Source organism: Acipenser ruthenus, chromosome 7 (genome assembly GCF_902713425.1).
Source record: "Acipenser ruthenus chromosome 7, fAciRut3.2 maternal haplotype, whole genome shotgun sequence".
Lineage (NCBI taxonomy): Eukaryota > Metazoa > Chordata > Actinopteri > Acipenseriformes > Acipenseridae > Acipenser > Acipenser ruthenus.
In genome coordinates this window covers 10,548,136-10,619,016 of record NC_081195.1, presented here as the reverse complement: position 1 = coordinate 10,619,016, position 70,881 = coordinate 10,548,136, and the positions used below count along the sequence as shown (strand labels likewise).

Genomic DNA, 70,881 nt, shown 5'->3' with positions numbered 1-70,881 from the left:
GAGAAAGTAATATCTTGATCTAGCTGAGCTTAACAGATTACACGACTTCAAATGATGTATGTTGTGCAGTGGAAATCAATCAAAACCCACACTTACAACATTCGTCACACCATCTAGAAAACGTTTACCTATAAAGTGTGCATCCTTCACTAGGAAACGTTCAAGTAACATTCAACAAGGGAAATGTTTTTATTTTCTCTTTTTCAGATAAGACTCTCATACCAACGATATTCATGCTCAGATAAATAATAATGTACATGTCCTTTCTGCTGTTAATTAAATACCTCAGAACTTTCATACTCCATTGATCAAATGACCAAATCTAGGTTCATAAACAAAACCTGTACAACTTATACTGCTGTGTTTCCACCTGCCACTGGGATTGAGGTGAATGTGATTTGCAATCCATCATTCGTCCCATCGGCAGCAGAACGATATCAACACAATTTGAACTGGGACTCTGGCAGCATGAGTTTGGAATACAGACTAAGAAAATGTGCCTTGGTATAGTTGTGTACATTTCCCTGACATTATTTTTCATAGAGAAACCAGAGTTAATATTATAAACACAAGTGTCCCAGTCTCAGCTTCCAGAGCATCACTGAGAGTGTTTCCCTAGGACAGTTAAGTGATATGAGGCTTGAATCTGCATCAGATAATTACTTTTGATAACACCGATATGACCATGAACTGTTGCTGGTTTGTATGAAATATTATTTGTGATAATATGACAGAATGGCAGAAATAAACCTACCATTTCCAATGTAGTGACTAACAGATTTCTGTCCTTGGGCCTGAAATCAACAGGAAAGCTGCAGCAGCACACATGCCTGCTCACTTTGCTCTCCTGCCAAGAATGGAACTGAGTCAGCAGTGACACTTTCCCCCTAAAATATATATTTAAAAATAGAAAGTCCTTTCGGTAAATCATTTGAAGTGTTTGTTCAGTGCCTATAATACAGTTAGAATTACAATGCCTTGCAATTGTTATAAACAAACTAAAAACATCAATAGTCGTAAAACTAAAAATTCCATTAAAACCATGACAGTGGTTTAATAGAATCTGTTATACGTTTTATAGAAAAAAAGGCTTTAAAAACCAATTTTCATCAAGTTCATCTAAGCTAAAGGTAACAGATATAGCACTATAAGTATTATAGTGTATTATACGTGTATTATACTTAAAAAGAAATATAATTAGGTTTAGCTATACATATTAGTATATTAGGTTAGTTTATTGGTTTGCTGTTTTGAGTGGAGTTCTCTTTCCTAGACCTGTGGACAGGTCTGCAGTGTTGAATGAGTTGCAAAATCACTGTGGGATCACAATTAGATTTGAATGTAAACCCATACATTCCAAAAAGGTTTGGTAATTGGATGTTCTTTGTATACAACATACTTATTTTTTGTAAAGTAACTTTGTTATTGTTTATTTCAAAGATGAGTTCTATGATTCAATTTGCATGATCATTATGAAAATGGTTATTTGTTTTAATCTTCTCTCAAGCATAATTCTTGTCCTGTGTATAATGCAACGCTATTGCAGATGGAATTTTGCAATTTTTCAGAAGCAATGTCAAAACGGGCAACTTGTTCATTACTGACAAGCCAACAAGCTACCAGACCTATTAGTAGGAAACTAACATTTCAATCAATTTACCTTAAAAGTCTTCTCCATGTGGGCACAATCTTCTTAATGCACTGCAGACATTATTTTCCTTCTGATGCAAGATCTGAGGAAGATTTCATGAGGGTTATTTGGAGGATGCCACCCATCTTGTCGCCCATCCTTTGACATGTTCAAGTGGTGAGCAATGCGGGTATCCCAGCACCACTCCCTTCTCTCGTTTCAACTCAGACTGGTTTCTTAGACACTCAGTTCCACCTTTGATCTACAGTATATACATTGCACTACCTATAGTAATTCTAGTACCCAAAGTTGGATGGACCAGTTTGAGATAAATTGTAGAATTAAATAGAAGGTGCAGGTTCATCTGAATCTTTACCTTTATCCCAAGGGTTGAAAATAAAACTTAATTGATGTAAAATTACAAAGTAACAGATTACATTTGTGTTATGCCATATTAATTAATAATGCACCATTGCTTTACTGAACATTAAAGTCATATTTTTACACCTCCCTGACTGCTGCCACCTTGCTTGCAAGCCTATGTGGTTTTGTATAATTTTTTTCTGGATTTCAGAAATCATGTGATATTGTGATCTTTCAACTTTTTGGACTTCACCTGCGCATTGATAATTGTATATATTCTGTGGTTTGGTAAATTGAGGTGTATTTTCCCTCCAATTGGGCAAGCCAACCAAGTGCACAAAAATATATATACTATGTTTGAATAGGAGGTGTGACCTAATGGGAGAGGAAGGAAAAAAAACATGTGCGGAATGTTGTCAGATCAAATTGGATGACTGATTCCTAATTTAACCCGGCCACCTCTATAAAAGCACAGGGCAGACTGAGTTAGTCAGTTCAAGGGAGGAATTCACACCACACATTTTCATCATCAGTGCCATAATGGTGTAACCAGATTGCTACAGAGAACTAACCATCCACATTTTGGTCATGAATGTTTTAACCTATTTTTTTTTTTGTTTATTTTAAGAATGATTCTGGAATCTTCAGGTATTTATCTGGTCCAGGTGTGTGTGTGAAAATCCACACTTTCTGCTTTGGAATTACAAAATGAAATGCTGTGTAGGCCAGAGTTCATGAGATGCAACCTTGGGTGGCATACAGTATCAGCCCTGTAAAGAATTATCCCTGTTTATGGGAAACAAGTGGAAAAAAAAACTAGACTTACAATAGCAGCAAACCACAGGAAATGGTCAGCGAGGGAATAAAAGAATCGTGAGTTTGCCCTAAAGGAGCATTTCATGTCATTCAGTATTAATATCTGTAAAATAAGAGAGTAGAAGGATGACACATGTGGTTAATTAAACTGAAAGTGCCTCATCTTCGTCGACAGTTTGTTTACTTTTGGTTTGTTTATTTTTAAACTAGTTTTAATTGCCTACGGCTCAATAGCAATGTCAGAGAATGGGCAAGCTTAAGCGGGGTGCAGACACACAGTAACAAACTACATTACCCACAATGACCATTAGCACTACTCTAACCTAAACATAACAGCACACGCTGCAACAATAATCATTCCAAACATATACATATCTGTCTTAGACACGTAGCTAAATTATCTTGTAAAACAATTATCTGCACTATAATATTAAGCTTTTCAAATGTGTTTTTGGTCAGTCGGCACAGGAAAGGCTGATGTGTCAGTGGCAGGTACAGGACTGGTTGCCTTCATAATTGCAAAGTATTGATTGGCTGATTTTAGTGGTTAATAAAATACATTTGCACCAATTGTGTCTTTGTTTAATATTTGCCGTGAGCTTTCATTACAGCAAGTCAAAATGAAAAATCTGGTACTTGCCTGGATTTATTTTAAATCTGATTCACAGTTGATGTTGTTACATAGCAGTGGGCATGTGATAGAATCTCACTAGGGCTGGAAGCTGATCGGCTGTTGGTACTGAATTGCTTACTAATATGATTTTTTTTTTTTACAAAATTGAACATTCTAGTGATAAAAGCAGATGGTCTCTCAAATTGTTGAAGTCTGCATGCTTCAGAAACAGAGAGTAATGGGCATCTAGAAAGAATATAATAGAAACTGCTGGGGATATATTCACAGTCTATAGTTACCCTTGGCATGCACCATTAAACCCCTTTAGTGCCCTATACAAGGGTTATGAGAAGGCACATGAGAAGAACCCTGTATTAGATAGTGTGAGAGAATGGTGACTCTTCCACAGCTGGTACAGCAGTAGGGCCAAGTAGAAAAGTTATGTTACTTCCAGTAAATAAGTACTTGGCAGTTGAGATAAATTGTTTGTAATTGTGGGAAGTCAGTATGAGAAGACGCAGTGCAACAATTTGGAAGCAGTAGAATGGTACAGTTTTGAATGGAAAATATCTTACGGTACAAAATAGCCCATTATGGTATTTTAGGAACTGTTTAAAGCAAAGGGACATGCTGACAAATGGCAGACAGACTTTTTTTTGCCATTTTATTGAGGCAATTTGTCAGCATCATATTTCTAATATCAAACACAGAGTGTGCATTGCAAAAAAAAAATCAGCTATGATAACATAATTTTCTGATACCTGATAAAGAAAGTGTTGTAGTAAGGTATAGTACAAACGATGGGCCACAATCACCTTTATTTTTAAATGCAACCCAGATGTTTTCAGTCTCCATTAAACTGTTCTTCTGCCAGTTCATGCTGCCTGTTCCCATGGATGATAATCGCCATGCATCATTTCCACTTGTCTTGTATTTAGTTTTCTCTTTTAATTGATAGATAATCTTTTCAAAAGGAGTGCATTTTATTACTCTTCTAACACCACGCTTGGCATTATTTAGCACCAGTGTCCTGGTCTTTCTCAGAACTGACTTCCCTATGTCTTAGATGGATGTTATTATTATTAATTAGTCATTTAACAGATGCTGTCTGCAGCAGTATATAAAAATGGAAAAAGGTCTGTTTAGAAATGATTACAGCAAAGCAAAGCAATAATATTTAAAAGTGAATACAAATATGAGTTGTGATTTTTACAATTATATTAAACCAAAATACAAATACAGTGTTGATGAACCCAAAGAACATTTGATAAAATCCAGTTTGTTATTCACAAAAAATGTCTTCACAATACTGTCCATAATCTGAATAATTGCTTTTGGAATGCTTACAGAGGTTTAGAAGTGCTTTATAGTAACTCATTTTTGTGGATAACAATAATAGTTTGTTAACCATGACAGGAAAAGGCGTTTTGGCAGACTGTGATCTGCTGAAAGTAAAGGTTACAGTTTATTTTTTTGGTTACACAAAACCTAGATCAAGAAAGAAACCTTCAAGGGCTGAGGTTCTTATGCAGACTTCAAGATGTAAGAGAAGGACAGGTATATGATACCATGAAACATGTTTTAAAATATTGATATGAGATGCTAAAGTAATTTATTCATTTTAATGTACCCAAGGACATAGCAAGACTGGAGAAGAAAGACAACATCAATTTTATAAAGATCCAAGTTTTCAAAAAGTAATTATTATTATTATTATTATTATTATTATTATTATTATTATTATTATTATTATTATTATTATTATTATTATTATTATTATCATCAAAGTAAAGGCTGGTTCCCCATACCCTACAGTTATTTGTCTGATAAAGAACCCAAGGTCACTATGAATTAAGTTTTAAGGTGTAAATTGCAATATAATGTTTCTATGCTTCAGTTTTGCTGTACCTCTCAATCCACATCAATTCACCCTCTTCCTCTGGCTCCCTTAGCTGCAGTTTATTACATTGAGGTCATTTCTTCTGTTCTTCGGTTTATTATGTAAAGTTAAGGTTTGTTTTGGCCAAGCTAAACTGACTCCTTTTCTTCTTTTGTAGGAAACGATCCAACGATACAACGAGCAGGAAGAAGGATACTGGGGGTTTATATATGTATTTCCATCCATTATTATTAACCACTTACTTCTTTACAGGTTCGCGGTGAGCTGGAGCCTAACCAGGCATACACAGGGTGCAAGGCGAGACTACACCCTGGATGGCACGCCAGTCCATCGCAGGGCACCACACACACACACAGAGGGCAATTTAGAGTGACCAATCAACCTGGACAGCATGTCTTTGGACTGTGGGAGGAAACTGGAGTACCCGGAGAAAACATACGTGAACACGGGGAGAACATGCAAACTCCACATAGACAGTGCCCTAGGCCGGATTTGAACCTAGGACCCTGGCGCTGTGAGGCAGCAGCGCGAACCACTACGCCACCATGCCGCCCATATATATATATTTGCAGATCTTTTATGTAACAGTATGTGTAAGAAATATATACACATTATATATATTATACCATATATATATACAGTATAACAGTGTTGACTGTTTTCAGTGGAGTCATTAGAAACGCTTAGATACTTCCAACATATCAAGTTGGAACTTGAAGATTAATGTTCATATTGTAAATAAATATTAATTTCAACCTGCAGTTTTAATTTGTACCTCAAATTCTGTTTATGTGTGTAACATAAACAACAGTGCTATATTATACAATATACTGCAGCGGTTATAGTTACAGACTCTATTCTGCTTCAATCAGAATCACTTCATCTATAAAACAAAATTTCAAAGACATCTGTACAGAATTCTCAAAGGCCTCTGGAAGGTTCAAATGTCATCATTTGAAGTATATTCTGTTTGTACAGTACAGAAAGGGTTTTACGAGAAATCTCAGGCGACACATTAATTACATGTTTTGTGGATTCATTTGAAACAGTAAATAATGTATCCATAAATGTAAAGGATGTTATATACAATATTAGACAGTTATGAATACCTGTATATATTAATATATCAGGCTATACAGCAGTACAGTGTTATAAGAACATGTCTTAAAGGTGTTGATAGGAAACAGAATTAATTGGTAACATGACATGAAGCTTTATACTAAAAATGTGTTCATCTAAACATTTAATAACACATCTATTGGACCCTTAAACACATTTTACAGGTTTTGTCTTTCCCTCTGCTCTGAGCAATGCAGGACTCATTAAGAAAAGTAATTTCTCTTAAAATGTGAGATACAAAATTATTTATTTCTACAAATGTTTTTCCATTTACTTTTAAACCACAAGGATATGCTTTCCATCACCCTGGGTAAAACTTTTAAAGCTTGCTAAGTTCTAGTGTTTGTGCTGGTGTAATAAAGAGTTCACTGTAGTTCACCAAGGAACAGGAGACATTCAAGCGTTCTAACTTGTTTTAAATTGAAACAGTAAGGATAGTTAATGAAACCCGAGAGCCGCAACTTAGAAGAGCTCAATACCCTTAGCATTACTTAAATGAAACCATTCTTTCCTTAGTCCCAGTCACATAGGTAAGGTGTATTTTACTTTATGGTCACTTATTTGATAATACACCAACTCAAATAGGAATGTGCCAAATTTCTTGTTGTCAACTGTTGGCCACTCTCTCACATTATGAAGTGAGCAGTTTCTGTGAGGGTAATTTAGAAAGACACATATACTTGCCACATATATTAATTTCTTTACAGGACAAGAATTACGCTAGACAGATCTAGTGATAAAAAAATAAATTGCTTAAAAATAAATAAATGAACTAAAACTAGCCACAAAGTCTCTGGCTTTAAGTCTGCATGTTGTATTACAAGAGGGAGGGATTAGTTTGAGATCTGAATGAAAAACAAGTATGTCATATACAATGTTAGTTGACAAAACCAAAGATAGGCCAGACTACAGATTTCCATAAAAAATGCATACAATACATTAGACAGAGAATATTCTCTGACTATCGACCAACATCTCTTAAAAATACATATTACTAATTGTTTAGCATTAGTAAACCCAATATTACAATGCAAAGTAAACCAAAATTAATCTGTTTTCATTAGTTTTCAAATGTTATGCTTGGATTTTATTAAAGCAAACACCTTTCATCATAGCTTCTTCAAATGCAGAACAGGCTTTTGGTGACGTGGAATGGTCTTTTATTGCAGTAGGTAATAGATGCTTTTTTCTCTGGACCCTTTCTTTGAACTGGTAAAGGGATGAACTTATAGTACTCCCCAAAAGATTTTTTCCAGTTATTGTCCACATATGATGTTTCACTCCATATATTAAAATCCATCCTTGGAGATTAATACTTGTTTTTTAAAACAGCAATGTTCCTATGAGAAAACAAGAACAGCTTTTTTTTTCTGAGAATAGACCATAATATATGGAGCAAATCATCAGCAAAAAAAGAATAGTATGGAATGTATACTAAGATAATTTTATACAATACATTTCAATTAGTTTCACTTGGACAGTTTATCAAAAAATGTGCAGCTTTGAAGAGGAAGAATGTATGATGTCTTATTGTTGGTCGCACTGAGCAAGGATAAACTTGTGGAATGACTAGCACTGCTCCAAAGCATTACTTCTGTCCTAAAATATGGACACCCCTGTTTTCCTGGGAAAGACTGACAAGAAGAATGTGATCCTGTGAGTAATTAATTGTTCAGTCTGACACAGTTTCCTTTGGGGATTGTACTATATATACTTCAGATATCAACCCTCCAACTTTAGATAAATACATTTTAAAATGTTTAAATACAGGAATACAGCAGTGTGTATTTTTTTTTTAATACATTCTAGAAAAAGTACTCAAGACATCAGACATGTCCCTAAAGATTAAACAGTTCTGTACATGTAGGTCTGTAGAAGATTAAAAACCTTTCAGGTTGCAGAAGAGAGGTCATTTTTGGGACTTTCAAATCTTGAAACTCCCTTTAAACCTCAGCATAACCTAAAAACATATTGTCCTCATACAGTGCTGCACACACAAACAGCTGTATTCATATCACCTGCATAGTCTTTACATTTTCAATGAAACTGATTTTCAAGGGTTTTTGTCATCTTTTCATATGTAAAAATGGATTGAACCAGTGCGAAACTGGAAAATAACTCCCATGAACTTTCTGAGTAAATAAATTCTGTTAAATTAATAAAATACAGATGCAAGATTTTATTCTTTGCAATAATTCATAAATAAATGACAATGCAAACCATATATTTTTTATAAGATAGTAGCGTGTTAAATTGTCATTTATGCAATGCTTATTGATACATTTTTTTTCTTCCAGAATTCACTGGTGTATAGAATATTATAGGAGACAAAAATACAAAAAATATATATTTTTACCATGAGTGTTAATAATAGTAGTCTTCAAAATGTTCCAAAATGCCATTGACCATGAAAAGTGCATTATATAGAAAGTGGAAACATGTAAAATCCATCATACTTTTTGGATTACGAGACAAAAAGTATTGTCTGAATATATTCAATGTTACCATTATCATTTTTCAGCAAAGTTGACATTTTAGCAGATTTCCGATACATTTTCTGGGGTTTTCTCTGTCTCACCTCTGTATAGTGGAAGTGATGATTGTGAGAATCTCCAGATAAGTTGTAACAATATAGACAGCAGCAAGATACTGCACAGAATTCAAAATCTAAAGAAGGAAAGTGTATGAAATGTGAAGAAAATACCATGATCTTATTAAAGTTTTGAATTCAGTTTACTATGTCATCAACAGTGACTTGCAATCATCAACAGATATAATTGTATAGCTTGACAAAAATCAGTTTTACACAGGTTTGATTTGTAATTATCAGGTTTGATTCCCACTGTTTTAGTGAGTTTAGCTAATCGAAGTAACTTTATTAGATCACTTTTTGTTTAATCATTGTGCTGGTACTTCACCAGAACAAAAAGTAGAAAATACTGGTTGTTGTTTTAGCTGTCTAGAAGAAAGCCAAGATATACTTTTAAAATAGACACACAATGAACAGATCAAGAAAGTCTATCAAAATAAAGTATAGTTATGGGAATTGGATCTGGTTTCATGTTTTTTTTTGTCACAGTAACCAGATAAGACCTTTGACAGAGATACTGTTTCTTCAACCTGAATACAGGGGTGAGTAATCCTGGCAAGCATTTCATAAGCTTGGCAGAACTGCCATCAATTGAAGAACAATTAGTGCAAGTCTTAATTTAATCCCTTAAATAGCCAGATAGTCTTCTTTCAAACAGCATGTCCCATGGGGTACAGTGAACTGACATTTATAACAAATGTTGGGTAAGACGGCAGCCATTTTTTAAATAGAAGTAGCAGGCTTCTCACATTGCCCTATATATGAGGAAACTTTTATTCATACAAAGCCCATAAATAAGGATGTGGGGGATATCTGATTTTGTTGTTTTTACCATTCAAACAATTACAAGGACATTACAAATGACATTTTATTTATTATGGAACTGAAAAGTGTTGTCTATTATAAGAGTATGGCGTTTAAATGAATAATAAACGAGCACAACGGAAGCATCCCTGTTGGATATATATATATATATATATATATATATATATATATATATATATATATATATATATATATATATATATATATGTTTACACTCACACAGCTAGTGCCATAAGACTGCTCAACCGGAAGTAGCAATCTTGTTGCTTTAAACTGATGCCTAAACATCTATATTTATATTGAACAGGGATGCTTCCTCAAAGAAAAACTTGAATTGGGGTTGAGATAAAAGCCATACCTCCTTCAATCATGGTACAGCCCTGACAGAACAGTAGTAACAAACCTGCTTCAGACATTAACCAATCGAGTACCAAAAAGACCAAGGTGAAGACAGAACAGCCTAACAGCAAAATAACCCAAGAACTATTGCTCTACAGAGGACTTAATCACAGTGGTATGGTTATACTTTAAGGAAATTGCAGTTTAAACTGGCAGAAAGAGAAAGAGCATGCTCTCACTTGTCACATTCAGCAGCAGTAGTAACATACAAGGCCTACACCCTTCCAAGGATAGAGTATGTTGACCCTGTCTGGCGTGGCAGACTGCTGAAAGTACCAATCGCTTGTATGTACAGTCCACTGTCAGGATCATGTGCCTATAAAGCGGGCTTCCTGCACTGGTTAATAGGTGTTTGGCTATGGATGCAGAAGCAACAATGTAATTTGTGGTTGAAAAACAAAGCTGAGCAGCTGTATTTAGAAAGTTTCATTAAAGTGCCAAGGGAAAACTCTTAAACTAGCTGTTGCATTTCAGAAGATTTTTAGCATGACTAAAAGAAAAAGAAGCAGTTTACACATTTGACAAGAATAAAGTTGAAGACTGTTCTTGTGTAGTGTGATAAAAGTATGTGAAAGTAATACTGTATACCACATCCATTAGAAGACTGTACCGCCATCATGATAAACCCCTAGAATTATAAAATTACAGACATATGCACAGCTTAGGTGTTTATTATCAGAAAGACGCCTACAATGTACAAAAAACATGGTAGCAAAAAGGATATATTATTTATTATTTTAGAAAGCTGACAACAATAACCACAAACGCAATAATAATAATAATAATAATAATAATAATAATAATAATAATAATAATAATAATAATAATACAAAAGCATGACGTTTTCCAGCTATAATTCCCCCATGGTGTGTATGCTCAAATGGGTCAACGTCTTATGATTTCTCTTTCCAAACTTTAGATTAGGTAGGAAGCTTAGATTCCTACTAAAGCTCTTAAAAGGACTTCAGGATATTGAGTTTAATGAGGGCCGCTGACACTACTGACCCAGCCACCTCTGAAGCATGGCAAGATTTCAACAGCCTTTTCAAAATAGTGTTTTCCCTTGATTACATGTAAATAGTGAAATCATAAAAGATAGTTTCTGGGAAGGATTTTCAGACACCAAATTATTCCTTGTAGGTGTTAAGGATAATACAACAGACTTACTGGAGACTTAGTAGGATTCACTTTATTTAAAGGCATAACCAATTAGTCATTCATCCCACATCGGTTAAAAGGTACTGGTATTTCTGAGACGGCTGAATAAATAACTCAAATGTGCAAAGTAATACCATTGGGCAAAGGTCAAGCAGGAGGGAATAAGGAGAGGATTTGAGGAGGTTAAGGGAGAAAGGGGATTTTAAAAATGAGTTCCATATAGCTGTGGAAAGCCTGGGAAAATGAAACAGGGAAAAATAAAAATAAGACAATTGGACTAAAGGAAAACTGTATGATGAAAAACTAAATAGAAAGTAAAAAAACACAGACATGTAACCAAATAGCGTGCAGCATGAAGCTCCCTCTTGAGTTCCCTAAGGCCCCAAACATAAGACCAGGAAAGTTAATTTGCAATGAACCTGGAACATAAAGAGATGTGGTTGTCTGGTCATTTTCTATAGTGATAACATACATTTATGACTTATCAATGTTGAGACAGACATGAAACGGCATCCCAGGAAAATGCATTCATTATTTGGACTGGAATGTAAACTGTTATGCGGTGATGTTCTGGGTTGCTGCTGAATCTTTGCTTGAAAAGAGCATGTTAGAGAGTGTTGATGAATCTTTCTCATCAACATTCCACCCTCTCTGATCTCTTCTTTCAAAATATCTATCAAAAGAGAAACTTGGCCAGATTGCTATATACTATATTGCTTTTAACTTCATTTCGGTTAGTTTGGTTGATGCTCTTTTATGTTATCACGAAGGGCTCTGTTAGGATTAAGATCTGATAGCTGAGACAGTTGTGCGAATGAATTCCCACCTATGTTTTCAAATCAAATTTTGACCCAATGGTCAAATTATAAGAAATAAGCTGTGTCTTCTTGGAAGTATCCATACACATTAATAGGATTCTGGGCAGAACTACATCTGTGATGATACTTTAACTTGGCTTACTCAGTCGTTAAATTGTATTTTAGGCCCCTGCTTAAAACCTGTTTGAGAGTTTGACAGATGAATGTAACACATGAATCCCTCAAACACTGACTTCCTACACAAGGTATGCCAAAGTTGTGAAGCTTCCAGGACAGGACAGTGGCAAATTTATTTTTGATTCAGTAAAGAAGACAAGCCCCATTTTTTTCACAAGCTACGAAATTTGTGATCTGTTCCATATGGTGATTCTGGACTGGTCCATGTTTTAGCTGTGCCAGTAAAATAAATGATCTGCTCTTTGATGAGGACTCTGCAGGCCTGAAACATTCTGCCAACTGACTGGATTCTTTTAGATTTCAGGAAATCAGTCGACTCTCCCCTCATAAAACTAAAGGTTTGGATCAGGAGGAGAAATTTAACTGCCAGCATTTGGACATAAGAACATAAGAACAAAAGAAATTCTAGAACGAGAAAAGGCTATTCAGCCCACCTACGCTCGCTCGCTTAATGCAAGTGTGGTCCATTAACACTCAGGAGAGGAAAAACAAACGCCTCCCTCACCATTTCATTAGTAGGGGAAATTAAACCTCTGGGAATCCGTTGCTAAACGGACCGCCCTTCCTCCAGGTGGCTAGCTAAAGGTCTGAATATGGTCACAAAGGGTTATACAGTATTGTTCATGACAACATCCAGTCTATTCTAGAAGGATCCGATAGTCTCTGCTTTAACAACTCTGTCTAGCGGCCTGTTTCAATGGTTCCAAAGCTCCTTCTCCCCTCGGTTCTGAATATGCTCTTCTTCAGCTTCCAGCTGTGGGCCTAGATTCTGTTCTCTGTGACCTGTGAAAAATAATTATCAGCAGTTACATTGTTTAGTCACTTGACAATTTTAAATACCTATATTAAGTAGCCTCTGGCTCTCCTTCTTTCTAGGCTATACAGATTCAGCTCTTTCAGTCTATCTTCATATGACATACCCTTCGATCCTGGAATTAATCGTGTTGCTCTCCTCTATACTCTCTCCAATGCCTCAATGTCTGTCTTATGATATGGGGACCAGAACTGGACACAGTATTCTAGGTGTGGTCGTACATAGTAGTGCATTGTATAATTTTAATATAACCTCTGGATTTGAATTCAACTGTCTTGGCTATATAACCTAACATTCTGTTTGCATTTTTTTATAGCTTCTCCTCACTGTCTAGTTGGCTTAAGAGATTCATCCACTACTACCCCCAAGACCTTTTCATACATAGCCTCCTCTATTTCGTTACTATTCATGCTGTACTTGCCTCTAATGTTTTTGCTCCCTATGTGCAAGACATTGCATTTATTCACATTAAATTTCATCTGCCATGTGTCAGCCCAAGCTTGAATCTTGTCAAAATCTCTTTGTATTATTAAAGTTGCTGATTGGGAGTTGGCTACCCCTCCCAGTTTTGTGTTGTCTGTAAATTTGCATAGTTTACTGATTATGTCTTGGTCCAAGTCATTTATATAGATGAAGAATAGCAATGGTCCCTGTGATACCCCACTTGTTACGTTACTCCAGTTTGATGCCTGGCCTCTAATTATAACTCTCTGCTTTCTATTTTGTAACCAGTTATGAACCCATGCTGCTACTTTACCGTTTATTCCTACTGATTTAATTTTTAGATATAGCCTTTTGTGCGGTACTTTGTCAAATGCTTTTTGAAAATCTAAGTAGATGATGTCGTACACACTATCCTTGTCCACTCTAGTAGTCACCACCTGAAAGTATTATACAACATATGTATATGTGAGCAAAGAATAATGTAACAGAAATATGTTTCCTCTCCAACAGCCCCCTGCAGAGATAATTTGACATGCACTTTTTAAAACATAATTTATAACTTTTTAAAACTAAGAAATGGTTTCAAGAGCCAATAGGCTTAATTGTGTTAGTGCAGTACCAAAAAACTGTATTTGCATATGCATTATTACATTTAAAAAGTATAGACATGGGTGTTACATTTTAAGTGCAGTAACAATTATGTTCATTCAAACACAGAGTTCACTCCAATTTAAAACATTCATTGCTATTACACACTATCAATTTATATCAGAATACTTTAAATTAAGTTGATTGTAACAAACCAATATTTGCCAATAACGTTTGAGCGTCACAGCATAAAGTGTCCTACTACAGCAACGCCAATGCTGTTCACAGTACCCGTTCAATCAGAGCCATGTCTTCAGCTTTGTTGAGGGGATTTCATATTCACTTCCCCAGCAGTCTTTTATACTAAGTTTTGTTTTAAGAGTAGCTATAAATGTAGGTGTTTGAATTTTTTTTTTTTAAGCGAACGATTTATAATTATTTCCACATGAATGAAAATTATTTAAGAATGGGGACCACACTGTGGACAATAATAAAAAATGACATTTGAAAAGCTATAGTTCACCATTTTCAGAAATTCTGCTGAACAGAATATGTATATTGTATAATGATTTATGCTCTACAATTATGACATTATATTATTAAAGATAAACACTAAAATGTAAACTTAGGCCAATCAAAACAACATACTTCTTTATCGCAGCTAACAAATGTAGCTTTGGCACTGGCAACTGTCTCTGGGTTCAAATATGTCAAGCCCAATTTGTAGGCTTCAATTATTAAAAAATAAATAAATAAATAAATAAATAAATAAATAAATCTAAGAACAAATCCTCCCTCTCAAATCATTACCTACTAAATCTCTGTCAAAAACTGTAAAGTGTCTATTAAACAAACAAAATATCTTATTGCCGAAGATTTTTAAAACATCTTATTCTGTCATGTTGTGCACGGGTGTGACAGCTGACACACACTTACCTTTTTCTAAATGTGAGTTCATTTGTACAGTTGGCTCTGTCTCTTATCATAAAATATTGTTTTCAAACTGACACTGTAGGCTGAATGAACCTCTTCCAATCCAAATAAACTCACGTCGTTCCTATGTGGAGGGCTTCTAATAGTTACAGTTCCTACTGTTAACCCATGCTAGTGTAGGAGTAAAACTTACAGTTGTTGTTGCTGTAGCTATCTATGAGTAGCTAGGATTTTTCTGTGAAAGGTATACTGGACTATATTCATAAAGAATCACTGCTCTATTTATGTTGACAAAGTTACCCTAGCCAATATTTCAAGGTCAACACAGAAACCACTGACCAGAGGACGCAGGCGCAAGTGAAGATAGACTTAGGACAGAGGATCACAAAAAAGAGCATCCCTCCTTATGTATTAAAGATTTCAACATGAAAGACTAATATATTAATATTTTAAAATGTTATTAAAACCCGGTTTGGCAGACCTAATAAAAACAATTTAGTAGTCTGGAAGATAAACTTCAAATGACTGCTTAAGATGAAAACATGCCAGTAAATGTGACAATATACAGCTGGCGCAAGTTGTATAAACTAGAAATGGGATATATTCTTTATATATAGTGTGCTAATGTACAATTAGGTTTTGAACTTCAGTAATCTGAGAATAAGAATTTTTTAAAAACGTGTTTTAGTGAATTGGAAAGAGGAGGTAGGGGGGGCTTCTTTCAAAAAAGGGAATTAATGAAGTCATGCAAGATAAGTGCTTCTGTGTCTGCAACACAGTAATACCTTGCAGACATGGGAAGATTCATAATAATATATGATAGCTTTTTTTCTTTTTTTTTTTAAACAGAAGCTATCATTTATTATTACGTATAAGATTTATATTATTAAATAAACAACTTTTAGTCATGGAGGACTATGTAAGATGCTAAGTCAAGTAGAACATTGTTTTTAAGTCTTTGAATTGAATATAACAAAAACATACTACTATACTAAGGGGTTGATTTTATCAAGCTATACTTATTTTTAGTGCATTACAGAACTGGGGAATCACTGTTTGCCTCAATTACCTAATGTAGTTTCATCTTTGTCTCTAATGTTTTTGGATACAGGACAGGTAACCAAATGACCATTTAGGAAGGAATAATTAAGAGTATATTTTAATTTAAAAAAAATAGTGCCTTTTCCATACAGTGATATTAGTTATACTACAGCGTAGGTCTAAAACATGACCATGGTTAAGTCTACAGTATAGTTTTTATTTCCATTCAAACTAAAACTGTTCAGCTAAATAAAAACAGCATTGAATTAATCAAACAATATACATCGGTTTTCCAATACATATTAAAATGATGCATTTGTTTTTTTGTTTTTATTTAATACTGAGAAGCTGCCATCAGTAGTTTAATAATTTGGATCTTTACACCCACGGCCCCTCTCTTACATTAAATTAACTACTGGATAGCTAATTAATATCTTATTACAAATCCATTAATGCGTTTCCACTATAGCTTATAAATGATTTGACAAACGTAGAATGTGCTACTCTTTTGACGATATACAGATGTGCTCAAATTTGTTGGTACCCTTACAGCTCATTGAAATAATGCTTCATTCCTCCTGAAAAGTGATGAAATTAAAAGCTATTTTATCATGTACACTTGCATGCCTTTGGTATGTCATAGAATAAAGCAAAGAAGCTGTGAAAAGAGATGAATTATTGCTTATTCTACAAAGATATTCTAAAACGGCCTGGACACATTTGTTGGTACCCCTTAGAAAAGATAATAAATAATTGGATTATAGTGATATTTCAAACTAATTAGTTTCTTTAATTAGTATCACACATGTCTCCAATCTTGTAATTAGTCATTCAGCCTATTTAAATGGAGAAAAGTAGTCACTGTGCTGTTTGGTATCATTGTGTGCACCACACTGAACATGGACCAGAGAAAGCAAAGGAGAGAGTTGTCTGAGGAGATCAGAAAGAAAATAATAGACAAGCATGGTAAAGGTAAAGGCTACAAGACCACCTCCAAGCAGCTTGATGTTCCTGTGACAACAGTTGCAAATATTATTAAGAAGTTTAAGGTCCATGGAACTGTAGCCAACCTCCCTGGGCACGGCCGCAAGAGGAAAATCGACCCCAGAGTGAACAGAAGGATAGAAAAAGAACCAAGGATGAGTGCCAAAGACATACAAGCTGAACTCCAAGGTGAAGGTACGTCAGTTTCTGATCGCACCATCCGTCGCTTTTTGAGCGAAAGTGGGCTCCATGGAAGAAGACCCAGGAGGACTCCACTTTTGAAAGAAAAACATACAAAAGCCAGACTGGAATTTGCTAAAATGCATATTGACAAGCCACAATCTTTCTGGGAGAATGTCCTTTGGACAGATGAGTCAAAACTGGAGCTTTTTGGCAAGTCACATTAGTTCTATGTTCACAGACGAAAAAATTAAGCTTTCAAAGAAAAGAACACCATACCTACAGTGAAACATGGAGGAGGCTCGGTTATGTTTTGGGGCTGCTTTGCTGCGCCTGGCACAGGGTGCCTTGAATCTGTGTAGGGCACAATGAAATCTCAAGACTATCAAGGCATTCTGGAGCGAAACGTACTGCCCAGTGTCAGAAAGCTCTGTCTCAGTCGCAGGTCATGGGTCCTCCAACAGGATAATGACCCAAAACACACAGCTAAAAGCACCCATGAATGGATAAGAACAAAACATTGGACTATTCTGAAGTGGCCTTCTATGAGTCCTGATCTGAATCCTATCGAACATCTATGGAAAGAGCTGAAACTTGCAGTCTGGAGAAGGCAGCCATCAAACCTGAGACAGCTGGAGCAGCTTGCTCAGGAAGAGTGGGACAAACTACCTGTTAACTGGTGCAGAAGTCTCATTGAGAGCTACAGAAAACGTTTGATTGCAGTGATTGCCTCTAAAGGTTGTGCAACAAAATATTAGGTTAGCGGTCCCATCATTTTTGTCCATGCCATTTTCATTTGTTTTCTTATTTACAATATTATGTTGAATAAAAAATCAAAAGCAAAGTCTGATTTCTATTAAATATGGAATAAACAATGGTGGATGCCAATTACTTTTGTCAGTTTCAAGTTATTTCAGAGAAAATTGTGCATTCTTCGTTTTTTGTGGAGGGGTACCAACAAATTTGAGCACGTCTGTATACTACCATTGGTTGTTCAGTAAACCCTTTTGAAATTCTTTGTTATTCTGGATCATAACGTATCCCCTCATTTTCTCCTGAGAAGTTAAGTCTCAAGTCTTGATGACTTTCAGATTATTAATGTACTAGGAGAATAGTCACTGATTGCCTAACTGGCTGCTCTTGTGGAACCCATTCTCCAGGGATGCATCCCACTGTGTTTTTATTGATTGTGCCGTCCTGTAAACAGGAGTTGCAGCACAATAAACATTGGGTGTGCTCTCCCTGTTAATTCGAGACAAGGTTAACCCAACAGAAATATTACAAAACAATGGCGACACGCAGTACGGTGACAGCATGAGGCAGGAACAAGTACAAACACAGGAACCTCTATTTTACTCAGATAGTTTTTAAAACTTGTATATGCCCTAGGAAAAGTATAGTATTAAATAGCAACTAATTATACCCCTAGGGCTATTAAATGGTTACAAATAGTACTGAGAAGAGGAATAATATTTACATTTTTATGAAAGAATACCAGTTGGAACCAGTTTTGTTTTCATTTTGTATTGCCGAATTAGGACACGGAAACATATGTACCCAGAAATATGATTCCTATTAAACTATAATAAGGCAAGAAATACACAAAAGCCAAGTGTGTTTCAGGGTGATTTTATGGAAAATGTGCTGATATTCTTATTTCTTATTACACACATCATTTCAGTCATATAACATGGATTTCACTGCTTAACACCTTGTGTATACTGTACTAAGAAATAAAATCATGTTCTGTTTGTTTAGGTGTGTAGTTGTACAGATTAACTAATATGTCTCTGAATATCAAAAGGATTCAGTTGTTTGCTGGCAAAGGAAACTTTGCCATGTTTATCTCTAAATACAGTTAGTGTACATGCATGACAGCTCTAAGAAGAGCAAATAACAAATGTAAACCACTACATTCCAAATAAAAATGTGATTCTCAACAGGAAGTACAGTTTGGAGCTCAGGTTTGAGGATCCTAAAATGTTTCCTTCCTTGTACCTCAGTAGTGGGTACATAGGTGGATTATTTTTCTACTATTCATCACTACATTTCCATTTTTTAGGGGGCATTTAGATGTTTGTTCCTTAAAGGAGCAAGAATGTGTAAAGCATGGAGATTGAGTTACGATTCAGAGTTTCAGACCATTTGGTTCAGCAGTGGTAGCTGACCTGAGTGGTGCATGTTTGAACAGTGGAGCTAGCTTCCTGATTAGGTTTCTCTTTAATTGCATCAAACTTACACCACTCTGTCCTGAGGTAAAATAGTAGCTCAGTGTCAAGTCAGTTACATCTATCAGGGGCCACTGTTGTTAATATCCTCGCTGGAGATGAATACTAGTGGTATATAGTGGCAAATCAGTTATCAGTTGTGAAAGACATGGGTCAGGATTTAATAATATCAGCTAGTTGGTCTGGTGGTCAGAGAAAGGTTACCAGGAGGTTCCCCGCTCAGCCACTGACTCACTGTGTGACCCTGAGCAAGTCACTTAACCTCCTTGTGCTCTGTCATTCGGATAAGACGTAAAACCGAGGTCCTATTGTAAGTGACTCTGCAGCAGCAGTTGTGATATTATCATTATTATTTAGCAGACACCTTTATCCAAGGCAACTTACAGAGACTAGGGTGTGTGAACTATGCATCAGCTGCAGAGTCACTCACAACTACGTCTCACCCGAAAGACGGAGCAGAAGGAGGTTAAGTGACTTGCTCAAGGTCACACAATGAGTCAGTGACTGAGCTGGGATTTGAATCGGGGACCACACAGCCTCCTACTCCTAAATGACTAATTAATAGTAATAGTTTAGCAAGATACTAACACAATGTATATTTAACATGACAGAAGCAAACTGTCTGAAGTTCAAAATTCTACTAAGCTGTATACTTAAAAACATTTATTAACTGAATAGTATTAACCAAAATACCAGAGATATAAGAAATCAGTTAAAAAGGCATTTTCATTCAAAGATTACCTATGGGGTTTGCTAGTTGGTAATTATAAAATGCTGTGTACTTTTAATGGGAGCTGGGAGAGACCTTCATGTCCTGGCTGCACCCCACAGATATGTGCTATTGTTTAGGATATAGAATATGAATGCACTTGGCTTGAGGAAATCCTTATTGCTGACAATGGAGACTTATGGTCTGGTGAGAGGAGCCAAAGCTGGAGACTCACTTCCATGGCTCTTGCATATGTAACAGGGGGAGAATATAAAGCCAAACCAGTATAGGAGTGTGCACAGCTACAGCGGTGGCAACTATGCTCAGGCTAAACCACCACCATGCAGTGCAGTAATCCAACTATGCCAACTCTATAAAGAAAGAGCAACTGAAATGTAGTTTCCCAATTTTGCCCTAGTTTAACAGCACAGCTTATTTTAATGGCAATGCATGAACCACAAGAAAAGCAGAGGACACGCAAAATGGAGTTCAATGTTTTTATTTTACAAAAATAGAATATATCAAATGGATCGTGGGCTTCATAAAATGTTAAGCACATTAGTTAACATCAGCTATGCCAATTAGACACCATCATTCAGCATTACAGGTTGTAAAGCACTGAAAGGCACCTTAGCAGAATAAAGCAATCCAGAGTTAGTTCCACGGATGAATTGGAGATGTGGTTGAGGACTCGGTCAATGAAATATCTTAAAATCTTAATAAATCGGAGCTCCAACTAAACAAAACAAAACCTAGCGAGTCCTCAATCTCACCTCCAATGGAGTTCAGATACCGAACATCGGGCACATATTCCATTGGCTAAATAATATAATTCTCACAACTATCAAAGAAAGGAACTGGATTTTCATTTTACAGGCTAAATAATCACACAGGAGCCATTCTAGATCTCTTAGTACCCCTCTCACTACAGGCAGAGCGAGTGCCGGGATAAGAATGTAGCAGCAGTGGCAACATATGAGCTACAATTGCTATATGCGGATACACACCCCTGCCAGTATACGCTATAGTTCATAAACTTCACACACAAAGTAGCAGTTTCTCAAAAACCCCTACCGCCGCTCCTACTTCCCAGCTCGACATCCATGCAGCAGTGTGGAGTAGTGGTTAGGGCTCTGGACTCTTGACCGTAGGATCGTGGGTTCAATCCCTAGTTGGGGACACTGTTGCTGTACCCTTGAGCAAGGTAATTTACCTAGATTGCTCCAGTAAAAACCCAACTGTATAAATGGGCAACTGTATGTAAAAATAATGTGTAAAAAGATAATGTAATTGTATGTAAAAATAATGTGATATCTTGTAACAATTGTAAGTCGCCCTGAATAAGGGTGTCTGCTAAGAAATAAATAAATGCCCACACGAACTGCTTGTTATCTTGAACTCTTCCTCGTTCTTCTTAATGAAGCTTTATAAAGTATTCTGCTACAAACAATTGGACTAATTGGTTAATTACAACACAATTTTCTTACACACATTCACTCATGCTTTAAAAAATATCAATATAAAATAATCAAAGTGCAATAGAAATATGACACATCTTAAATCATTATAAATACAAAATAAAGTACAAAGAAAGCCTAACCCTGTTACACACAGCAGCTAAAGGCAAAGCCCAGGCAATTTCAGAAAAAGACAAGGCATGGGACCCCTGTGTCCTGTACTAACAGATTTCACAAGGAATCAAGTTCCAGTCAATAGCAGCCTTGCTGTTTAGACATGGCCTTATTTTGGATGTAAAATTCGGGGATTGAGGAAATCCATGTTATTATGAATGGAAATATCTTTTTTAGCAAGTTCTCACAACTGATCAGCAGTCCTCATAATGCGGCACATGTACCAAATGATGCTTCTGGGAACCTAAAGAGCGGTCCCTTGCTATCTCCAGGTGACTTGTGTACCTTTGCTCTTAATCTGCAATAGTTTGTGAATTCTAGCACTAGCGTGAACAAATCCAACAAAACTATTTGTGAAAAATGGGGGGTTGATTCTGGATTCAGTGACTTTTTTTTTATACAGAAAGTGTGAAAAATGGTGTCCTTTTATATGTATAGAGTATAAAGAAGGATTATAGTATAACCTTATGGCATCCAAAAGTTTGTAGTCACTAATGTGGTGCTCCACATATTTTTAGTGAAGACCTTCTTTAGGGAGGGTATGGAGTCCTGCAATATTAGGAAATTGGTCAAAGTCAGATCCACTTCAGAAGTAGATGGTTCCCCAGTGAAAGAGACTTTCATACTAAAAATTGTAGGTGGACATTTAAAACTTTTAGAACTATCAATAAAAAAAATAATAATAAATTACTGTAAAGCAATTTGTGTATAATCTTAAATCACAATTGGGGACCAACAGATAAAAGGCAATCCTTCAACTTTTGACCTCCTTGAGACGAATGGGTTAGGCCAAACCTCTCTCTCAGAATTCCTTCCATTATGTGCATTTTCAATTAAATTAAGAGCCTCTCCCAAAAAGCCCAGGAACAGTTAAAAATCAAGAAATCAGAAACATTATCTACAAAAGTAGACAATAGGCCCTAGCTGAACGGTTTAGAGTCTATGAGTGGTTTTGAAGTTATACATAAATTACTACGGGAATGATCTTGTAAAGTAGACTGTTGGTTCTATTTGGAAGGTTTTTACTGCTGTAGCAATTATTATGTCATCAACATATTGGTTGCTGAGGACAGTATCATCAAATCTACCCTGTCAGCCTAGCTAAATAAAGATTCTATCAATGATACCAGGCACCAGTGTTTTACACTTTTAAGGTAAATTAAGGAGAAACGTGCTCTTATTTAGGATTTAAAATTCCTGTTGTTACAAATGGAAACGTAAAATTTATTCCACAACAGATCAGCATCCTGTGCGCCAAATGATGTAGCTGTGCTCATTGTCATCAGTACTGCTAATGAAGAAACCCAATTGGCGGAACATGGAGGTTTACATGCAATGTTACTTCTAAGGTCATTTCACCTCAGCAGTATCTTCAGGGTCACAGCATTTCAGTCGTTAGCAAAGTCGCTGGGTTAATGATAGAAAGAATTTCACTCTCTGGGCAAAATTACTCCAGAAGGCAAGATTACCTGAAATAAGACATCCAAACAGAGCTTTCTTTAACTTAGTATGGAACCTAAGTTTTTAATATTATTATTATGAAAATACTGATTGCTATGTGTGACAGAAAGACAATGATTATTGGTGGTAAATCTCCCTCCCGACCTGTGAGGGTGCTAAGTAACGGGGACAGAGTACCCTGGACTGTTTGGCCTGACAATTTATTCCTTGGGTTGAAAGGAAGTCGGTCATCACTAATGCATCAACCCGGAAAGGAAACGATGTGGCAGCCGCGGATTGGAGGAGCGGCTACAATTGTTTACCAAGGGGTCATGATGGTACAAAAAGAGGACGAAGCGACGTAATCTGGTCCTTCGCTTTGGTTAAAGACCAACGCGGAAGGACCTGTGTTTTAGTGTGGAGAAAATTGTGAGTGTTGTATTTGTTTATTGTCGTGTCTGAATTATGTCGTGTCGGAAAGACAGGCAGGACAGAAGAGGCAGAGGGGTAGCGCTATACATAAGAAATAGTCTTGAAGCCCAGGTGTTAAATCAGGACAAAGAAAACAATGCAGAATCAATATGGGTCAGAATAATGGACACAAATTCAAAGGGCATAATAATAGGAGCATGCTATAGACCGCCAAATTCAGACGCTGAGCAAAATAATCTGTTATACAATGACATTCGAAATGCGTGTAGAAAAGGAGAAGCAATACTAATGGGGGATTTCAACTTCCACCATATAAAATGGGAAAACCCAATGGGGGGCACGACGGACGAAATTGAAATGGTGGAAATGACAAATGACTGCTTCCTAACGCAATTTGTCAAGGCACCGACTAGAGGGGAGGCATGCCTTGATTTAGTCTTTTCAAATAATGAAGCCAGAATAACTAAAACAGAGGTCAGAGAGCCATTGGCAAACTCAGACCACAACATGGTCTCATTTGAAATATTTTTTAAAACCCCAAAAGTAATGACTAAAGCTAAGGTTTACAATTTTAGAAAAGCAAACTATGAAGGTATGAAACAGAGACTAACAGAAGTAGATTGGAGTAAAAAGGATGGCTGTTTTTTAAAAATGTAGTACTAGAGGCACAAAACAATTACATCCCAAAAGTAGACAAATCTAAATCTAAAACAAAATGGCCAAAATGGTTTAATAGATCAATTAAAAAAAAAAAATCAGCGAAAAAAGACACTTTACAGAGCGTTTAAAAGGGACCAAAAACAAAGTACACAGAAAGAGTACTTGGAACTGCAAACACAAGTCAAAAAGGAAGTTAGGAAGGCCAAGAGAGAGATAGAAATCAATATTGCTAAGGGGGCTAAAACCAATTCCAAAATATTTTTCCAATATTATAACAGCAAGAGAACATTCAAAAAGGAGGTTAAATGTCTAAGAGACACAAATGGCAAAATCATAGATGAAGAAAAAAATAGCAAATATATTAAATGATTACTTTTCACAGGTTTTTACAAAGGAGGACACGGACAACATGCCCGACATGTCGACCTGTTTCTATCCAATTTTAAATAACTTTAGCATAACAGAGGCAGAAGTGTTAAAGGTACTAGGAGCTCTTAAAATAAACAAATCCCCTGGGCTGGATGAGATCCTCCCAATAGTACTCAAAGAAATGAAAGAAGTTATTTACAAAACCGCTAACCATGACCATGCAACAGTCTCTTGACACAGGGGTTGTACTGACAGACTGGAAAATTGCAAACGTAATACCGATTCACAAAAAGGGAGACAAAACTGAACCAGGTAACTACAGACCAATAAGCCTGACTTCTATTATATGTAAACTTATGGAGACTATAATAAGATCTAAAATGGAAAATTACCTATATGGTAACAATATCCTGGGAGACAGTCAGCATGGTTTTAGGAAAGGGCAATCGTGTCTAACTAACCTACTTGACTTTTTTGAGGATGCAACATTGAAAATGGATAACTGCAAAGCATAGTACATGGTTTATTTAGATTTCCAGAAAGCTTTCGACAAAGTCCCGCATAAAAGATTAATTCTCAAACTGAACGCAGTAGGGATTCAAGGAAATGCATACACATGGATTAGGGAGTGGTTAACATGTAGAAAACAGAAACTACTGATTAGAGGACAAACCTCAAAATGGAGTGAGGTAACCAGTGGTGTACCACAGGGATCAGTATTAGGTCCTCTGCTATTCCTAATCTACATTAAGGATTTAGATTCTGGTATAGTAAGCAAACTCGTTAAATTTGCAGACGACACAAAAATAGGAGGAGTGGCAAACACTGTTGCAGCAGCAAAGGTCATTCAAAATGATCTAGACAGCATTCAGAATTGGGCAGACACATGGCAAAAGAAATTTAATAGAGAAAAGTGTAAAGTATTGCATGCAGGCAATAAAAATGTGCATTATAAATATCATATGGGAGATACTGAAATTGAAGAAGTGAACTATGAAAAAGACCTAGGAGTTTATGTTGACTCAGAAATGTCTTCATCTAGACAATGTGGGGAAGCTATAAAAAAGGCCAACAAGATGCTCGGATATATAGTGAGAAGTGTTGAATTTAAATCAAGGGAAGTAATGTTAAAACTTTACAATGCATTAGTAAGACCTCACCTAGAATATTGTGTTCAGTTCTGGTCACCTCGTTGCAAAAAGGATATTGCTGCTCTAGAAAGACTGCAAAGAAGAGCAACCAGAATTATCCCGGGTTTAAAAGGCATGTCGTATGCAGACAGGCTAAAAGAATTGAATCTATTCAGTTTTGAACAAAGAAGACTACGCGGCGATCTGATTCAAACATTAAAAATCCTAAAAGGTATAGACAATGTTGACCCAGGGGACTTCTTTGATCTGAAAAAAGAAACAAGGACCAGGGGTCACAAATGGAGATTAGATAAAGGGGCATTCAGAACAGAAAATAGGAGGCACTTTTTTTTACACAGAGAATTGTGAGGGTCTGGAACCAACTCCCCAGTGATGTTGAAGCTGACACCCTGGGATCCTTCAAGAAGCTGCTTGATGAGATTCTGGGATCAATAAGCTACTAACAACCAAACGAGCAAGATGGGCTGAATGGCCTCCTCTCATTTGTAAACTTTCTTATGTTCTTATGTTCTTATGTTCATTGACATTGTTATTATTTACTGTTGTTTGCCATCAGGCATTTGGATTACAAAATACAACCAATAAACAACATTGCACCTGGATTATAATTGTCTGTCTGTTTATTGATCACCTGCACCTGCACACTGTTAACCACTTTGCCACATATGATATCTGTGTCTTTCTGCTTATGTGAGACTAACATAGTGAATGGAGTGCAAAAACAGGCAAGATTTTTATAATAATTTATTTACTATAAACCCTTTAACTGTGACAAAATACTAATATTATAGTTTAGCAATCCCTGTACAATTTCATCTGTAGCTTGATAGAGAACAAGTTGTGGATTCATGCTTTTTTCTTTTTTTTCTGTGTGACTGAGACTTGGCCTGGTGGCAAAATCAGGCCTATGTCTTTTCTCTTTAATGGATTCTTTCAAAGACCAAGGGCATGTTGGGGAGGAGGCCTTGCTGTGATCTTAAATTATTGTTTTTAGATATGTCATCTCTTGAGTTTAATTAGGATTAATGTTATTGTTTTTTGGTCTAATATTCACCAGCCTCTGCAAATTGTTTGTTTTTGTACACTTTTAACAGTTTTCTGTCTTCTTTCTGGAGGTATGCATTCCCCATTCTCTTACACCCTAAAGAGAATGGGAAATGCATACCTCCAGTTTTCTGCTAACTGTTAGGGCAACTATTTTAATGTGAAATGTTCAATTTTCACCACATTCTTCAAGTCAGTCACAATCAGAGTTTTATTCCGATTAGAAACTGCTGTCTTTATTGCTATTGTAAAAATATATATATGACTAAGTTACAGATTTTTCAGCCTTTTTAATGTTTGCTTTACTTTCGCTTTTTTCAATATGAAACTTCTGCAGTCATTTTCTGCAGAAGTTATTTTTAAGTTATTTTTTTATAAGCATAATGCCCTCGTGTTACATTGATGATTTATGTCACAGGAAATCCCAAGAGAAACAGAAGCAGAAGAAAAAAAAACCCTTTTAACAAAAGAGTTAATGCAAAATGGATGCGTGTAATCAGCCAAGATGAGACAATGTATGCAAGGCCAATTAGAGTTTGAAGCACAGGTGGTATTTGGGCTGCTTGCCTTAGCTGGAAGTAAACATACTGCTTTGCTCTCAGCACGGAACATGAATTTCCCTATATCTTTTTTTTAATCTGAGAAATTATCTCAGATAATTATTTTATCTTGGGAAATGAAAAGTCCCTTCAACACTGTGGAAGACTATCAGGTAATGTTTTCAATCAATTAAATTACCACACGCTTCCCAGTACAGTATTCCACTATGTCTCTTCATCTTCTTGATGTTGAAGGCACTTGGATCCACCATGTATTAGTGTTGGCTGATGTTTACAGATATGAAACAGCTGTTTCAGCTGTCCTGATTACCTCATACGATTAGTCAGTAATACATAACAACCATACATATTTTTGGGTATAGCTAATCATGGTTAATCATTTACCAAAATAAAATTGTGGACCATTATGCTCTGATCATGTCCGTCTCTACATGATGAACACAATAACTGCCTTGAATTTTAATAATCATTTTTAGACTCTATCATATCATGAAGACCCTCTGTATGTGTGTACGCTGGTTCATATTTCACCTTATTTTTTCATTTAGAGATTTAGCATTTCTCTAGACACCTGTCTGAATAAATAGGTTATTGTGTAAAAGCTACAAAACATTGAATATATGTTTGTCTTTTTTATGATGTTTGAAAAATGTGTACTAAGCAGATGTGATCATTTGATTTAGATCTTTTACTGTACCCATAAAAATGCCAAGAGTTGAAGAGTACAGCGTTTCCTCCTTATGCTGTACAAGAACAAATGTCTGTTTCCTGAATGTCATAATAAGCATGTTTCTAATTAGGCACATACAGGTATTCAGAAAACAGCAGTCCAATTGTATCGTGATGGCTGCACTGCCCCACAGGAGAGCAATATTTTGCTTTGTTTTTTTTCAGATATTGATGGCAGTCAAGTCTGTTTTAACTAAATACTTATATTATAACAATGAATGCAACTGTTGTTGGATTCTTTACCAACAGCAAAAGTTGGATGGATATCATTTTTTTCTTTAAATAAGCTATGTTAACAGGCCCTCGTGTTTCTATGTGTATTAGGTGACCCCGGCCCTGATTCAGGTACTAAGTACTACTGGACTAGCTTTCCTGTGGCACTTCTGGACCTGCTTCTCTGGGAATATTAAGCTGTTCTTGATGTTTTGTCACTGGTGCAAAAAATGAAAAGCAACACATATCAAGTGTCCTAAACAAAAGATCAGGGGTCTTCAGTCTGTCAGCAATTTACGAGAAATGTAGCTTTCTAAATATGTATCTGATGAGAACATTCCTTGTAGCTTCAGGGTGTTCTCAATCCAATTGTACTTGGATGCTTCCATGTATTACAGTACTCATTTCAAAACCTGGAAGCAAAAAGAGGAACTGAAAACATGTGGCAGGCTGGCATATTCTATTATCTTCAAAATTCTGAGAAAACAAAGTCAAATCTGGCAAAGATTGAATAATAGGATAAAGAACAGCATTTCCCATATACAGAAAAACATAACAATTGGGGTTGGTTTGGTTAAAAGCCAAACTCATTTCCCACAATTCAGTAACATCCAGCCAAAAACTTAAACAGACCTTAAGTCAAAATTTGACTGTGGTAATGATCTATTAATCCTCAGAGGGGAGTCAGAGAACTGAACTGCACACTGTAAACTGACTCATTCCAAATAAACATGTATTATGTTGATCCAAGAAATAAAGGCTCCTCTGCTACACAACAACTGATAACAAGATTGGTTGGAAATAGTATGTTGACATTTTGAATATTTCCAGGAGTACAATATAATTTGTTCACTCAGCATTTTGTTTTATGCAATTTGTTAAACAGATTTTTGGGCCTGAACCAAAAAGTGTTTTAATTACCTAATCTTCCAATCCTATTTGAATTATGAAATGTGAAGGCCTGTTATCTACGATAACGTATTGATTCTCCAAATTTTTTTTTTTCTATAATTGTTTGCTGTTTCTGTTTATTGTCAATGAATGTTTATGGAAAATCTAATCTGACATGTGAAACCTGTTATGCATGCAAGTTATTTTATTTGATGCATAGTAATACTGTCACCATTAGGTTAGAACTGCTTGCGGGACACATGCATCTGAGCTGAGAATACCAGGTAATACTACTATCCCTATACACAACATTAAAACAAGTGAAGGTTTTGTCCGATGAAGTTAAAAAATGTATCTGTCTTAAAGGTAACCGTATAACTGGGCTGACAACAGAAATTAATATTCTTTTGTACGACTATGCTATTGTTAAAAAGACCAGAACACATTTGATATATTTCAAAAGGGCAAAAAAATGTGTATTTAAACAAATGTGAAGGTAAGTTTGATTTTAACTAAACATATTGATTATATATATATATATATATATATATATATATATATATATATATATATATATATATATATATATATATGTTTTGGTAAAATCAAACTTGTATTATTCATTTATCTTGTATATAAAAGTTGCTGTAATTTAATTACAAAACCCCCTGTTAAAAAGTTAAGGATTGGTTTTGAATGTAAGCCTTATGACCACACATGCATGTGATCATTACATGATAAATTAAACCAAAAATAAATGTAACTGATAAACTCAAAAGAGAAATACTGTATATCATTCAGATTACTGCTGTGTCACTGAATCAAGACCAGACCCTAACATTATCATACAGTGCCGGTTTAAAGGGGGTGGGGTTCAAAATGCGTAACATGCTGTATATGGCAGCACTTCTGTTTTCTGGGATGGCGGTTAATTACGGGTGAGGCGGTTCTATGTGAGGGAGTATTAAACAATTGTTATATATTTTATTAAAATGTAATTGTAAGTCTTTTTTTTATATTTCTTCAACTGCTTCCTATATATGCAAAAATCAGCTCTACTCAACCATATCTTAAGGTTATTTCAATAAAACAGAGAAACCCTATATAAACTGAATGAATTTAAATAAAAATAGAGATTGGTTATTGGTTAATATATATACAGCTTCCTATCTAATGAAGAAAACCAACAGAAGGTTTGACTGTAAATGTTTATAAAGATCCATATGATACATTTTCATTTATAAACTCATAATACATTGTACATGCTCTGAACACAGGAGACCTCAAGACAGATTTGATCTCTTCACATCTGAATATTAATATGGAGAGGCACAAACTGAATACATACAAAAAATACAGGTTTATATTAATGATTAATGATTCTAATCAGTAACAATAAAGTAAAATCCCTAATCTATAGTGCCTCCATATCACTAGATTTATCACTAAACCCAGCTTTAATAATGTTTACTGCAGTGCAATACATTAAAATGACAACCCAAAACACAATGGAAAGTGCTGTTGGCTTCAGCATAACTCCCACATGGAGTTTTCAATACATTCATTACAAGTAACTCAACTTGTAGGACATTTAAACAGAAACACACACACATCTATATTGAGCAAGAAAACAATAAGTAAAAGTTTGCTTCCTATTAGAGCCCTTTTGGACTATCTTGCAGACCTAAATGACAATACAGTTTCCTATAGGTTTTCAATAAGGGGAAGTGTTTAATGTTAAGTAAAAAATACCACATTGTTGTCTGTTATTTGAATGCATTTGTACCAGAATCGAGATTGGCTCAGTTATAAACACAGAACCCTGATTAAACGCATTACCGTCTAGTAATTGACCATGTGGGGAAGGCAGGACCGTACATACAAGGTCAATTACCAAGGAATGTCAGAGATAACGAGGGTTTTATTGTGATTAGAAACTGGCAAAACGTGATAAAACGTAATAAATCTGAAAAGTATCTTTTCAATGTTGTAATTACCTTCCATTTTTATTTTTTAAACCTATTCTGTTCTAAGGTAGTCTACCCTGTGGTAGTACTTAAAATGCAGCTTCCTTAGGTTTCTAACTGCTAATTATTAAGCTGACCACTGCCTTAGGTTTGACTGAAGTTGTAGCAGTTATAAATTCTGCTGGTTTCAGTGTAACATGTTTTTCTTCAGGGTTTCACATTTGAAAGCATTGTTGGACATTGTCACAGTCCACGGTCCACATCTTAAATAAACTCCTCCAACAAGCAAAGGAATTTAATTCATTTTATACATTTCTAGAAAGGGTATTTTGACCATTGGTCAGTCCTGTGGCACATTTTCAAATAAGGTGAGCAGATATACTCATGAATACAATTACAGTCCACTCGGCAAAAGGTTAAAACACAGAATAGCGTACCTTCCTCAGCTAAATCTCCAGGGAACATACATCTGCTCTTGAGGTTACCAAATGAACTCTTTCATCTAGCTGCAGCCTCCCCTTTTCAATGAACCTGATGGTCAAGGGGCTCCCCTGGGATTGCACCTCACTTCATCTCTGAGTCTCTCTACTAGGGGAAGGATCTCTACAACATTCATTACGTTTCGCAATGTGACCTTGCCATGGCCCATGACTACATATAATGTGAAACTGTACAAGTGTCCAGAATCTTTAGAATAATACAAATCCCAATGAGATGCAACTGTGCCCGGCCACGATCAACTTTTTTCTCTGTCCGAAGACCAAGTTGATAAGGAAGCCACGATTCCACGATGCAGAGGAGGGGAAGAAAGGAATGTGAAGGGTGTATATCAGCTGCAGACATACTCTGAAAGGAGATCACAGTTCATTTGTTGCAGTTGTAAAGGTAATAGAGGAATACAAAATAAAAAAATAAAAAAAAATCAGGAATGTCTTAGAAAATAATCCAGGACTGTAATTTACCAGCGGTAGGAATTTTTAACAGCATATAAAAGGGTTCCCATGCTGTTTATCTCGGGGTTGGGTAAATGTCTTTTTGTTTGTACTTCACCAGTGACTGTGGTCATAAATCCATATTCTATCACGCTGACAACGAGTACTTTCTTTGTAATTTCTAACTTTCTGCACATCACAGAATCAATGCCAAGTTCCAGTGAAACTGAACTCCTGAACAGCACTCTACTACAGTCTGGCTTAAATCATTCATGATCCCCAGTTATTTGGGACATTAGTGTTTGATGATGAAGAAAATTATAATTATTGTTTCGTAAATGCATGTGTGTGTTTTCTAGTGCCAGATCTGTCATGGTGTTGGTGGTCTAATGCAGTGACAGGGAATTTAAGAGCCTGGCCATTATTGATTTTACAACAGCAAAACCTTATTCAATTAAAAGCGTGTTTACCCATCACAACAATGTGTGCTCGCTGCTCATAAATCTTTTAACAGTCGGCAGGTCTGGGGTGTTTTGAGAAAAATATTTCATACCAAAAATATGTAGCTCTGCCTGTTTCTTATCCCCACCACTGTGCGTTCAACATTTACTTGGCTTAGCCAATAACATAGAAATAAGAAATACCCATGTCAAAAAGACAGCTGTCCGAAACTTGTGTCAGACAGTCATCACAAAAATGTACTACTAGATTGTTTTTTATTGCAGTTTATTTTTCAAGCCTTACTGTCATTCATTAGAGATTATTGTTACTGAAATATCAAGGACATGCTTCCTTAGTTCTCTAACTGATGGATGCTTTGCTTTGCTGCGGATGGGGAATGAATGCAGTGTTTTATTAATCAAATGGTTACCAGATGCCTTGTTCAGCCATTAGATTTTAGGTAGAAATAGAAAGTGTCCAAATCAAATATTTATAATAAGAAACACTAGACAAAGTCATCAGTCTTGTCCAGTGACTGAAACTATTTCAACAAATATTTCGTCATGCTTCATCATTCATGGTCCCATTTCATCACTGATGAGAGTGAGAGTGACATTGTTATGTTGTGCAATATGTCAGCTGCCAATCTAAACATAAACTATACCTTTACTCAGGGTCTAATATAAAGCTTTATGCACCACAAAAACCATTAGATGCAAACTTTTACCTTAATTGGGTCAAAATCACCATTACAATTAGATTAGAGGTTTTGAGGTTCCTTTTTGATAATACACTTATTTATATATTTTGTGGAATTTATGAATTATCCTTCATTCGTATATTTATATCCCTTCACGGATTTAGGGTCAACTTATAACTGCCATGGCTAAGAATTAGCCCAGACCTGTAAGACTTGGACTGGGTTGCTTGGTCTAACCTAAGACCTGCAAGCTTTTGCTTTGTACAACAGTCTTATCACAAGGTCTTATGTTAGACCAATTTAACTGGACTCAAACCAAGTCTGAGACTTAAGTTAAAACTTTTTTAGTGCAAACGGCCCCAGAACCCTATAGTGACAATCTAAACAAAACGGGACAAATTCAACAGTCAATAGCATCCCTATTGTACAGAACTGCTACTGGCACCCGGTGCATCACGTTTTTCAATCCTGTTAACTTCGCTCAACATAGCGACCCTAATCATATGCATTAGATGGCGGAGACAGCATCGCAAGACAACCAAAAGAAGCACTTAGCCTATTAATTTAGCTATTGACCATTTACACCGTGCAAAAGTTTGACTTTTTGTATAGTTGGTCGACTACACTTTAGCCTGTGGTAAATAAAATCCAACCTGTTGATTTGATGACAGGCAGCAGCAGAGTTATTGAGTGATAATGGCACATGATGTACTGTACATACAGCATTCTAGTATGCATGAGCAACGGATTTGAATTTATCTAAAAAGATTATAATTTACAATATTTAAAAATATTTTGGTAGTGTATGAAAAGAAAAAAAATTAAGGGGAGTAAAATGCCATTGCAAAATATGACATACATTCATCTTAATTGTACCATAGATTCATTAGAAATGCACTCCACAGTTGTGACAGCAACTGCGCAAGCACTGCATTAAACTACAATTCCAAACTACAAGCACCCATTATCAAGATGCAGGGAGGGAGGCTGCATTCCTTTCAGTAAATCCATACAGGTTTCATGTCCCAGTCTAAATAAGCGAAGCAGCATATCAGTTTGAAAAATGATGAATAACCAAAAAGTGATTCATACAGCACAGTGCAGGTCTGTGCACAAAATGATCATTATCAGTTCCATTAAATTCTATTGTGACATGGTCAAAAAGGCACATTTATCAATACAATGAAATAAAACCATGCAATATAAGTTACTGCTTCACATTTCAGTAATAAAATACTGTTGCAACTTATAAGGTTTAAAACAACTACTGAAATACCGTGAATTACAGTATACAGTGCCATCAAAGAACCCTCTGCCCCTTCAGTTCCTCTCCTGACACCTAGTGGCTGATCTTTGTACTTTAACTGTTTCTGTCTTCATATGTGTTTGTTAACTGTTATATATTATATATTGTATACCATTAGTGAAGAAATTCCGTTTTGGCACATTCTATGTGACCAATAAAATATATTTGTTTTACCGCCAGTAAAAAATATTTTTAAAGAACGTGGCAGCTTTCTCAATAACACTAACTGACATCTATGACGCATAGGTAATTATTATTATTATTTTCTTAGCAGACGCCCTTATCCAGGGCAACTTACAATTGTTACAAGATATCACATTATTTTTACATACAATTACCCATTTATACAGTTGGGTTTTTACTGGAGCAATCTAGGTAAAGTACCTTGCTCAAGGGTACAGAACCCTAACCACTACTCCACACTGCTGCCCATTTAATGTATTAAACCCATATCTAAATATTACAATATGAAACAGGAAATAACATGAACCAAACAAAAGTTAAATACAAATTTAATGAGGTGGAATATTTCCCAGATGTACTTGCAACAGAGTTTAACTCTGGCTTTTCAGCAACCCAACTAAATGAAAACACTTTCCCTATATGCAAGCTCTTACATGTAGTCCATCTATAGGTGTTTTTCTTATGCCCACTGGGTCTAACAGGAACACTGGGTCATGCCAGATGTCCTGTCTCTTTGTTTACAGAGACAGTGTCAACATTGACAGTGTACCAAAGCCTCATCCAGCAGCTGCTCAGTCTACAATGAATGGCATTCTGCCTCTTACAGCAGAGGCTGTCACAAGGTGTCTGTGTTCTGCTGCATTGATTGATCTGATGCATTTTGGATTTTTATGACATTGACCATTTTGTTTTGACTAATTATCTGGTAAGGGACAAAACACTTCTGAAATTGATTTGGTTTCAAATAATATTAATATGGTTAGCCTCTTCTAAAAAGTATTTTATGAAAAATATCTGCTTCACAAGTGACATATTGAATTGTTTTTGGTGCTGCCTATTCAAAACATGCAGTAATAAAATAAATAATGTTTACATTGTGTTATGATATATGATTTAGTACAAACTTGCTGATAGTTTTAAATACCCTCTAATCAATCATGAGAAACTGCAGTGCCGCTTAGATTCTGTAGTTCACCAACACGGTTCCAAGACTTCCAGTTGTCAGCTTACAAAAGGAGTTTAATGGATACTGTGAGTCCTCACTGGCTTGTAATTTCCTGGCTTTTTGCAATAGACTGCACTTGTAAATAAGTGACTCCAGTGTTCAAAGGACAGTAATCAGCTGCAGATGTTCAAAACGAGTCGATTTTCACAAAATCTCATACAGTAAATGTCTAGTGAACATTATTTTCATTTATCTCAAATGCGACAACATATTGAGACATCTGAAGTGATTTATGTATTTATTTATTTAATTCACATACTGTGACTTTTTAAACCTCACACATGCACACAACGTGTTGGCAAGGACTGTATGTTCTGCCTCATTAGTGAAGCTACGCAAATGGATGTTTGCAAGTCCATGAGAACAAGTCGTGCACTTGGCAGTGAGTTTTATGTAAAAGTGGGTAACCCTTCATTTATTTGATTGTGCACATTCGGTACTAAGTGCATGGGTACACTATAGTACTAGCATGCTACTGTCTGCACTAATTGTTTGGAATATGTTCCATTTTTAATAACAAAATGCTTCTCAAGTTGTCATTGTATGAAGTACCAATTTGATCACTTTTAGTAGGCTACCACATATATATTTTGTTGTTACAAATATAAGTTGTCTTTAATGTTATTAGGGAGGCTGTGTGGTCCAGTGGTTAAAGAAAAAGGCTTGTAACTAGGAGGTCCCCGGTTCAAATCCCATCTCAGCCACTGACTCATTGTGTGACCCTGAGCAAGTCACTTAACCTCCTTGTGCTTCGTCTTTTGGGTGAGATGTAATTGTAAGTGACTCTGCAGCTGATGCATAGTTCACACACCCTAGTCTCTGTAAGTCGCCTTGGATAAAGACGTCTGCTAAATAAACAAATAATAATAATAATAATATGATGTACTACTGTATGTATAAGACACAGTTACTGCTGACACTTAAAATTAAGTGTTACCAGTAGTGCCAATTTTTTTATTTCAATTGCAGGTGATCTGGAACAGTACGTAACAGTAAATGACTTTGTTTTCTGCAGTGCGATTCTGCTTTGATATTCGTCCATGCACACAATATACTGAATCTTAGAGAGTATGTTTATTTATATGAATAATTTGAATAGTATTTTTATATGAATCATTTTGATATTTTTTGTCATTGGTATAATGTTAAAACCGACTGTAAAAAACATTATGGTTCAAAATGATTTAGTTTTTAATATTTCATCTATTATCTTAGGATTTTCCCTTATAAAAGTTTACAAAAGTATTTCTGACCAGTCTTTTTGTACTTTTACTATGCTTTTCCCATGGATATACTTTACCATAGTTTACCCTGAATTGCCATGTCTCTTAAATGCTTTACCATACCTCTCTGTGCTTTTCAATATTTACCTATGCTTTATCATGCTTTCACTGTGCTCATTTACACTTTGTTATGCTTTTACTATGGGAAACATTTATAAGGGTTCAGATACTGTACACACAAGCAGGTTAGACACTGCATAGTGATCTCCACCGAAGTACAATGCACAAACAGTTTAGCATACCACAAATACAAAGAGCCTTGCAAAGAAATAGATCACAATTATATATTACTCCAGTTGTACAATTGTAAAATACCAGTCAGCTATCACTGAATGCAGAGGAAGATTATCAGTTGTTTATAAACTTGTGCAGCTGTATGAATTTCTGACAGACTACAAATTCTCACTTGGTAAGTGTTTTAATGTGATTCTAAACTGCACACAAATCAAACCAATATGCCCTTGGGTCATTTTTAAATCAGATCTCATCTTATTATAGGACCAATACATTGTTAATTTCACAGCAATTTTGGCTGATTTTCCAAAGTAAGTCATTTTAACTGTGAATATAAAAAATACTGACATTTAAAGTAAGTTATGCCCAACTGGAGAAATAAAATAAACATTCTTTGTTTTATACTAAGTATTCTACAATTTAAATTGTCATGGTAATATTTATTCAAGAAATAATTATGACATTTTTATTTTTTTATTTTTATAACGTAGTCAATGGTTTAACGATAATTAAGAAAATATAGAAGTTAAATGCTTAGAACCAGTAACCTACTTTGCTATCTCCCACAGCCAACAACAGGCACAGTGTGAGATACAGTAATCCAAACCTTAATAAACCACTTTATTTTTATAGTCCAATTTATAGCTTGTCATTAAGTATTAGTATTTTTGCTCTTTTAAACAACTAGGCTTTTTAAGCTATGCATTTCAGTGAGGACATTCTAACTCTAGAGAGTGAGGGGATGTGTGTGTGTGTTTGTGTGTTTGTGTGTGTGTGAGGGGGTTAGCTCTGTGTAAAACATACATTTTATTTCAAGGGTTGTTTTTCAAAAAGGTCACTCAAGACGGCAGCCCAGACCAGTAAACAGAAAGGTATCCCACATTGCTCCTGTCTAGCATTTAATGAGTGGAACTCCTCCCAACCGTTTAATAGACTGAACAAGAGCTATTTGTTCCTATTGCTAAATTGTCAACGTCAACTCATATTGTATCAACTGCAGAAACCAATCCCTGTATTTGTTACAGTTCTAAATGTTTTCTTTGAGTTATAACTAGAATTTGGTATCGTCTATGCTCCTAGGGTGCTTGTGTAAAATTAATAATGCACTGTATTTTTGTATCTGTATTTTCACAAAGCACAGAAAATCATGAATTAATGTTAAAAAATAATACAGTGTACATACAATTCTGTTTATAATCAGGTATTTGCTACAAAATAAAGATTAATCTACAGCTTTAGAAACACTTTCTTAAATAAATAGCGCAGTTGCTACTGTAGATCTGTCATCAGTAACCCAATTTCCCATGTAACCCACAGATCAGCCAAAAACCCCAATTTCTCTCCTTTTCTTGTTTTGTATAACAATATCCCACCTTAAGGTGTCGAAGGCATGTCTCACAAGTGGTACCATTCAGCCCTGCAGGTGCCCACCATCTAAATACTGATGTCTCAGAGGCCCTATATTCCTATAGGAACCCTCACACTATCTTTGTCATAAATAACAGTTTCTTTAATGTCATTATCGAGTTGCTCTAAATATTTATTTCTATACTAGAAAGGTTTTCTTCCCCTTACGCTCGGTGTGACATGGACCTTAGCGAAAGCTCTTTTCAAGTTAAGGATGTCAAGGTTGACTTACGAGGTAGATTGCTGATTAATCTTACTTATGCACGTGCTTTAATTGGCCCCTAAGATTTCAAAAGAAAATTTATTTGCAGTACAGCCACAACAGTGTTCTAGACATGCCTCAGGGACACTGCAGAATACTGATTCCATCTCAACGGCACACAGCATTCATTTTCTACAAGTGACACCAGGGGGCTAATATGTTAAGGATTTGCAACAACATTTTGTTTTTTCATTGTGATTGTTTAAAAAAAAAAAACATCAGTTCTAGTTTATTTATACCTTTAGGTTAGGGAATTGATATGCAGCAGACCATTGCAGATTGCTTTCCTCTTCTGTACATGATGAAACTGAACTTGTAGTTTTTTTGTGGTTGTATTTGTTTCAAGTAACCCTACGTAGATTTGTAATGCCCAGGAGAACAAGCTGTTTTACATGTCTACTTCTTGTTACCTTTGGGGTACGAAATGTGTTTATATGCAGGGCATCAGTCACGTGATCTCGGAATCTCTGTGAAATACAATCAAGGAGTTAAAAATAAAGTAGTTCATTTAATTGAAACACCAAATAGCGTCTATGTTAAAGAATAGAAATATATTGTTTAGTATTCTCAGGCTTATATTCGGCACACTTGCTGTCACTGGTAATTAATAAACTATGACTTTTAAGTGTCTCCAGTTTCTTTCATATATACTGTAATTCATTAAAAGTCTCTCTTGATTTTATTAATCAAACAACTTTCCCGCTTACCCTTGACCCACAGCAACTCAACACATTCTTTCTCTGTGTAACATTATATCAGTTTCTATTTGCGGAAAACTTACAGCGTCCTTTCTCCGCTTCACAGTATAATAGCTCTATGGGGCTGCATAAACTTTAGTGCTGCTGTGAAAAGATGTCTTACTGTGCTTGCTCAACCTTACTTCATAAACAAAGAGCAATTACACCATTTCTGCACTTCCTCTTTCCTACTGTGAATTATGACCCCTTTGTTACGATGGGATCAATCTGTTAGTGTCCTTAAAACTACTTTCCTCAGTTTTTATTTGGGATGCAAAAGTATCTCTTGTTGTTTCCAGTGTTCAAAATCACTAAGATTACAGTCGCTATCAGGCCTGCAGAAAACAAGTGCAGACACAAAGAACTATTGGACACAACAACAGTTATTCGAAATCTGGACACAACAATTGTCTCAAAGGATGCATAAACTTGGTTAATTTAAGGGCCTGATTCAATCCAGATGTAGGAAAAAGGCAAGGTACAGCACATGAATAAACAGCCAATTTCAGCAATCTAGGCTCAACCATCAACCATGAACCTCAACAATAAACAAAGCATAGCAAGTATTTTATTGACTAAGTGCCATACTGTATGTAAGCAAAAAATACAGGCCATAACAGTCTTCCGAGTGGATAAAAACAAGACAAAATTGAGGGAGACTGTAGTCTCCAAGTACAAAATATGCGCCCTGATATTATACTGTAGCTATTACCGGTATATGAGTTTTGGTCTATCCTTGTTTTTAAGGTCCTGGTTTTTAATTTTTAAAAAAGTCAGTAAAGAGTGTTTGAGAGTTTGACTTCAGCTGAATCAGTCATTCTTCGCTGACACAGGCTGTGGACTCTTTATGAGGTTTGTTTATCCAAAACTGTATTGCATTGCTTAAACGCAGGATAGCAGGATTTGGAATCCAAGTGAAAGTGAATAGCAGACAGATTTCTGGTTATGTTACACATATTTTAGCAATCACTGAAAATACAAATATGCAAACGTGCCAGCCTACACTAGGTACAAATAATTACAGAGAACAGACATATAAAGAAAAATTACACCTTAGTATTTTGTCTCTAGACAGGGAAAATGCGGTCATGTTTGCTTACTCGAGTCCCCCGTATTGAAAAGAAGATCATTTGTTATACCCAACTTCTGGAAATCTCAAAGAGATCATTATTTCTGTTTCTCAAGCTCGAAATTCCCAAAACATAAATTTGCCATTTTATCTGAAAAAGAAAAATCACTTGGACACTTACAAAATAAATTAAAAAAATATATACACTAAGACCTAGCTCATGTAATGCTACTCGCTCTACCTAAATATCTCATTGTGCCTGACATTTTTAATTATTTAGAGCACAAATGCTTTGCCAGCACCACATGTACTCTCTGCTTGCTTATTCATTAGTTTTAATTAAACCCTTTACATTTATTTATGCTGTCACAGAGAGATTAACAATTTGCCAGCAGAAACAAGAAAGAACTAAACACCACCAGGAGACAAATATTCCTGGCAAGAACTCCCTAAAATACAAAATATGCTTGTATACAACTGCAACCAACATCTACTCTAGTCATATAAGTAAACTTTTACAGCCTCCTTACTTCACTTTTAGGTTCATGTACATTGAATCCTCATTCAATGATGTGCTGAACTACTGAAAATGTGTGATTACTTGCAATTTAAAACCATCTGGCTCAAATCCACTTGTATTAATATATATATGTTCTTTTCTTTTTTTTTTTACAGGCAGCTGTTCATGCTCTTTTATTCTTCCCATTTTAATCTCAAAACAACACGGCATGACTATCCAACTTTAATTGTTTTTTTAATACATAATTTAAATGAGTTTGCTTCCATACAATTTAATAGCCCTGTGTTTTTCATTACTCTGTGGTTTGTTATGTTGGCAAAACAACATTTACTTCTGACAATGTGCCAAAATTAGTCCATCAGTGCAAATCATGTATCTAAACAAACAAAACAAAAAACTATTGAATTGAACCAGAATTAGAAGTAATTCTACAAAACAATGGTAAGTTTTAATTATAATATACCTCTTTTAAACGGGAAAATATAAATACCTCAGCTAGGTTGCCATAACACTGAACAGTATTTGTTAATATACTTTTTGTTTCTAAGGAAGTGTAACAGATAAGACATGTTATTAGTAAACAAAAGAGCTGATAAACTCAGGAAGAAACTGCATTATGGAAGCTTTTTTTTTTTTTTTTTAAATGTATAAATATTTTAAAAACATAATTACCTTATTATGGAAAACAACAATGAATTCCTTCATTGTCAATATGCTTGACCTCATGGGAGCGTGTTCACCTGGGGTAAGATCTTAACTTGGTTCCAAGCTTCCTTTCCATTGTTTGGGAGATTGTTAACTGACAGGTGTGGCTTTAAAAAGCCAAGCTTCCAATCCAGGAGGTGTGTGACCCTCTTAAGATATCATTAACAATCAGAATTGTATAAAAAAAAAAAAAAAAGGGAAAATCTGTGGTTCTTATATGGGAGCCTAGATGTCACAGTTGTGCAACACCAAAAACAATGTATTTAGATTGGAAAAGCACATCAGCGATTCAACATTTGTATCAAATAAGTATAAACTCATTATAAACTATCCAGTCACAGGTATATATGTAACAAAGTGAAGGAAGGTTTACATAAATATGTTATTTCATGTGACAACAGAATTTACCAACACAAATGTACAATACAAGCTACATGTTTCATATCAACAGTGGTAGCAATAGGTAACAAAAGGCTACTGGACCATGTGTGTTATAGAGTGTAAGTCACTGGGCACCGTTGGGGGTATTTACCTAGCTTGAACAGTGAGGCAGCAATGTCATCATGGTAACAGGTTGGATGTGCACCAATAGTTGGAATACTATGGGTACTCTATTTTGGAATGACTAGGTGTAATGCATACATAACCATTCTTTTTCATCTAGTACATCCAGTGAAAAGTTTTCTGGCACGTAATGGCACTAAAGCAGAAACTAATATTCTCCAAGCCTGCAATACCACAAAGAGTTATACTCTTATCACCCACTCTTTCACCTCCCTTACAGCTTTTGATGTTCTCACCAGGACTATCTCAAACTACCATTGCGTTGTTACCCATATTTTAGCAATCACTGACAAAGCACATTTTAAATTAAATTTTAAACCTAAAACACTTACAGTATATACACATTGTGTTGTGTTTGTCTTAGTACAGCTGCATAGCTCTAACACCTAGAGCTTTAGTAGATGGTGAAATACTGTAACAACAGAAAGAACTTGACAGGGTTCAACTGATGGTCCTTCAGAAACATGCCACGTTGGTACAAATAAAAATTATATTATTTAACACCTTTTATAAGATACCAGGTACTTTTACTAAATATTTAATCAACACTGAACAGCTGGCAGTTGTTCAGGTGTATACTTGCACACAGCCTTACTTATATTCAGTGGCCATCTGGAAATCATTTGGGTTTCGTGGTGTCAGTCCACTTTTCAACCGTAGTTTTTCCAGATCTCATTTCTGTTATCTATCGCAACTTAAAACATTTAGACAATTTTTGCTCATTAAAAAAAAAAAGCCCTCCACTGTTCCAAATAAACAGAACTCTATATCATAGACCCCCAAGGGGGACAATCAAATTAATTCTGCTTGCCAGAAGGTTGCAGTGCTGGTTATTATAGAGCAAAATGTCATAGAAGAGTTGATCTATCTTCATACAGGGCTGCAATATAATTAATGTGAAACACCAAACATGCATCATTAATCTTACTTGTTTATTCTTATTGTAATAAGAATACATGTTTACACGTTTCTTTAAAGTTGACCTTTTGAGCAAGCTTCTAGAAATATAAAATATTGCAACAGCATTCTTACATTATTATGTGACAACTATGTAGTTCATTGGTACCACATACAACTCAAATGCTTCTAATAGTGACAAAGGATATTGCAAAATGCACCCACAAAGGCATATTGCCACGTGTACAATGTGTGTAGCGATGTACTCTATCGATGCGACGATATATGTTTTAGTAGTATGACTACAAGCTTACATACTTTCAAGCACTTATTAAACCAACAGAAAACATACCATGAGGCAAACATGAACTCTCAGCTGTCACAAATACATGTAAAATAAATATACTGTTTTTCATGTTTACTATATGGCCGGAAAATCGTCTTATTCTCCTATATTATCATCAATTGCTACATTAAAAAAATAAATATAAACAATAAAATAATAAGATATATAGTTTACTTTCACATTTTGTAGGATCTCCTATCCCATATCCTGTATTATTCTATTGAATATTATGAGAACATCTTTTATGTTATGACTTTATGTATAAGAGTTCTTACTGTCTATTAGTGGAACTAACTTGAAAATTCTGTTTTCTTTCATAGAAATGATAATGACACCTAGTGTTAAATGATTAGAATGCACCTACATTAGAGTTTAGAATGGGTTTTGTAAAACATTTTCATTAATGGAGAGCATCACAACAAATGGTGTTTCACAACACAGGTTGTAATGCATTTTAGAATATATCCCTTTCGGTCATAGTTTTAATGAATTTATGTTTTTGTTTTTGGCAAGGCAACTTCTACAGTTGTATTATTCTAACAATTAATAAAACACACATAAGTGAACACAAGGGTTATCTCAAGCAATTATCGGTTTCACGTTGTATCAGAATATATGTCATAATAATGAATTTGTAAACTGACAAATACAAACAACAAAGCGGTTCCCATTTCATCTTTTGTTAGTGACGTTAAATGATACACAAGTGAATAAAATCACATCCCAACAAGTCTATACAAAGTAAGAGTTGGTTCATACTTCTTTCGAAGATGAATGCGATACGTCAGGCGTAAACAACTGTGCAGCTTCCGACCATGCAGCAAATATTGACATTTCTTACCATTATCCTACCCTATGCGATTTCAGGTCGCACTCATGAGAAAAGGCTGTACGACTTTCCAAAGAAAGTGTGTGGGTGACGTAATTCCGACCTGTCTGGTTTCTACAAAAAATTGCATTTTTTTTATTATTTATTTATTTATTTATTTATTGCAGAATACCTAAATTAAAAATGTATTCTTATTAAGAATTCGTTATTTGTTGTTGCTGTTTTTTTTATTTATTGAAAAAACAAACAAACAAACAGTGCTGCACTATTAACATGTATGGTACTAAAACTCCAGCTCAGTAGGTGGCGCTAATAGGAATTCGTATTGCAGTGGTGAAGCAAATCATTCCTCTCTGTTTTCTCACAGTCTCGATTCGAATTATGCAATGTTTGTCACCGGAAGAAGGTCCATTGTCAGCTGGCTGTGATACATAAGAACCCGTGAGGTAAGGTTCGCGGTAAGATTTGTGTAGATGAAACAATATGTATTTTGAGTGACTATGGTTCAGTATGTAGGAAATCGAAAACAGAAGGTGTTTGGAGTAGCCAATAATGTAAATGATAAATTGAGTAGATAGAGTGCGATTTATAGAATTGATGTTTTGTCGATTATGCTTTGAAGTGGCATGTGGTGAAGTGGTAGGTATTTTAGTGAACATATTATTAGTTGGACTAAGAAAACCACACCATGTGTGCGTCAATTAGTCAAACACTTCTTGTGTAAATCTGTTTTAATTGGATAATACAAACCTGTCGTGACACATCATCATTATGGAGCAGTTCTGAATACTGTCGTCCATAGTCATATACAGAGCCGACGCTACTGTGTGAGCCACACGAATATTGAACTCGAAATCACAGTCACTCCCCCTCTTCCCTCCAACGTATTGGTGGTACTAGAACATATTCTACATAAAATAAGTAATAGTACATCTACGAGGAAAATAGTGAACCTTGTACTAATGACTTTTGAATGATGCCTTGTGGCAGTGAAAAGACGAGGGAGCTCTGAAGAAACCCAGTCCAGCCACAAGTATGCAATAAATGCAATATATCATTTTACCGACTACTATAACCATATGTGTAAAAAAAAAAACAAAACGCGGTTATATGACATTCCTATTTAAAATCAAATCATATATGCAGCAATTATAATGCAGTGTGAACACTATAACAAAAACATTTTGTTTTTTCTGTATGTTGCAGTGTTCTAGAAATGCCAGTAGGTGGTACAGAGGATCAAAGCAGCTCCACATTGTCAAACCCCAACGGTGCTACCAACTTAGCAGAGCCAGAGATAAAACAGGAAAATGGATACAATGGTGAAAGCCTGGACTGTTGCTTTCCAAGCACCAGTGGTGCTGAAAAGCCATCATCTTCCTTTACTGAAGTGGCGGTGGAGGTGTCCAAAAAGGCACAGTCCTCATTGCAGATTGACAGGCAGCAGATTCAGGCAGTGGAGAGAAGTGCCCAAGCTGCAGAGCTGCAAGGGCTGGGAGTTGACGTGTATGACCAGGACGTGTTGGAACAAGGGGTGCTCCAGCAGGTGGACAGAGCAATAAGTGAAGCAAACCAGGCTGCCAAAAGAGCAGAAGCTGAAAAGGAGTATGAAGAGCTATTAGATGAATTGAGGTACTGGGTAAAGGGCATGTTTTAAAGCTGTCTTTGGGCACTTTCACACCAAGTTCACCTTCAAGTGATAAACCCCTGCTTGACCAGAGCATATCGCTCGGAAAACACAGAATAAGTCTTTGTGTTTTTGTGTGTTGTTTCCAGTTGTTTCTGGATGTATACATCAGCCCATACTTCAAGCAAAGCTTCTGTTTCAGCAGTACTCCAGGTCATCCCTCGCAAAGGCATTTTCTAAGTAGTGTTGTCAAACGTGTTTGAGCCTGAACACTTCCTTTGTTCTGAACACTTCCGGTGTTTGATCAATTACGTCACTTCCACAGTTTGGTTCACTGTTTGGAGCGGTTCGTTTCTAAGTGAACCTGAATGCGTTTGCTTTCACAATGCAAAAAGTTTTGGGTGAGCAATGTCGCAAACGTACAGAGTTCGCTTTCAAAAGAACCAAGACCACCTTTTCTAGTGATCTCGGTTCGTTTGGTTTGATTTGCAGCCTGGTGTCATTACATCACTGTCAAATTTCACATATAGCTCCAAACGAACCGAACCGCACTTCAGTCCACATCAAACAGTCAAACGAACTAGGTGTGAAAGGCCCCTTAGATTCTCAGAACTGCCCCGTAAAAATCTCACATAGTGTATAAGTTCCTACCAGCATGGAATATGATCCTCAAAGATACATTTGTAATATTGTTGTATCTAATAGGGCTGTACTGTGGCATCCAACATGAGGGACAATGTGTAATATTTCTTTTTAATCCGATTAAACATATGCACATCTGTTCAATTGTATTATCCATTTTTATAATAATAGTCTGGTTTGTTTATTGAGCTTTTTACTGGCACTGACTTCAAACACAGAGTGAACAAATGTATTTAATACTATATTGCACCATACACCAAATGTTTTATTAATATGTTTAAAAAACAAGGCAGTTTTGATTAGCGAGAGTCTGCTGTATTGGGAAGTAAAACAGATTTATTTTTTTAAATCTCTTGCAGGTCATGTTCTGCCTCTTTAAAACATGTCAATAAGATTATCGAACAGCTTGCTCCTCATGCTGCCACCAGCAAAGATATCCATCGAAAAATTGAGTCTGTGAAACGACAGAAAGAAAACAAGGTAACAGTACTATTTCTAACCACCCAAACCATATTTATTTTGTCTTGGATAAACCAGGGTAATTTCAGGAAATAGTAAAAAAAGACATTGGAAAAACAGTTATATTCCGGGATATGCAATCGTTTTTTTTTCATTATTATTTTTTTTATTATTTATTTATTTATCATAATTTTTTTAGAGGCTTAATTTCTGCCCTATCAATTAGTTATGCAACGTGTAGTTTTTAAAAGGTAATACTTCCACAGGCCATCAACAGCTACAATAGCACCTTTCAACATAATTCAACTGTTAAAAGATAATTCAAGCAAGTTAAATACTGTGTTTTTTTAATATTACATATCAGTTTATCATTTTCTGATGTGAAGAAATCATTTTGTACGTGTTGCAATCATTTCAGGAGAAGCAGCTTAAAAAGGTAAAAGCCAAACAAAAGCGTCTCCGAGCAGTCCTCGGCGGTGAAGATATTGAGAAGATTGAGGCTGAATTACAAGATGAGGAGGATGAAGGTAAAAAGGGTTACCTGTAATATGTTGTTTTTATTTTATTGGTTGTTTAAACCATTTGCTGCAGCTTATTGGATAAATCCAATGTGATATCAATCAGTCTGTCCAAGTAGCGAGTCTGTAACAGTACATTTTTTGTTAGAAAAATCAAGAATTGGCTTGATAGTAAGTTGATATGACTTTTTTTTCTTTCAGTTTGGTTCTGGCTTTATGTATTATTAAATGTTCATGATGCAAACTGGTTCACTGAGGTACCAGATGCCCTTTTTCATCAAGAAATGTATATGGTTTTGCAAAAGGACAAAACCAAATACATTTAAATTTGACATCCATAATATGGTAAACCATAATATTGATATGATACAGCGATCTGAAATGTCTGTCTATGCGATGTTAATTATGTCACATTCAGATCAGCTATATATTTAAATATTAGGGTTAGGGCAGTCACTTTGAACATCTTTAGATCAGTACTTTTTTTCTTTTAGAGCCGGGACCCTCCTGTCTTGGCAGTATGCTAATTCCAGCACAGGAAACAGAATGGGAGGAACTCATTCGGACTGGCCAGATGACCCCTTTTGGCACAAAGATTCCCCAAAAGCAGGAGAAGAAGGAGCCCCGAAAGATCATGCTTAATGATGTCTCTGGCTTTGAGAAGTACCTGGCAGATCAGGCCAAGATAGCGGTGGAAAGAAAAAAGCCACATGTCGGCAAGATGGCAAAGAAAATGACTGGGACCAAAGCTGACCACAAAAAGAGGACCTCACAAGAGAAAAGCAAAGAAAATAGAAAGATGTCAAGCAAAGATAAACAGCTGAAGAAGCGGGTGCAGAGGATACAGAATAACGCGCTGAAAATGAAATTTAAAGCAGGAGATAAGGAAGAGAAGCATTTGCACACCCCAAAAAGCAAGTTCAAGGGAGACCACGGATCTGAGAGTGATGAGTCAGAGTATGTGCCAAGTGATGAGTTGTTTGACCCAGACGAACCAGAGAAAGAGGATGAGTTCTATATTGATGATGATGAAGAATATGAACTGAAACCATATGCATTGAAGAAGCAACTTACTGTAAGGAAACCAAAAGAAGAAAATGATTCTGATTATTTTCCTAGCAGTTCAGACGATGAAGACCCCAAGAAAAAGAGTCACGTGAAAAGATGTACAGATGATGGGAATATTGAGTTGTATAAGCAAAGAATAAGGTAATGGCTAAAAGCTACCTGTTTATATAGAGACAGCTATGACGTTTCCCAATAAAAGTCACATTTTACCTATCAGTTATTTGTAGAAAAATCATACAACATGGGCCATATTTCTCTGCTGCAAAATGTCTTAAGCAAATAATACCCGGATGATGCCATAAAACTAGAATAAACTATTCAAAATCAGTGACTACCAAGACTGGCACACATCACAAACTAGCATTGTTTTTTTTTTTTTTATGGTAAGCCAGTAAACTTCCAAAAATGTAAGTGTTTTTTTGTTAAATATTCAACAGAAATCAGTTAAATGTCAAAGCTGTGTATGTGCTGCACATGCAAAGTATGATTTCACTCACTTTAATATTTGTATTAATATTTGTTACAAATATTTGTAATATTTGTAATCAAAAGTATAAATACAAATAAATCAGCTGTGTCCTAAGGTTTCATAGACCTTGATTAGGGCTAATCTTGGACTGGCTAATGCTACTTAGGTAAGGTAGTCCAAGATTATTGTTATTCAAGGTCTGAAATCCCCCATGGCTTTTTTGCAAGAACTGTAATATTTTACCAACTGTATTATGCTCAAAACACAGCTACAGTCTAACCTATATAACCTATTTTTTACAAATATTTATAAACTTAGAGTATATTCCAAGTCTGCGATCCCAAGTCTTATTATAAAATATTCCTGTACCGGTAACAAAATGCATTACCATTTCTTTGAGGCTTCACTTAACTCAGGCCAACAATTAATTATTTTTATTGAATAAGAAAACTCAGAACAATCAGTTTATAATGTATTTATTTAAATGTACCGTAAATGGTAAGCAATGCACATTCACAAAATCCGTCTTTTTACTTTTGAAAATTAAATGGAAATCATTGTTGCTTAAATTCTGTATATATGTGGCAGGCAATTTGATATGTTCATTCTGAAAACTGTGCATTCATAGTCTTTAATGAAAAGTCTTTGTTTCCATTTTATTGCGTGAATGTATTGAAAGCTATTCAGTGGTTTTAGTCTTCAAGTTAAAACAAACTGATCAGTTTTAAAAGTCTATTTATTAGTTAACCCCCATTGGTTTTTATACTGTACTTGAGAAAGACTTTAAATTAATTGTGTTCCCTTCAAATACCTGTGTAAGTGCCTGTATTGTTTTCAAACCCAAGCATATGGTAGACTGACTTAGATTTAAATAGTAGAGTTTTTCTTTCTCCGAGAACCCTAAAGATAATGGAGAATGGTGGCCTTTTAAAATGACAAGACTGGGACATAAATGAAGACAGATTTTTTCACTCTCCACTCACACCTTTCATTCGAAGCTCAAGTGGATAATTGACTGTATCAATCTTAATTTGCTTCATGATGCTACAGCCACTAACTGCCATATCCCTGCTGCTAGAGTGTATCAATTAAAGCCAGCCTGAGATCCCATAAAAAGTAAGATAACTAAAGCAGAACACAGAGTTATTCAATTTAGTAAATTAGTTTAATTAGCAAAGGATTATTCCTTGTCTTAAATGGAAAATGCCCTAAAATACAAACTATTAAAACATAGTATGAAGCCATGAGAATATGAATATATATATATATATATATATATATATATATATATATATATATATATATATATATATATATATATATAAATACATTTTAGATCTGATTGTTCTTATTGCTAGGCTTCAAATGTGTGTCAGTGATTTTCTACATTACATTCCTGATGCATAAACTTTTGCTTGGGATATTCTACCTAAGTCACGATTTCGCGGAAATCATTAAATTGAAGGGTCACCGCGAAATTCACCTTTTTTAGAGGCCAATGCATACCGAACAAGTACGGAGAGGAAAAAAAAAAGAAACCGTGTTTAAATGAACTACTGCACAACGCAAGTGACGCAAACTACCTATTTTCCTTCTGTAGATAGCACTTTTTTATTCCTTCGCCGTCCCGTGTGCATTACACTTAAGAAAAAAACAAACAAACAAAAAACGTCTACAAATAACATTTACAAAAACAAAAAAAAAATCTCCAAAGCGGTTAACATTCTTGTTTACTATTCACATGACAACGACGTTTTAATCAGCCTATCAGTGGATCTGTACTGCTTTTCTGTGACCTGTACTGTGCAGTAGGGGGGTGGGACAAAGTCAGTGCTGCATTGTTTTGATTTAGGTTGCTAAAATCTAGTTTTCAGCATTGGTGGTAAAATAGTAGAAATGGACGACAAAGCAAAAAAAGCAAAGTATATTTCAATTGTGTCAAGATATTTCCAAAAGAAACTGTACATGCAGATGGAGGTAATTGTTTTGCACATCTTAATGTGTCTTTGGAGAAAATACAATCGATCGCTATTTAGCTTCAGAATCACACATTAAACGAAAGGCTACTACAGAGGCTGCTGAGCAGAACGTAAAATAAACAGCTTTCAGAAACCAAACTGGAAAGTCAGCTCAGACAAAAAGTATTCCTGTTGGCAAGTTAAATCAGTACTACAATGATCTAGCACAGCCACCTCAAGTCAAACTGCTGCTTACTTTTTTGCAGTTGGAATTTTAGGCCTGAATAGGCACGTGGTTTGTTATAGTTTTACATTGAACTTTTTCAGCACTAAGCAAAAAATTAACCTTGCCGTAACTAATTAAATTGTTTCATAAAAAAATTATAAGTGAAACAAAAAAACAACATGTCTTTGATGACAAAGTAAAATGCAGATTTCTGATCAAGCCTGGATGCTCTTCGTTTCCCTGGCTATGGTGATGTCCACATTCACACTTCCATATGTTATTCTGCAGGAGGTGGAAGCGGCAGAGACTCAGAGAGAAAGAGGAGCGTCGCGTGGCAGGTGAAGAAGACTCTGAAGACAGTGATGCAGAGTTTGATGAAGGCTTCAAAGTGCCAGGATTCCTCTGGAAAAAGCTCTTTAAGTAGGTATTGGGTTAAGAATTTAAAACGTTATAGTTTAACTATTTTCTTTGGTTTACTATTTAAAAAAAACACACATTCACCAACACCCCAACGTAATACTGGTTGCAGGGTAATATTGCGGACTGTTGGTACATTTGTGAGTCTGTAATTACTTGGAGTTCGGGTTTAAGTCCTAACTCTTATTGGCTGTCCTCAGACGTATGTGAACCATTCTGTGAGCTATGGTCATTCAAGTGCTAAGGCTGGGTTAATGTGATCAGTGGAAGTTAACATTTGAACATTAACACTGAGCTGAGAGAACCACTACCTTCTCTTTGATATTTTATACAAAATCACAAGATGTATTTTATTTGTTTGTTTGTTTTTTGTAAACTGTGTTCCAAGAAGATCAGAAATTCCATAGAAACAGCACTGTAGACAAACAAACTACCTTCACTAAGTTTTTATTAGTAATATCGGCAACTGCTAAAAATTTAGAAAACAATTGTGCTGTAAATTTGACTACATGTTAAAAATAATATATATATATATATATATATATATATATATATATATATATAAAATACATATTTCACAGAGAATGTACCAGAGGGCTGGAGTGTTAGCTAGTGCTCTAGGTCCATATAATCTGAGGTAATCTCAAAGTTCACTATTTAGGTCCTTATAGATTACATTTAGATATCAATATGATGGGCATTGATAACACTTTTTTTTTACATCCAAATAGTATTAACAAAAATTTTTAGTTACAGACTTGATTGTGAAACATAAATGATGGTACATAAAAGTGGTAAAATTACACAGATGTATTGAACTGTATCTGTTAAATTAATTTAAAATGTATACAAATCAAGCTTGTGTCATTAGTACTGTCAAAGCACATCAAATATACATGACTGTGCAGTGCCTGTCTCTATATCAGGCATACAGCCTTTTACCCTTACAGTTCTATATTGAGTCAACACTAGATAATTACGGGGTGATTAATTTATCATTACTCCTGTTGTATTCTGCTTTGTAAAACATGTTTGTTTTATTTTTCACAGGTACCAACAGACAGGTGTCAGGTGGCTGTGGGAATTGCACTGCCAGCAGGCAGGAGGAATTCTGGGAGATGAGATGGGATTGGGCAAGACCATCGAGATAATTGCCTTCCTGGCAGGCCTGAGCTACAGTAAGATCAGGACGCGTGGATCGAATTACAGGCAAGAGCACCTCTCTGCAGACTGTCAGTCTGGAGCACAATTAATATTTCATCAGCTGTATTGCTAGTGGAGGAGGTCCCTGTGAATTATTAAAGACATTTCAATTACAATATTCCTTTAATTCTTTTAGTGGTGACATCAAAAGAAAATATTTACGAGATGGTGGTGCTGTAGGGCAGGGGAAATTAAACATGTAACACATTTAATGAATTCCAAACATTAGTGCTTCGTTTTCTAAGATGAGCTAGGCCTAGATGTTTTTGGGTCAATACAGTGTCTACGGTTGCCTTCAACAAATGGATTGTTTACAAACTCAATTATGGCTTTCTATCAATAGTTTACACAATATGGAATTTTAAATTGCTTGTAATAGGGTTAGCGTCATTTATTATATCTTGTATTAAAGTGTTTGTTTTGGTGAGACACAAGGTGAACATTTTATAGCAGCCACATACTCAATAAAAAATAGCATTTTTGTAACAACTGTTACTGACTGTAATAATGGATTTGATAGGCTTTTGATCCTGGTTGAATACAGTCAGAGTTCATCTGTATTGCATTTTAGGGAGTTAAGAAAGATTGATTGTATTATTCATTCAACTTTAAAATGACTACTGTGCATTTCAATCTTGCAGTTGTATTATTTTCTACCAAAGTGTCATACTCTTATATATATATATATATATATATATATATATATATATATATATATATATAAGAAAAAAGATATTTCAGGTACTTAAAAAGGTAGAATAATTGATTACAAATCAATTATCAGGACGTTTCGGACTACAAGTCCTTCATCGGCTGAATACAAAAAAACAGTGCTTCAAGAAGTTGATCTAAAACAAACAAGTAGTCTTTTAAACAAAATTCCAGAATGTTGTTGATGATGATGATGATGATAATATCTGTAATATCCTCTATGTAATATCATAAAATGTCTGTAATATCCTCTATGTAATATCATAGAGGATATTACAAACATTTTAACAGAAATGACCACACTAGAGAAGACATCACAATTTGTGGGATGGTTCAATGTTATGGAAATAATGCTGTCAGGAAACAAAAGGATTGTGAACTTATTTTCAAACTAGGCACTTTGGAGCCATTTGGAATGAACATTCTATTCTGAGGTCATCATCATCATCATCATCATCATCATCATCATCATCAACATTCTGGAATTTTGTTTAAAAGACTACTTGTTTGTTTTTTATCAACTTCTTAAAGCACTGTTTTTTTGTATTCAGCCGATGAAGGACTTGTAGTCCGAAATGTCCTGATAATTGATTTGTAATCAATTATTCTACCTTTTTAAGTACCTGAAATATCCTTTTCTTTTTTTCTTTTTTCTTATTGATCATTTTGGTACACAGCACTTTTCCTTTTTCTCAAACTTTATATATATACTGTTTTTTTTGTATTTGTTTTTGTTGGTTTATGTTTTTTGTCATTGTCGTATGATAACCACAATTCCCAACGACTGTAACTTTGCAGTTGGAATGTGACATTTGAGTAGAATACTGAATAGGTCTGGAGTTCTCAAACCTGTTCCTGGGGACCCCATGTGTCTTCTGGTTTTCAATCTAACTGAGCTATCAATTACTTAACTAAACCCTTAATTGAACTGATAATTTGTTTAATTAGACCTTTGTCATTGTTGTCAGCTCTTAAAAAGTTGCAGAGTTCAAGTTACTTATACAATGTTATAGCTAACTTGAAATCTGCAACTGTTTTAAGAGCTGAAAACAAGTAAAAAGGTGTAATTAAGCCAATTATCAGTTAAATTAAAGGTCTAGTTAAGTAATTGATAGCTCAGTTGGAATGAAAACCAGCGGCCACAGGGGGTCCCCTGGACCGAGTTTGAGAAGCCCTGGAATAGAGAATGCTGTGAAGAGTCAAAACATTACAGCAGGGCTTATTTTAATATACCACTAATTCCAGGCAACATTTGCAAATTCTGGTGATTGATTAGAATACATTATCTTCTTTAAAGTGCAATCTGAATATGTAATTTTTCTTCTGTATATATTTGATTTAGATATGCTGGATTGGGTCCTACTGTGATTGTCTGTCCAGCCACAGTGATGCACCAATGGGTTAGAGAGTTTCATACATGGTGGCCTCCATTTAGAGTGGCTGTCCTCCATGATACTGGCTCTTTCACTAGTAAAAAGGTTGGTGATCTGCTTGTATTATCAAGTCCAAACACTAATTTACAGTTTAAAAACATTTCAAATTATATATGCTCCAATTCGAAAAATATCCCAAAAATGTTTGTCAATTTGGGACAAGTAATACAAGTAAAACAACAGAAATACAACAGCTACATTGTCACACCCATCCCTATGGGCATGATGAGTAGCAGCCATCTGCCAACAGAGTTTTTGAAGATGTAGGTAGATTATTAACAACAACAAAAAATAAAACACAACATTCACGTAAAAACCACAGCATTAGTGTGATTGCAATCAATTAAAATGCGAAGCGATATTTCTCTAGACTTCATTTTCCAGCTTTTGAATGCATATTCTAATTTGTTTAATCTCTATATAAAATGAATGAAGATTTAGATTACTAATACTGAATTAACAAATTGTATCTGATTCAGCACTCTGATGTAATCGATATAATGACTGGAGTAGAAAGAGTAGTAACTATATTTAGAAGTATGCTAATAGTTTCCTCTAGTATTATTAACTTCACTCCCTGTATTAGCATCCTGAATATCTTATTCGTGTGACCACATTAATGTACTAGTTTGCTCCAAACTAAATTACTGGGTTGTTTGCAGGGGTAATCAATACAATTGTCTAAATTACTGTCAACCTTTCTGCCAGATAAGCCTTTAAGCACAATGTAAAGGAAGCATTTTTTAAAATTATGTTTCAGTTGCAGTTAATGTATTAATTTGTCAGCCATTCATGCTTTTGTCATTACATTTATAATAAGTCTACACATGTAGGTAATCAGGTGCCTAATAGTAGTACTAATAAAACTACATCCAACATCGTAAATTGATGTCAGGAACTGAACATTAACTGTTATTAACAGTTCTGATGTCAGATTGTATCATTCAGTTGCATCACACTTACTTACTAGACTGATAAGTTTATAGAAAAATAACATGAAATATTTAATAATGTGGTCATAATATAACATCAGTTGTAGCACAGTTGTTCATAAAATGGAATTCTCTTTTAAGGCTGTGTTTGGTACAGTAAACGTAATCTGAGAATATGTTTCTGAAATGGTCATGAACGTCTTGGGCACGGAAAGGGCATTAAATAGTTGAAACGCAGTGATTGAATATTTCCAAAGTGTGCTGTTGAGACCTTATTGCTTGTGTGTCTTTTTCCTTGTTGTCAGCACAAATCCTTATTTATTAAAGATGTAGCTTGAAGGAAGTTTTAATTAATTACAGGTTCAGTAATTCCTGACTGGGAGGCTCCCCTGCTGTGTTTACTGTGAGTGTCCATCATGAACCTCAGTTTCACTTGTGTTCTCACTGCTACCTGACACTGTGATTTATGGCTGTTATTTTCCACCAGTCCAGTGTTTGCCCTCTAGGAGGGATTGGTCTCAAGAGCCTCAGTAATATCTGCAGCACATTCGAAAAACGTCTTTTAATGACAGCAGCACAGCATTCAGCAAGTCAGGCTAATAGCAGATGTACCCTATTAATTGCAAAAAAACTGGGAGAGGTTACATATTTTACAAGCTTTTAATTTGAAGTCACCAGAGATGATTTGTGTTAAGTGTACAGACAGAGGTATCTGTTGTATTTTGTGATGGACCATTACCAGGTATCTAGTACAGTACAGACAATGGCAGAGTGACATCAGTTAACCTTTAGGCTTCAGAGAATACCTCTCTAGAATGCTTTTCATTACTTGCAATGAAAACATACAAGGTAGAAAGCAGGGAACACGAAAGAGCTAATGCATTCTTGAGTTTGAATAGCTGTAAATGTTATCATTTTAAAATGGCAAAAACAGTTAATATTATAACAAAAATAGTATACAGTTTTACCTGTCAATGCTATACTTTACATGCATATATGTTTTCTGATAACTTGGCAGAGGAAATTCTTGTAGATAAACAGTTTTAGAAATCATGACGATTTATCCGTTCCCTTGAATTATTAGAAACAAGATATTTTTTTAACTTTGTAGTTTAACTTTTAAATGTGTAATATATCTATATCTTCATACCATTTTTTTTCATTAGTCCTGTGTCATAGACCAACCTATGCATTTGTTATACAATTTCAAACTAAATGAGTCTTCTTATCCCCTGCAGGGGGCACATAACCCTGGAAGTGCCTGCATATGTTATATCTTTAGAACAATTCATCCTATTTGATAAAACAGGATGGACATTCCTTAATATAGGTTGGGAGGGTTATCGAAATCTAAGTCTAGTTGATCCAGTGTTAGTATTACCAAATATATAAATTTACAAAGTTATGCTTTTTACCTTTATTCTGCTGTGAGGTTGCCCTTTTCTTGACCTGATTTTGCAGGCTGACCAATACTTTTGTCTTTCAGGACAAACTTATCCCTGAAATTGTGGCCTGCCACGGGATTATCATCACCTCCTATTCCTACATTCGAATTATGCAAGATTACATTCAAAAATACGACTGGCACTATGTCATTCTAGATGAGGGGCACAAAATTCGTAACCCATATGCAGGCGTAACAGTTGCATGTAAACAGGTAAGGGTTTTTCCACCATCATTGTCTTTTAAAACCAAACTCTTTTTAAATACGTTAATAAACACTATGCAGAATGTTCAGATATACCAATACTGAATCAAAAACGAAGAACAATGATTATAGCAATGGATATAAATAATAAATACATGGAATACTATAGGGTAGGATACCTGTAAGCAATCTGTTTGTCTTGCCAGGTTTTGGTGAGGATGGGAGTCTTGTCTTAATGAAGAGAAAGATCCAGCCTAACACAAGTCACTGAGTACTGAGCAATCAATTTGAGTCACATTAGATTTGAGCTCACTTACACATCCTGTGTCAGCTTACTACCTGACATTACTTCAGTCACTTAAATGACAGTTCTACAGGTTTTAAATCATCTAATGCCACAATGACCACTTCTCCAAATAACCTCCATCTTTCCAGAGTATGACCTGTAATCCATAACCCCTATCCTTTTTTTTTTGTCTTTTTTTGCAGTTCCGCACACCACATCGTTTCATTCTGTCTGGTTCGCCTATGCAGAATAACTTGAAAGAACTCTGGTCCCTGTTTGACTTTGTTTTTCCAGGAAAGTTAGGAACACTTCCTATCTTTATGGAACAGTTTTCAGTCCCTATTACTATGGGAGGATATTCAAATGCATCGCCAGTTCAGGTATGGCGGAAAGTGTCCAAATAACATTCTGTTCAAAATTTAGATTGTGATATATTTCATTACCTGTTGTGACTAAAGTTTATTATTTATGTTTTTCCTGGAGTTCATTATTTTTCTCACAAGAGATGCAATCATTCAGCCTTTACATCAAGTGAAACAGTAGCACAAGGTATAAGTCAGCTAACAGCACAATAAAAGGATTGGGGCATTTACATTTATAAATATTTGTAAACATGTTCTGTACACTAACCGCAGTAAACTAAGCTGTCACGTTTCAATTGGACACATACTGATTGTGCCACATTCACAGTATAACTCAGGGACCAACTCTCAAATAAAAAGGTAAAACAGTACAAAATTGTAAATTTGATAAAACGGTGTTCCGCATTTTGTAAGCAATACAGAATGCTCTAGAATAAACTGTTCAAGTAACAACTAAGCAAACAAATAACAAGCTGAACAATGTATTTGTTGTACTTCTAGCAGTTGTGGATTCATGCTTTGCATTAGCAGTAAAACTGCTGATTCCATGAAAGTGGGCTCTCCTTAAACATTCACAGCTTTAACTCACACACTGCCACATAAAAGGAATCATTTAAAACATGGTTCTTGATTGTTAATGCCTATAATACATTAGCCTCTTAATTAATGCTGTGTGGTCCACGCCATGGCTAAAACAGAGGTCTGTTATACTGATATTCAATTTGTAGGGTCTTTTCATGGAAATATGTTGCTTTGAAGGTAGCTAAATGAAAAATACATCTCCTGACTCTCTTCTTACCTCTGTTGATGAAAATGAATGGCAGTAGTTAATAGCCTGTTGTGTTGGCTATTTACAACTAAGAAATCAACAGTTCATTATGAACTGATAGCTAAACAAAGAAACCCACTGACAGGTTGTTGCAACTACACTGCTAGCCACTACAAAGGGTTTACTGTAAAAGTTGTGGGTGGTTACAAAAAAATCTATAGTTGAGGCTTATTTTTGTTTTATAATTATTCTTTTTTTGTTAATATGGTTATCACAATTAGACTACTACCTTCTCAAAAGTGATGGAGGCTGAGCAAAAATGACTTCAAAAAGGACTAATGCACTTGATGTATAGCTTTTGATATTAGTAGTTGTGTACCAATTCTGGAAAAGAATATGCGGGTACTGGGCTGTAGATTGAATAGTTTTATTTCTATCAATGCGTTAAAGAGTGCACTGAATCTATAGGTTTACTTTTCTGCTTTAAAGGGAATATGGATGTCCCTTTCTCTGCCAGTAATGAAAACCTTTACTAATTATTAATGTTATTAAATGGTTGTAAGTGGCTAACTTCAGTCTACAGTGCTCATTTAGTATTCCTTCAGCAGCAAATATGTCTTGGCTGTCTAATTTAAACTTCCATCCTCCTTTGAAGCTTTCATTATAAGTCTTTTATTTTTATTTTTTTTTCCTGGCCTGTGGTCTTGACTAGACCATTTATTAAAATACAATACTTCTATATTTCTGTCTGACTTTCTCTGTGTGAAAGCCTAATGGCATTGCTTATCCTGATCAACTACCATGGCAAAATTATCCTTTCGGACAGAGTCTGTTACCATCCTTTACCATTTCTATTTGGAAATGCCGCTTTAACTTAGAAAATGAAGATTTTTACTCATAGTTATTGTATTTGAGGTAAATAAATGATTAAATCCCAGCATTAATTAACTAAATGTAGGTATCTTGATTTCATGTGCTCTATTTGATGTACTGTATCTGCTCTGTGTATTTTATTATTATTAATATTATTATTATTATTGTTAATATTATTATTATTATTTATTTCTTAGACACCCTTATCCAGGGCGACTTACAGTCGTAAACAAAAATACATGTCAAGAATCACAGTACAAGTATTAATACAATTAAGAGCAAGATAAAATACAATGACTTCGGTTCTAGCAAGTACAAGTATGACAAAATACGATTCAATAACGGAGCAGATAAGTGTCAGTGATACATAAGATTTTCCATAAGATCCATTACTGTACCATATGTTCACTTATGATCAAGATGACCTTTTATTGTCTGTGATTACAAGCTTTTCCTCATGCTGCCTTTTGTAATCTCAAGTGGGCACTAATCTTCCCTTATTGTTTTGTATCTTGCAGTGCTGCAGGTCTCCTGTAGGTTTTCTTTTGATCTCTGGGCCCCTTGGATTACTAGTAAATGGCATTTGGCCTAACACAGGATTAGGCTAACGATATTGATAAAAGGGAGTTTGCCCTAAGGGACAACTAGCACTCTTATGAATCTTTAATGTCATGATCTCCTAAAAAAAAAAAAAAAAAAAAAAAAAAAAAGAACTTTACATTAAGACAGTCATGTGTGTTGATGTTTTTTTTTTTTTAATCGATTTAAAGTAATTAGATTAATATATTAAAAACACCAACATTGATAATATCACACATGTCGTTATCTGATATACTTTATTGCATTGTTTTTATAGGTGCAGACTGCATATAAATGTGCTTGTGTTCTACGAGATACCATAAACCCATATCTTCTTCGGAGAATGAAGGCAGATGTTAAAACAAATCTCTCCTTGCCAGACAAAAATGAACAGGTACGTTGTGTAGGTGAAACACAGCATTTAGTTTAATGCCGCTGCTAATATCTTAAAATCGGTAGAGTTTATCCCCAAAGTTGTTTTTCAGTTTAAAATGTTATTTTATGCATTCTACTCATCCAAGTTTATACTGCAGTCAAAGCTCTTTTTATCTGCAGTTCCCTTTCTCCAAAATACCATTCACAGTGTGTAATGCTTTTGTTTTGTAGTATTTTAAGTCTCTCTTTTGTGTGTATTGAGCCCAGTTGGTATATATTTTTGTAGGTGCTCTTTTGTCGGTTAACAGATGCCCAGCGCCAAGTCTACCAAAACTTCATTGATTCCAGTGAAGTTTATAAGATCCTGAATGGGGACATGCAGGTAAGGTTTACTGCGTACAGTATTTCCATGTCAACCTTAGCATGATTTCTTGTCTGATTGGTTGGGCGGATGAAGGCTATTTAGAAAAAAGGATCTCTTGAATTTGAAGAAACTTTATTTCGTTATTTGTTACAAGAAATGGTTCCACATAACTGTTAATGAAGGTGATGAGGCCACACGTTTTAACTGTACTGACACACAGAAGCTTCAGTATTAATAGTGTTCATGCAACAGCGCCCAGAATGTGTGTAAGAGCTAAGAAAGAAAAAGAAAGGGTGGTGACATGATACATGTGTGTAATACCAAGCTGTGTGCTGGTTTGCATAGCTGTCGACTAAATCTAAACATTCAGCAGCAAGGTGGTTAATAATTTGAAGACTAGAGGCTGTTGAGGAAATGGGCATTGCTTCTAAAACTGTGCCTTTGGGAAATAAAACTAAATACATGTTTACCTAATATTAATTGTCTTTTAATACATTAATAAATTGCAGTGTAATTTTATCATTTAGCAGTTCGGTTTACATAATCCAAAGAAGTCTTATAGCCAGTCCAAGGCTTGTCCAAAACACATTTGAAACGATTACATTAAACACTTACCTTAAACATAATTTTTCTGGATTTTATCATGGTTGTTCTCTATTTTCACAGCAGTTCAACTAATGTAAACAGAATAATAAAAAATGGCATTTGAGGTGTTTGATGTATAATTAAGAAAAGTCCACTCACTGCTGTGACGTATAAAGCTTCATTATCAGTAATCGGCACATGTGAAATCCAAACAGCTCTCCCACTCACTCCTGGCTTTAATGGGAACAGAGAGTATGTGTGTATTCTTCACTGTGGCTGACGTATATGCAGAGATGGAAGCCCTCCTTCATTTCTGTAAACCTGCAGTAGTAACATCTTTTCACAGTGATGGGCCTTCTTAAAGGTTTTGCATAAGAATTTAGAATTTGTAGTTTTAGTAAATTTAATTGCAAAATTATTGGGGTGGTATTTTCCACCTTAAGTAATGATATTCTGGATACAATTCTGTGAGCTCACAAATCTCTAATATGAAAGAGAAAGTGCCCACCTGCTCTTGCCACATACAGCCTGCTTTTTCCAATTATCAGCAGCAGTGTCTTTAATTATTCATTTATTTGACCAAAACGTTTCAAACCAGGTCATCCAATATGCACACCATAATATGTTGACATTTGAAAGGAGGAGCTAGAGCAAAATTAAATGACAAAGAAGTAAAAAAAAAAATTCCAGTTCGCATTCCTCTGTATTTATTCACAGTGGACAGTTATGACAATATAGATACTTATTATTTGTTTATTTGGCAGACGCCTTTATCCAACGTGACTTAAAAGTTTTACAGGGCAGTAGAAGGTACAGTGCAAAAACAATATTTAAATACAGTGTAGTTTACAGTAAGTGCAAATACTACTAGAATACAATATGAGATAACAACTTACGATTAAGACATTTTGTATCTACGATGACATGATAGTAGCACAAGGATAGTGCACCAGCTGAGCATCCAGCAACACAGTGCTTAGGTCAGGCAAGGCATTAGACATGCATTTTAAAAGTTAATTGAAAGATGGTTTCTTTTTGGATTACCTACTTTTGAAAGAATGAGGTTGTTCAATGTATTGTAATGCATATGTACTATAAGCAAACAGACATGCATTGAAAGGTCACAAGGGATAGATGTTTACAGTTCACAAACCTCAATGAAGGCTAAATTCCATTAAGAGAAATATTTAATTACGTTTTATCAGTATTCAAATATTTTTGTTGTTGTTGTTTTCTTTGTTTATTTATTTTTTTTATTTATATTAGATTTTCTCTGGCCTGATCGCCTTGAGGAAGATCTGTAATCACCCTGACCTATTTTCTGGTGGTCCTAAAATCTTGAAAGGAATACCCGAAGATCAGTTAACAGAGGAAGAGCATTTTGGGTTCTGGAAGCGGTCTGGAAAGCAGATAGTGGTGGAGACTCTGCTTCGCCTTTGGCACAAGCAGGGCCATCGAGTGTTGCTCTTTTCACAGTCAAGACAGGTCAGAACACTAGCACAAATAGTTTAATTGCAGAACAGGAGGTTACTTTTCCTTCAGTAAACACTTTATTAAGGATGTATATTTTGCAAGATGATGGTAATAAATTGAACAAATTAGATATTTACAAATGTAAAGAAAAGAGTTACACTGCCACTCCACACATAAGGATATGTGTATGCATTCTGCAGCCTGGCTCAGGGATGCGTTGAGATATAAATGTGAAAGTTTGGGAGAGCATTACAAATATGCTATATGGATCTGAGGGTGTTATGCAACAACTTCTGGAGTGTAAGTTTACTAGTGAAAGCTCAAAGTCATTGGAGTTTTATATCCTACATTGAAACACTGTAAAAGTAGTACACTGTGCCCTTGGCCAGTTTATCTATTTATAATATATATATATATTAAAAATTCATTATAGGAACATTTATCTTATAAAGGGTGTCTAGCTTACGAAGGCTGTCAGGACCCAGCTGTCATTGTTCAATATAAATGGGATTTGTCTTTAGAGTGGATCTGAACCTACTCTGTTGCTGGTACTCTTTGTACATGTAATATTAATGGCACCTAATCCGATAATTCCTACCCAATCCAGTTAATAATGTTTGGTTTGAAACTATCTCCTCAACCAGATGCTGGACATCCTGGAGGTATTTGTCAGAGAAAACGGCTACTCTTACCGCAAAATGGATGGGACCACAACAATAGCTTCAAGGCAGCCTCTCATAAGACAGTACAATGAGGTGAGATGAAATTGCATTGAAGTCACTTGAATATATCCGTATGGTTTATTTTTAGATTGCATTCACAAAATGTTTTTGCTCAATAGTAAACTGGGCTTGGGAACAGATAGAATTCCTAGAATTGTTATCCCAAAAGCAAAAAAAAACCAAAACAAATCCTGCTGCTGCAAAGGTGGATTGCTTATTGAACTATGATGAAACTTTTTAAATCTGTGGAAATGGTGTTCTTTCCTTTAATGAATGTCTTGTGTTTTTCATTTTAGGATACCTCCATATTCGTGTTTCTTCTTACCACCAAAGTGGGTGGCATAGGCGTTAACCTGACTGGAGCTAACAGGGTTATTATTTATGATCCTGACTGGAACCCTAGTACAGACATCCAGGTAAGTCGTTGTTTTTTTTCTATTCAATCAAATACATTATTAATAAAAATTACATAAGCCTTGAGGTGAAGGTTGTTGCTCAAAAAAAGGAAATCTATGGAATATATGACTGAACTAACCAAATTAAAATAAATGAATAAAACCCATATCAATTGGTTACCTAAGATTTTCCCAATTTATTCTGCTATTTTGATCAAGTTGCTTTAGATACTTCTCAGCTAACTGGTATAAATCACAAATCCAACATACACAATCTGACAAAATATGTATTGCCTTATTATTGCTGCTACTAGGCTCGTGAGCGAGCTTGGAGGATAGGCCAGAAGAAGCAAGTGACTATTTACAGGCTTCTGACAGCTGGGACTATTGAAGAGAAGATCTACCACAGGTTAGTCAAAATCACACACATTCCCCGTCTGGATTTAATGACAGTTTAATCTTAAATGATATTACTGTATAGACTTGACATCTTCCTGCAGTTTCAATGTTGGGACTAATAGTAATTGGAACTGGCTTGATTTCAGTTTGAAATAATGTTCATGTATGTATAATAACTAAAACCCATACTAGCAGAAATGCTTATGTTGGGAGGGATAAGTGTTCATTTATTACAGTTTTTATTGTATCAACTTTTTTCATTCATTTGCATAAACCATTTGTTTCCTTTATTGGTAAAAACAAATGTTAATTGTATTTCAGTGTTTAATGGTAGAGCAATAACGTAGACTTCAATTGAAACCGACTCCACGGAACACTTCTTCGATGGAACACTTTTTTTTTTTAATATTAGTTTTTTTTCCATAAAGGATTATGTAAACCATTAGTGGTCATATTGTTTCATTGTTTTCTGCGGGTGTTCACTATTAAAGCAGGCTACGAAGTCATTAAGTGCCGGGGACAAATGTTTATGCAGGACATTTAAAGATGGTGGTAACCTGGTGTGTTATGTGATTCTTGAATTGTTATCAATTCCCAAAGATACAGGGATTAGTAGGTTATGTACAGGTTAATCGACCGATTCAAATTGGGCCTATAAAAAAAATATGCCTTTTCCCGCTGCTTAACGGTTCTGTTGGGTGAAATTGCGGTAAATCAAGAAGTACTGGTGCTTGATGTCTGACCATTTATGCTGATTAGTATGGGCAAAGACTGGTTGCAAAAAGAACATATAATTTCCTGTAATTCATTTTATTACATTTTTTCAGACAAATCTTTAAGCAGTTCCTCACAAACCGAGTGCTTAAGGACCCAAAGCAACGGCGTTTTTTCAAGTCCAATGACATTTATGAGCTTTTCACACTGAGCAGTCCTGATGGCTCCCAGGGAACTGAAACTAGTGCCATCTTTGAAGGTGAGTGTGATGAAATCATTAGACATTTATTACCTTCCAGTCAAAATATTGTGTATTGTCTTACATTTTAATGGATGTATTTATCATGCTTCTCATGTCTATCTAACTTATGCAGGCACTGGTTCAATGGTTGAGGTACCAAAGAGGCTTCAAAAAGCTAAGAAGACTAAGCCTTCAACACCAAGCAGAAACTTGCTTAAGCAAAGTACACACACAAGTCAACATGCAATCAGAGAAAATCTGGAAGTGTCTTTGTCTGACAAAGCTGAAAATGTTGGTGCTAATGGTTCTAAAGTGACTGTGACCGAACATGAAAATATGACCATTGCTAATGAAAATGGCAGCTACAACGACAGTTTTAATGGGGAAACCAATACTTCAGTTATTGAACAGGCTTCGGCTTCTAGTGATAATTGTGGACAGGCTGCTGATGTGCCATCAAACAATGTACAGGACACAATAAAACTGCACAGTGACCCAGATAAAATCAGTCCTCAGAAACAGAAAGAGAAAAAGAAGCACTGTGAAACTGAAGGAAGAAAACAGCTTTCAGAGGCAGCAGCGCACAAGCACAGAAAATATAAGCGTTCAGAAGATGCCAGGTTTGAAGGGCATCGCATACCACATTTGGTTAAAAAAAGGAGGCACAACAAAGAAGATCATACTGAAGCTAATGAAGATCGGAAAAAGAGTGATGATTATGTCTTGGAAAAACTTTTCAGAAAGTCAGGTAAGTGATTAAACAGCACTGGTTAAAAACACAGTCACTACAGTTAATAGTAGTACTAAACAGAATAATGTAGTGTTGAAAATAAATATAAATATGTATGTGGAGAGTGACTTAATGTTGTAAGCCATCAGTAAATCAGTGAAGGAAATAAACAACTCAGATTGAAGTAACATTATTGTCAGGTGTATATAATTGTTAATGAGGATCTTACTAACAAACCGTAATAATTATTTTCTGTACATAAAATTAGGTATACACAGTGTGATAAAGCATGATTCCATCATGGAGGCCTCTAACCCAGACTATGTGTTAGTGGAAGCAGAAGCTAATAGAGTGGCCAAAGAAGCTTTGAAGGCACTGAAGGCCTCACGGCAGCGTTGCCTGGGAGCGTCTTCTGGCGTGCCAACGTGGACTGGCAGCAACAGCCTACCGGGAACACCAGCTGGTGGAAAGTAAGATATTGGCAGAAGCAAAGCTTCTGGGGGTGCAGTGCTGTCCTTTATGGTTTAATTAAATAACACTGGGTATTTATGTTTGATTTAAGTATTCTTTTAAGTTTTCAGGGCTACCAAAGAAAGACTACACATATTTTAAAGTTCTCTCATATTGAAAAACCTTCGTAATCATGTAAAATAGACTACAGCTGCTTCTTTCAATCTTAAAGGCTAAGATTCACATGTTTCTATTTCTTAGAGACAGTAATATTCTTGGCTCATTTATTTATTGCATTAGTTTAGTTAACAATTCTCACAAAACAAAAATGAACACACTGATGAATAATTGTGTCAAATAATTTGTCTACTTAGTTCAAGTTATTGTAACTACTGACTTTCAAACGAGTTGTCTTATGAAATACTTTTTTATGCTTACTGCATTTGACAGTGGAGTTTTCTATCCTAGTCCTTATTACAGATCTGCAGTGTTGAATGAGTTAAAAACCAGTCTAATGTTTGTTCTCTTATTTAGAAAAAGGTTTGGTCAAAAGAAAAACCCTTTGTTGGCTGTCCCAACTTCAGTTACCACAACCACTCCAGAGAAATGCAAGGTATTGCGCAAGTTTCTTTTAAATTATTATTTTTTGGTTTACTGTTTATATTATGTAACTGTGTGTATTATTGTTTATCGCAATTGAATAACTTTTAATGTACTGTAGAATTGTAAATGTCGAAATACTGTAGCCTGGAACCTGACAAGTTGTTCTTAGTTTGCATTAACAAATGCCAAAGAATAAAAGTCTAGGAGCAGTTTACATATATCTAATATGTATTTTACATTGGGAATGATTTGTAGTTTTAGAAAGACAAAGCATTTTTTGGGAAAAAAAAGTGGTTTGATAGTTTACAGCTTCAGTTTTTATCAGCTGTCATTTCTGCAACATTTACTGTACATTATTTATGACAGTGTGACCACAATTTTAGACTGACTACTATGCTCTTACATCATAACACCTACTAATACAGTAGTTGTTTGCCTTTTTGATATGGGTTTGCCTTTAGAACAGAATAAAAACGATTACATCAGAAATTATAATAGAATCAAACTATTTAATAATTTTGTAGTTTTCGTTTAGTGCTAAAATGATACTACATTTTGGCAAACAGCACTGTTTAATATATATATATATATATCGGTTTTAATTTAGGATGCTTACGTCTTGAAGAAATCTGGAGCGAAGAAAAATTCTTCTGGTGGTCACTTTAGTGGGGAGGGAATAGAGGAAGAATCCAGTTCCACTGCCCTATCTTCATCTGCACTACTGGCAAAAATGAGAGCCAGGAACCACATGACCCTGTCCCAGACCATTGAAGACGAGGAGGATCAGAATATGCAGCAAGCATCTTCAGCACTACTGACCCCAACTGAACATGATGAACTGCTGGTGGATTTGAGGAACTTTATTGCATTCCAGTCTGAGGTGGATGGACAAGCTACAACTCGGGAGATACTGCAAGAGTTCAGTCCAAAGCTGACTGCCTCCCAGACAGCAGTTTTCCGAGAATTGTTAAGAAACTTATGTAACTTCCATAGAAATCCTGGTAAAGAGGGTGTTTGGAAACTTAAACCAGAATTCAGGTGACTTTTCTATGCTGCTTTGTTGTTTGTTGTTGTTTTTTTTTAATTTTTTTATTATTACAAATGTTTTACTGGCAAATACTTGAAACTGAGGCTGCATTCACACTGGGTCCGTTTCAAACGGACTCGGTCTGGTTCGTTTCAATTGAAACAATGTATCAATGTGCTTGCTGTCCACACTTATCTGGGAGCAAAGGGACCGAGTTCGTTTGGATGCTAGATAAAGTTCATTTTTTTTGGTCCCCTTCCATTTTTTTCAGAACTGGGTTCATTTGTGTTCACAATGCAGTTTTCAAGTGCACTCGGCTCGTTTATATGGTGTGTGAACTGGACGTTTACAATATCCTGCAAGGCATATTGAAAGATGACAGCTCTGGGGGAGCATTTTGCTAATTTAATGAATACATTTGAATGATGTACAGTAGGAGAATGCAGTTTATGTAATTCTGCACGGTTCTCCTAATGTCGATATTGAACAGAGCTTCAATTTCTCGTGCTGTCCATGTAGTTTAGGATTACCAGATTTCCACAGTGAAAAACTGGGAATTTTTTTTCTCTTTAATTTACTGACGATGTAGCAACTCCTGAAGCCAAAAATAACAGTATATAAAATAACACAATAATAGTTTAAAAATTGGGTAAATTTATTGCAGTTCATAACAACTCATTATTTTCTTTATATTGCCATCTAGTCAAAACATGTGAAATGTACAAAAAGCCAGATTTAAAAAATAGATCAGCTATTATCATTTAAACATATGGTATACACATAATCAGAATGGTTAAACAAATAATCCATAGGATTGTTTTTTTTATTTTTTTTAATGGCTCTAACACACAACCTAATGCATTACTTTATTAATTGCTGAGCATGCTGTTTACAAATAATAATAATAATAATAATAATAATAATAATAATAATAATAATAATACAAAAGCAAAACCGGGACGTTTAACAAGTTTAATGTTTCTGACCAGGAGAACAAATTACGGCTGAAAACTGTGACAATTACAATTTTCCCAGGATGTCTGGTAATCCTAATACAGCTCCCCCGAGGCGTTGTTTGTTTACTTCCGAGTCAGGTTACCGTATATATTTCCGATGTGCAAAAGGAAGAGTCCAGCTGTTGCTCACGTTGACATTTAACAAGCGAACCAGACTCTTTGCATTTGCCAAACGGACAGAGACCACCTCTTTGAACCGTTCCGAACCGTACAGAGTGCGGACTAAACCCTGTAAATGGACCCAGTATGAACACAGCCTGAGTTCTCTGAATTCTTTAAAAGAGATGCAAATCTTAGTGCCTACCTCGGTAAGAAACATTATTGGTGTTTTGTACAGCATACTGTTCGTACCCATCTTTATTAATCGATTTTATAAACTAGATTCAACTGGAATGGTTGCATCTTTTCTATGCCTTTTGAAAAGTTACATTAAATAAACCTAATTCTTATTGGTTAAAATAATGAAAACCCATATTGTGTATAATTAATTATTACTAACTGGTTTTAGATTTTGCCCACTTCTAAACTCTTTTTTTCCCAGGATTTGTTTTAAAACAACTGAATACCCAAGATTTACCAACACTCTATATCTTGAAGCTTCTTTATCTACAGAATCTACAAATGTCTTCAAGTGACCCTTGGGTCATTTTTCTTATGCATATAACATATGCAAAAGGTTAGCTTATATTTGGTCAAAAGAATGCCAGGTACACTGTAGAGGAACAGAATATGGGTGACTTCCATTAAAGTGATGTGGTTTCAAACTACTT

General features: G+C 35.4%; 1 protein-coding gene across 3 annotated transcripts; it reads left to right on the top strand.

Moving 5' to 3' along the window:
- The first annotated feature begins 45,153 nt into the window (after window positions 1–45,153).
- On the top strand, window positions 45,154–70,579 carry ercc6 (excision repair cross-complementation group 6). 3 transcript variants are annotated; one of them, XM_034922268.2, is made up of 21 exons: window positions 45,154–45,283; window positions 46,044–46,469; window positions 47,466–47,586; window positions 47,984–48,092; window positions 48,578–49,292; window positions 52,093–52,224; window positions 53,272–53,430; window positions 55,478–55,613; window positions 57,987–58,157; window positions 58,638–58,814; window positions 61,295–61,411; window positions 61,679–61,774; window positions 63,608–63,826; window positions 64,459–64,569; window positions 64,833–64,952; window positions 65,246–65,340; window positions 66,158–66,303; window positions 66,419–67,033; window positions 67,284–67,485; window positions 68,000–68,078; window positions 68,676–70,579. In XM_034922268.2, the coding sequence occupies exons 2-21, from the start codon at window positions 46,054–46,056 to the stop codon at window positions 69,108–69,110; spliced, it is 4,371 nt and encodes a 1,456-aa protein (XP_034778159.2). In that variant the 5' UTR covers window positions 45,154–45,283; window positions 46,044–46,053; the 3' UTR covers window positions 69,111–70,579. The 3 variants fall into 3 exon arrangements, with proteins under 3 accessions (XP_034778159.2, XP_058882318.1, XP_058882317.1); XM_059026335.1 differs by having other exon boundaries at window positions 45,154–45,295; XM_059026334.1 differs by lacking the exon at window positions 45,154–45,283 and adding an exon at window positions 45,318–45,476.
- Window positions 70,580–70,881: the final 302 nt, after the last annotated feature.

Coding starts and splice junctions, on each gene's coding strand:
- ercc6 (XM_034922268.2), top strand. CDS start 46,054: ATGCCAGTAGGTGGTACAGAGGATCAAAGCAGCTCCACATTGTCAAAC. Junction 49,293..52,092: donor TTGTATAAGCAAAGAATAAG/GTAATGGCTAAA, acceptor GTTATTCTGCAG/GAGGTGGAAGCGGCAGAGAC. Junction 68,079..68,675: donor CCACTCCAGAGAAATGCAAG/GTATTGCGCAAG, acceptor GTTTTAATTTAG/GATGCTTACGTCTTGAAGAA.